General features: G+C 42.9%; 3 protein-coding genes across 4 annotated transcripts; 2 read left to right on the top strand and 1 right to left on the bottom strand.

Moving 5' to 3' along the window:
- Nucleotides 1-20,168: 20,168 nt before the first annotated feature.
- LOC139380411 (tetratricopeptide repeat domain 21B) lies at nucleotides 20,169-43,252 on the top strand. Its single transcript, XM_071123063.1, has 29 exons — nucleotides 20,169-20,819; nucleotides 21,401-21,530; nucleotides 22,154-22,264; nucleotides 22,351-22,517; nucleotides 22,826-22,948; nucleotides 23,387-23,544; nucleotides 24,251-24,335; nucleotides 24,622-24,720; nucleotides 24,987-25,179; nucleotides 32,250-32,347; nucleotides 32,849-33,049; nucleotides 33,336-33,465; nucleotides 33,580-33,737; nucleotides 33,835-34,059; nucleotides 34,296-34,534; nucleotides 35,040-35,112; nucleotides 35,386-35,496; nucleotides 38,993-39,131; nucleotides 39,251-39,357; nucleotides 39,539-39,727; nucleotides 40,036-40,146; nucleotides 40,241-40,322; nucleotides 40,500-40,650; nucleotides 40,733-40,894; nucleotides 41,726-41,921; nucleotides 42,283-42,507; nucleotides 42,589-42,709; nucleotides 42,809-42,876; nucleotides 43,003-43,252. Exons 1-29 carry the CDS (start codon nucleotides 20,787-20,789, stop codon nucleotides 43,078-43,080), a joined length of 3,963 nt encoding a protein of 1,320 aa, XP_070979164.1. The 5' UTR covers nucleotides 20,169-20,786; the 3' UTR covers nucleotides 43,081-43,252.
- A 3,276-nt stretch (nucleotides 43,253-46,528) lies between these two features.
- LOC139380181 (UDP-N-acetyl-alpha-D-galactosamine:polypeptide N-acetylgalactosaminyltransferase 3 (GalNAc-T3)) lies at nucleotides 46,529-55,812 on the top strand. The gene is made up of 11 exons (XM_071122631.1): nucleotides 46,529-46,630; nucleotides 46,963-47,541; nucleotides 50,446-50,618; nucleotides 51,234-51,383; nucleotides 51,744-51,978; nucleotides 52,149-52,266; nucleotides 52,435-52,635; nucleotides 54,007-54,138; nucleotides 54,339-54,440; nucleotides 54,556-54,708; nucleotides 54,922-55,812. Exons 2-11 carry the CDS (start codon nucleotides 47,042-47,044, stop codon nucleotides 55,033-55,035), a joined length of 1,878 nt encoding a protein of 625 aa, XP_070978732.1. The 5' UTR covers nucleotides 46,529-46,630; nucleotides 46,963-47,041; the 3' UTR covers nucleotides 55,036-55,812.
- Nucleotides 55,813-58,100: 2,288 nt separating this feature from the next.
- On the bottom strand, nucleotides 58,101-69,377 carry LOC139380182 (cysteine-serine-rich nuclear protein 3). 2 transcript variants are annotated; one of them, XM_071122633.1, is made up of 5 exons: nucleotides 69,242-69,377; nucleotides 64,711-64,884; nucleotides 62,024-62,283; nucleotides 61,478-61,774; nucleotides 58,101-61,258 (listed from the first exon to the last, which is right to left on the bottom strand). In XM_071122633.1, exons 2-5 carry the CDS (start codon nucleotides 64,853-64,855, stop codon nucleotides 60,110-60,112), a joined length of 1,851 nt encoding a protein of 616 aa, XP_070978734.1. In that variant the 5' UTR covers nucleotides 64,856-64,884; nucleotides 69,242-69,377; the 3' UTR covers nucleotides 58,101-60,109. The 2 variants fall into 2 exon arrangements, with proteins under 2 accessions (XP_070978734.1, XP_070978733.1); XM_071122632.1 differs by having other exon boundaries at nucleotides 68,911-69,356.
- Nucleotides 69,378-70,527: the final 1,150 nt, after the last annotated feature.

The raw sequence follows: 70,527 nt of genomic DNA, 5'->3' as shown, positions 1-70,527 counted from the left end.
ACTGTATTGTATGCACTTTAGTAGGATGATTGAGAGCTGAACCTAAATCCCAAAGCTCTGAAGGATCGATTTGAGTAAGCACAATCATTCATATATGTAGGGCTTCTTGATTTCATTATTTCATATTTTTTTGTATTCCTCTTTTCCCCCCCTGTGTACTTCCATCGTTTGTTATCTTCCATCGGCAGCGTTCCAGCAACGTTTTTTAGCTATTTACAATCCACATTGCTGTATTTACACAGGGATTATAGGTGCCTCTTAATACGCTTTACAGCAGTGGTGTTCAAAGTCTGGTTTCTTCCCCTAGTGAGGTCTTGGGAGAACAACAGTGCGGACAGCCAAAAATAGCCCCTTTTCTCCCCAATTTCGATATTGTCTCATCGCTGCAACTCCCCAACAGGCTAGGGAGCTCGAAGGTCGAGTCATGCGTCCTCCGAAACATGACCCACCAAACCGCGCTTCTTAACACCCGCCCACTTAACCCGGAAGCCTGCCACACCAGTGTGTCCCAGGAAACACTGCTCAACTGACGACAGAGGTCAGCTTGCAGGCTACAAGTAGTCACTAGAATGCGATGAGCCAAGAAAAGCCCCCCCTGGGCCAAACAATACCCTAACCCGGACGACGCTGGGCCAGTGGTGCGCCGCCCTATGGGACTCCCAATCACGGCCTGTTGTGATACAGACTAGTGTAACCAATGTGAATTGGCTAGCTAGTTAGCGGGGTGTGCGCTAATAGCGTTTCAATCGGTGACGTCACTCACTCTGAGACTTTGAAGTAGTTGTTCCCCTTGCTCTGCAAGGGCCGCGGCTTTTGTGGAGAGATGCTTCGAGGATGGTTGTTGTCGATGTGTGCAGAGGATCCCTGGTTCAAGCCCAGGTAGGGGCAAGGAGAGGGACGGAAGCTAAACTGTTACATTGATGCTGTTGACCCGGAACACTGGTTGCTGCGGAAAAGGAGGAGGTCAAAAGGGTGGTGAGTGTAATCGATGTGAAATGGCTAGCTTGTTAGCGGGGTGCGCGCTAATAGCATTTCAATCGGTGACTGCACTCGCTCTGAGACCTTGAAGTAATTGTTCCCCTTGCTCTGCAAGGGCCACGGCTTTTGTGGAGCGATGCTTCGAGGATGGTTGTTGTCGATGTGTGCAGAGGGTCCCTGGTTCAAGCCCAGGTAGGGGCAAGGAGAGGGACGGAAGCTAAACAGTTACACTAGGATGTAACTCGGGTCTGTAGTGACGCCTCAAGAAGCGCCACTGGGGAGACCCTTAAATAAAAGTGTTTTATAAACATTTTTGGAACAAAAGATTAAGAGTACAGATTATTGTATGGGACTATATACAAATGTTTTTGAGAAAGATAATTAGAAAAAAAAATATTGAGTAAAAGTTCAATTTTGATAAACTAAAATGTAATGAATTAAAGATGAGTTTTTCTTGTAAAAAAAAGCTCAACGTACAGATTTTAAGGTTGTGTCTTTAGATTTGGGGTGGGGTTGCGAGAAATTCTTGCGAATAAAATGGTGTCCCCAGAAATTATTGCGAAATAAATGGGGTCCCCGCTGAAAAAGTTTGAATACTACTGCTTTACAGCGTACTGTTTCATTTCAAATATATTCCAAACAAAATATGAACACAATACAATATTCAGCTGGAATACATTTTCAGGTTGAACTATCTGTATGCTGATGTGTGAATACCTTGTACCTGTCATAGTTCAATGCAGTCTTAGATTTTAGTGAACAAAATGCTGGATATGAATTGGTATTAGTAAATTCTAAGTTACTGTTGGGTATCAATGGGTATCAAGTAGTATGATTTTATTCCCCTTGAATAGCATAACTCTTCCTCAACTCTATGATGTTCTTGAATGGAAAATGATATTATTAGTTATAAGTTATTTTTCACAAGATTCAGTTTACATTTTATTTTTGTCTGTCATTTTTTTCCTAAGTGGTGTAAATGTCTTGAATGCACTCGGGTTTCAAGAGAGGGGGAATTGCTTTAGGCCAACAGCAACTCTGCTACCAAAATCAGAGCTATATTTCAACACCTGAGAGTTCATCAGAGATACAGTAGCAGCTGACGTCTATGCTGAGAGGTCAGGGCTGACTGTCCCTGTTTAACCTGTTTAAGGCTTTTGGGTGAATGAATAGTGGTGGAGCCAGGTACACTAGTAGGAATGGCAGCTGAGCCTCTGTCTCTAGAGACAGTCAATGCCAGCCAGTGGCGGTCGGTGCCGTTTAAGAATAGCATGGCCTTATTATAGGTTTAGGCTACTACGTGATACTCAAATTTTCCCTATACGCATCATGAGGTTGCTGCAACCTAATCAAATCAAATTGTATTTGTCACATACGGTCATGATCGTCGAAGTGAGGAGACCAAAGCGCAGCGTGATGTGAATACATCTTTTTTAATGAAAGACGAAAAAACACGAAGTACACTAAACAAACAAACAAAATAACAAGACGAACGTGACCACTATCAAAACTGAGTGCAAACATGCAACATCACATAGACAATAACCCACGAACCCAAACTGGAAAATGGCAACCTAAATAGGTTCCCCAATCAGAGACAACGATAAACAGCTGCTTCTGATTGGGAACCAAACCAGGCCACCATAGACCTACAAAATGCCTAGACTAGACACACACACCTAGACATACAAAACCCTAGATGAGACAAAAACATACATACCACCCTCACAGCGCGCCCCGGACTGAAGATCATCGTAGAGAGCGCCACTGGACTGAGGAGCGGCTCTGGCAGCTCCGGACAGGAGGGAGATTCCAGCATCGCCGGCGTGACAGCCGGCTCTGGCAGCTCCTGGTTGGCTGACGGCTCTGGCAGTTCCTGGCTGGCTGACGGCTCTGGCAGCTCCTGGCTGGCTGACGGCTCTGGCAGCTCCTGGCTGGCTGACGGTTCTGGCAGCTCCTGGCTGGCTGACGGCTCTGGCAGCTCCTGGCTGGCTGACGGCTCTGGCCGCTCCTGGCTGGCTGACGGCTCTGGCCGCTCCTGGCTGGCTGGCGGCTCTGGCCGGTCCTGGCTGGCTGACGGCCCTAACAGGTCCTGGCTGACTGGCGGCTCTGGCGGCTCCTGGCTGACTGCCGGCTCTGGCGGCTCCTGGCTGGCTGGCTGATGGCTCTGGTGGCTCCTGGCTGGCTGACGGCTCTGGCAGCTCCTGGCTGGCTGACGGCTCTGGCAGCTCCATGCTGACTGACGGCTCTGGCAGCTCCTGGCTGACTGATGGTTCAGGACAAACTGGCGGCTCTGACGGCTCAGGACAGACTGGCGGCTCTGACGGCTCAGGACAGACTGGCGGCTCTAGCGGCTCAGGACAGACGGGAGACTAGCGGCTCAGGACAGACGGGAGACTCTAGCGGCTCAGGACAGACAGGTGACTCTAGCGGCTCAGGACAGACGGGATACTCTAGCGGCTCAGGACAGACGGGAGACTCTAGCGGCTCAGGACAGTCGGGAGACTCTGGCGGCTCAGGACAGGAGGAAGGTTCTGGCAGCGCTGGACAGGCGGGAGCACCTGTAGGCAGAAAACGGAGAGACAGCCTGGTGCGGGGGGCACATACAGATGTTTAGCAGATGTTATTGCGGATGTGGCGAAATGCTTGTGTTTCTTGCTCCAACAGTGCAGTAATATCTAACAATTCACAACAATACACACAATACACACAATCTAAAAGTAAAATAATGGAATTAAGGAATATATGAATATTAGTACGAGCAATATCGGAGTGGCATAGACTAAATACAGTAGAATAGAATACATATGAGATGAGTATTGAAAAATATGTAAACGTTATTAAAGTGACTAGTTTACCATGATTAAAATGGCCAGTGATTTCAAGTCTATGTATATGGGGCAGCCTAGTGATGGCTATTTAACAGTCTGATGGCCTTGAAATAGAAGCTGTTTTTCAGTCTCTTGGTCCCTGCTTTGATGCACCTGTACTGATCTCGCCTTCTGGATGATAGCGGGGGGAACAGGCATGGGTGGTTATTTTCCTTGATGATCTTTTTGGCCATCCTGTGACATCGGGTGATGTAGGTGTCCTGGAGGGCAGGTAGTTTGCCCCCGATGACGTGTTGGGCAGACCACGCCACCCTCTGGAGAGCCCTGTGGTTGCGGGAGGTGCAGTTTCTGTACCAGGCGGTGATACAGCCCGACAGGATCCTCTCAATTGTGCATCTGTAAAAATAGTGAGGGTTTTAGGTGCCAAGCCAAATTTCTTCAGCCTCCTGAGGTTAAAGAGGCACTGTGGAATTTGCGGAATGAACACACCCCTGATCAAGCGTAAACACAGTAAATGCGTAAACACTTTCATAGCATCCACGTTGTATTCCTTCTCGCATCTATGAGCTCTCCTCCTTTCACCTTTTGCCCTTTGTTTGTGAGCTTCAATGCACAACACATCGACTGTATGTGACCAGGTGAAAAAACTTTCCAAGCCAAACCATATCATAACCGCTACACACAGCCTACATCATCGTCACCATATTAGCTGAAGTAACGTCATAGCAACATAGCTAATAGAACTAACGCGTTAATAAACCCACTACAATTATGCAGGGTGTTTGAGAAGGCTAAACTAGCTAACTGCATTTGCTAGCTAAGTAAGTGAAACTGAATGTTTAAAAAAATCACTCTTTCTATCTCTCTCTTGCTTCTCCTTCATTTTATAAGAAATGAATTTGTTCAAAACTGTTAAACTATTGTCTTTCTCTCTCTTTGATTCAACTACTCACCACATTTTATGCAATGCAGTGCTAGCTAGCTGTAGCTTCTGCTTTCAGTAATAGATTAATTCTCTGATCCTTTGATTAGGTAGGCAACATGTCAGTTCATGCTGCAAGAGCTCTGATAGTTTGGAGTAAGTCCTCCGGAAGTCGTCATAATTACTGTGGAAGTCTATGGAAGGGGGTGAGAACCATGACCCTCCTAGATTTTGTATTGAAGTCAATGTACCCAGAGGAGGATGGAAGCTAGCTGTCCTCCGGCTACACCATGGTGCTACCCTACAAAGTGTGGTTGAGGCTATAAAACAGTGTGTTTTAATCAATTATTTGATGACGTGAATATATTTAGTATTGTTTATCTAAAAAGGTTAACTTTTATGTTTTACAATTGTATTTTTATGAAATTCACTGAGGAGGTTGGTCCTCCCCTTCCTCCTCTGAGGAGCCTCCACTGATGCCAGCTAATGTTTGCTACTCAGCTCAGGCTTAGTCACTGCTTTGCATGGCCCTGCTGGGAGTATAGCTACTAGCTAATGATTGAGGGCAGTGTGAAACCATCATTCTCTGCATCATAGCAAGGTTGGAAATGTGGACAAATTAACATTACATTTGTATGAAGCAATAGATTCACTCTCAACTCCAGAGATGAGACTCGGTCAGTGATTTTTCAATTAACATTTCCACTCTATTGAAAAATACCTAACTGTCAGAACAGAACATGTTACGATTTTCAGGCACTATTGTCCGGTGAATAACATTTCAACAGACTTAAATCTACAAGGGGACAATCTGTTGCTGCCAAATCCAATCTGAAAAACATCTATTGCTACAACAGTTCTTCCTCTCTGTGCCTTTTAAAGGCTGAATCTGTGTCTAAATCCTGACCAAGTCACTGGTGATTTGTCAGTGTGCCCACATCCTTGTCAGAGTGTCTACAGGATTCAAGGATGCCTCATGGAGACAGACTGACTTTAGCACACTATAATTTGTGAGAAATTGTATTATGTTTAATTCTGTGTAAGTGCTTTCTAATTCCTGCATTGTGTGTTCTATTAAATTACTGTTTGAACAGGAAATGTAGCAGGATATTGTGTTCATCATCCTAAACAATATACTTTTTCCTTGCTAAGATTAGGTTCACTGATTGGACCAGACCTGTCTCAAGTGACTAACCACATAATTGCAAAAGCATTAGGCATAAAGCTTTTCCAGTCACTCTTTAGGACTTTGACCATTGTTGTTGCACCCAAACCACAATAATTAGCAATAGTCTCAACAGTGTCCATTTATCATGTGGCAAATTTTAATGAGCACTTAATGGCAAGTCATCTTTGTTTGATGGGAAAAAACTTTTTCACTCATATTTACCGCTGAGTAGCAGTGAGGAAGTGTCTCAGAAACATGTCTCTTCTCACCACAAAATGTTAAATTACAAACATCTGATGGCGCAGTATGTGATCAAATACTTTTTATTTGTATTCAATTTTCTATTTTTTATATATGTTCCTTTATTCATTTCCCACAACCCTACCCAACCTCTCCTAATTGGAGTAAACTAATGGACAACAACACTTAGGATTCTACTTATAGCTTATAAGTATTATATTCATTTAATGTGCACAATGCACCTTACAACAGTTATCTTCTGTTTGTTTGAATCCCATCCTTCAGCTACCATCAACCCCTCCCATCCATCTCTGAATCCCATCCTTCAGCTACCATCAACCCCTCTCATCCATCTCTGAAGCCCATCCTTCAGCTACCATCATCCCCTCCCATCCATCTCTGAATCCCATCCTTCAGCTACCATCAACCCCTCTCATCCATCTCTGAAGCCCATCCTTCAACTACCATCATCCCCTCCCATCCATCTCTGAATCCCATCCTTCAGCTACCATCATCCCCTCCCATCCATCTCTGAAGCCCATCCTTTAGCTATGATCATCCCCTCCCATCCATCTCTGAAGCCCATCCTTCAGCTACCATCATCCCCTCCCATCCATCTCTGAAGCCCATCCTTCAGCTACCATCATCCCCTCCCATCCATCTCTGAAGCCCATCCAGCTTGATTTCTACTTTGCAAAATATTTTAACTGTTTCACAAATGTTCCGAACCACGTACATTTTACGTACACAGTATATTTTACATTCGTTGTCTTGTTGTTTTTAATCCCACCTTTCAGCTCCACACAACCCCTTCTATCTATCCCCCAACGCCATCCATGTTTTATTTATATTTGCCATATATTTTTCAACTGTGCTGGGATGTATTATTCTATTATTGGTCGACTGACAATGACTTTTCAAACCCCCATTAGCGCTATCAGCAGAGTTAGCTCCAGGTAGATGTTGCACTTCTTCACCCATTCCTGGACATGAGACCAAAAACAAGCTACATGGACAGTACCAAAACAAATGATCTAATAATTATGTCCCTTCACAGCTAAATATTCAGAGCTGGGATGGTTGTAACCCACCTATATAACATATAACATTCTATTGGTTGCAATACTTTCTTATAATAATTTAAGGTCTTGAATCTGGCGTTGGTTTGCGTATCAGTTCATAAACCATGTGCCATGGAATCGGTACATAGCACAGCTGTCAATTTTTTGGTCCTTAAATGAAACGGGTATACTTTTTTTGTTTATCACAATTTTCTTTAACCAATTTTGGCCAACAGACAAGATTCTTACATTTCCCCCTTCCCTCTTCCATTTTTGCGGCAATGCTGCGATTAGTTGGTTGTAATTTTGGGTGGAGCAGACATTTCCATATATTTATGTTAGCTGCATGTGTGACGTAACTCCACCAGTCCAATTTATGAGATCATTTACAAAGATTATACCTTTTTCTATTATTGTTGAAAAATAATGTGTTTTTTTAATCATTTGGTATATTTGAGTTTAACTAGAATATTTGTTGTATTATTTGTTCTGTCTTTTCTGGTAGATTAAACTGAAATTGCAACCAACTTTCTATGGCTTGTTATAAAAATACCGATATTTTGGAGATTATTTCATTTTCAAATACCTGAAAGTGAGCGATTGTAATCTGAATAAAGGGGAAAAGGCCATTCTTGAACATGGGGTGAGGCATTCTTACTGATCTTCTAGAGAACCAGTTCGGATTTAAGTATAACTTTTGAATGACTGACTTTAGTGAGACGTCTTGTGCTTTAATATTTTATCATATCTGCCCTCCGAATTTATATTCATAAAATAAATAGGCCCGTATAATTTTATGTAGCTCACCGTTCCAAATCAAATTGAAAATGTTTTGCTAATACAATTTTTAAAAACAGGTTGCTTGGTGTAGGCAAGACCATAAGTAAATAGGTCAACTGGGATATGACTAAAGAGTTAATCAGGGTGATTTTTCCAGAAATAGACAGATGTTTTACTTTCCATCGTAGAAAAATCGTATCTATTTTTTGCTAACTTTCAATTACAATGTATTGTAGTGAGATCGTTTCTTTCTTTCAGGATATGAATACAGAGTATGTCCACATCCCCTTCAGACCATTTTATTGGTTAACTACACGCTAACTACACGCTATCATCATTTGGTTGTAATCAAGAGATCCTCTATTAGGCTGTGGAGGGATCCAAATTATGGATTTAAAAGAAAGCATGAATCATCAGCATACAATGACACCTTTGATTTTCAGCCCTGGATCTCTAACCCCTTGATATTATTGTTGGATCTGATTTATTTTAATAGCTAACATTTCAATGGCCATAATAAATAGATATGCCGATAGTGGACAACCTTGTTTTACTCCTCTCAACAGTTTAATACTTTCAGAGAAGTACCATTGTTTACTATTTTGCACCTGTGGTTACTGTACATAACTTTAATCCATTTTATAAGAGATTCTCCAAAATGTAATTATTCAAGGCATTTATATATAAATTCCAGTCGTACTTTATCAAAAGCCTTTTCAAAGTCAGCTATGCATACAAGGCCTGGTTTCCCAGATTTTTCTTAGTGTTCTATTGTTTCCAGTACTTGTCATAAATGATCTCCAATGTATCGTACATGTAAAAAACCTGTCTGATTAGGATGAATAATATCTGACAATACCTTTTTAATTCTATGCACTATGCATTTTTTCTAGAATTTTTGCATCACAACACGGAAGTGTAAGGGGCCTCCAATTTTTTAAATGGATCGGATCTTTATACTGTATATTCCACTTGGATCCTGTTTAAGTAATAATTAAATCAAACCTTCTTGTTGAGTGTCTGATAATCTACCATTTTTGTAGGCGTGGTTAAAACATGCTTGCATCAAGAAGTTCTTCCTCTGTATTTTGGAATTCACATGTCTTTCTGTACAGCTATTAATTTGACATTATTCATAGAAAAAAATCCATAGTTATCTTTGGTTAGTGGAGATGGAGGAGACTGAAACAAAAACATGTGCTTAAACTACTTTGCTTCCTCTTTCATAATATTGTTTGGTGAATCATGGTTGACTCCATCATTTGTCATAAATTTCATTTAATTTTTAATTTCTGGTAGCATTTCTATGTTGAAGATTAAAAAATAATCAAATCAAATCAAATGTTATTTGTCACATACATATGGTTAGCAGATGTTAATGCGAGTGTAGCGAAATGCTTGTGCTTCTAGTTCCGACAATGCAGTAATAACCAACGAGTAATCTAGCTAACAATTCCAAAACTACTACCTTATACACACAAGTGTAAAGGGATAAAGAATATGTACATAAAGATATATGAATGAGTGATGGTACAGAGCGGCATAGGCAAGATGCAGTAGATGGCATCGAGTACAGTATATACATATGAGATGAGTATGTAAACAAAGTGGCATAGTTTAAAGTGGCTAGTGATACATGTATTACATAAAGATGCAGTAGATGATATAGAGTACAGTATATACGTATACATATGAGATAAATAATGTAGTGTATGTAAACATTATATTAAGTAGCATTGTTTAAAGTGGCTAGTGATATATTTTACATCAATTCCCAGTATTAAAGTGGCTGGAGTTGAGTCGGTGTGTTGGCAGCAGCCACTCAATGTTAGTGGTGGCTGTTTAACAGTCTGATGGCCTTGAGATAGAAGCTATTTTTCAGTCTCTCGGTCCCAGCTTTGATGCACCTGTACTGACCTCGCCTTCTGGATGATAGCGGGGTGAACAGGCAGTGGCTCGGATGGTTGTTGTCCTTGATGATTTTTATAGCCTTCCTGTGACATCGGGTGGTGTAGGTGTCCTGGAGGGCAGGTAGTTTGCCCCCGGTGATGCGTTGTGCAGACCTCACTACCCTCTGGAGAGCCTTACTGTTGTGGGCGGAGCAGTTGCCGTACCAGGCGGTGATACAGCCCGACAGGATGCTCTCGATTGTGCATCTGTAGAAGTTTGTGAGTGCTTTTGGTGACAAGCCGAATTTCTTCAGCCTCCTGAGGTTGAAGAGGCGCTGCTGCGCCTTCTTCACGATGCTGTCTGTGTGGGTGGACCAATTCAGTTTGTCTGTGATGTGTACGCCAAGGAACTTAAAACTTACTACCCTCTCCACTACTGTTCCATTGATGTGGATAGGGGGGTGTTCCCTCTGCTGTTTCATGAAGTCCACAATCATCTCCTTTGTTTTGTTGACGTTGAGTGTGAGGTTGTTTTCCTGACACCACACTCCGAGGGCCCTCACCTCCTCCCTGTTGGCCATCTCGTCATTGTTGGTAATCAAGCCTACCACTGTTGTGTCGTCCGCAAACTTGATGATTGAGTTGGAGGTGTGCGTGTCCACGCAGTCGTGGGTGAACAGGGAGTACAGGAGAGGGCTCAGAACACACTCTTGTGGGGCCCCAGTGTTGAGGATCAGCGGGGTGGAGATGTTGTTACCTACCCTCACCACCTGGGGGCGGCCCGTCAGGAAGTCCAGTACCCAGTTGCACAGGGCGGGTCGAGACCCAGGGTCTCGAGCTTGATGACGAGTTTGGAGGGTACTATGGTGTTAAATGCTGAGCTGTAGTCAATGAACAGCATTCTCACATAGGTATTCCTCTTGTCCAGATGGGTTAGGGCAGTTGAGATTGCATCGTCTGTGGACCTATTTGGGCGGTAAGCAAATTGGAGTGGGCCTAGGGTGTCAGGTATGGTGGAGGTGATATGGTCCTTGACTAGTCTCTCAAAGCACTTCATGATGACGGAAGTGAGTGCTACGGGGTGGTAGTCGTTTAGCTCAGTTACCTTAGCTTTCTTGGGAACAGGAACAATGGTGGCCCTCTTGAAGCATGTGGAAACAGCAGACTGGGATAGGGATTGATTGAATATGTCCGTAAACACACCAGCTGGTCTGCGCATGCTCTGAGGGCGCGGCTGGGGATGCCGTCTGGGCCTGCAGCCTTGCGAGGGTTAACATGTTTAAATGTTTTACTCACCTCGGCTGCAGTGAAGGAGAGTCCGCATGTGTCAGTGGCACTGTATTGTCCTCAAAGCGGGCAAAAAAGTTATTTAGTCTGCCTGGGAGCAAGGCATCCTGGTCCGTGACTGGGCTGGTTTTCTTTTTGTAATCCGTGATTGACTGTAGACCCTACCACATACCTCTTGTGTCTGAGCCGTTGAATTGCGATTCTACTTTGTCTCTATACTGACGCTTAGCTTGTTTGATTGCCTTGCGGAGGGAATAGCTACACTGTTTGTATTCGGTCATGTTTCCGGTCACCTTGCCCTGATTAGAAGCAGTGGTTCGGGCTTTCAGTTTCACGTGAATGCTGCCATCAATCCACCGTTTCTGGTTTGGGAATGTTTTAATCGTTGCTATGGGAACGACATCTTCAACGCACGTTCTAATGAACTCGCTCACCGAATCAGCATATTCGTCAATGTTGTTGTTTGACGCAATACGAAACATATCCCAGTCCACGTGATGGAAGCAGTCTTTGAGCGTGGAATCAGATTGGTCAGACCAGCGTTGAACAGACCTCAGCGTGGGAGCTTCTTGTTTTAGCTTCTGTCTGTAGGCAGTGTGATGGATTCCTACCCAACTTCCATTCAGTTCACTTTATTTTTTATAATATATTACACTTGATCTTTGTTGAGCAAATTCCACCATTTCATTTAGTTTTTCCTTTAACTTATTCTGTGCCTCTATGTGATCAAAGACTTTGCATATTGGATTATTTGAGAGGTTTGACCATTATGAATTGAAACTCAATTATAACGTCTAAGTTTAAGAAGGTTATCGAGGAGGTCTAAGGGAACAAAAGAAACAAACAAATATGAGGGAAGTATTGTGTACATTACAATTGGATACACAAACTGCTGTTTGTCAGGATTAAATAATCTGGTTTCTGAGTGGTTCAGCAGTGGCTGCTGTTGGAGGCCATTAACATCTTGAGTGGGTGGAACATTTGATGAATAATTAATCATAGCCCAAACACTGCATGGCATTTACCTGGGGCTACTCTGGTGCTGCTCTCTATAGAGCACAGTGAACAGAAGGAGGACAATGGCACTGTGCTGATTATTACTATAAATCCTTTTCACATTGAAGTGATTATAACCATACACCACGCCCAATCCAAGTGATTGTGCTGTGTTGTATTTCTCTGTCCGGCCTTATCATGAAAGCAAAATTACACTTACAGTTGAAGTCGGAAGTTTACATACACCTTAGCCAAATACATTTAAACTCTGTTTTTCACAATTCCTGACATTTAATCATTGTAAAAAGTCCCTGTCTTAGGTCAGTTAGGATCACCACTTTATTTTAAGAATGTGAAATGTCAGAAAAAAAGTAGAGAGAATGACTTATTTCAGCTTTTATTTATTTTAGCACATTCACAGTGTGTCAGAAGTGTACATACACTCAATTAGTATTTGGTAGCATTGCCTTTAAATTGTTTAACTGTTTAACTGTTCCGCCTGCGGCTATGGAACCCTGACCTGTTCACCGGACGTGCTACCTGTCCCAGACTAGCTGTTTTCAACTCTCTAGAGACAGCAGGAGCGGTAGAGATACTCCCAATGATCGGCTATGAAAAGCCAACTGACATTTTCTCCTGAGGTGCTGACCTGTTGCACCCTCGACAACTACTGTGATTATTATTATTTGACCATGCTGGTCATTTATGAACATTTGAACATCTTGGCCATGTTCTGTTATAATCTCCACCCGGCAAAGCCAGAAGAGGACTGGCCACCCCTCATAGCCTGGTTCCTCTCTAGGTTTCTTCCTAGGTTTTGGCCTTTCTAGGGAGTTTTTCCTAGCCACTTTGCTTCTACACCTGCATTGTTTGCTGTTTGGGATTTTAGGCTGGGTTTCTGTATAGCACTTTGAGATATCAGTGATGTAAGAAGGGCTATGTAAATAAAATTGATATGATTTGATTTAACTTGGGTCAAACGTTTTGGGTAGCCTTCCACAATCTTCCCACAATAAGTTGGGTGAATTTTGGTCCATTCCTCCTGGCAGAGCTGGTGTAACCGAGTCAGGTTTATAGGCCTCCTTGCTCGCACACGCCTTTTCAGTTCTGTCCACAAATTTTCTATAGGATTGAGGTCAGGGCTTTGGCCACTCCAATACCTTGACTTTGTTGTCCTTAAGCCATTTTGCCACAACTTTGGAGGTTTGCTTGGGGTCATTGTCCATTTGGAAGACCTATTTGCGACCAAGCTTTAACTTCCTCACTGATGTCTTGAGATGTTGCTTCAATATATCCACATCATAATTTTACTTCATCATGATGCCATCTATTTTGTGAAGTGCACCAGTCCCTCCTGCAAAAAGTACAATATTTGTCCTCATGTGCAGTTGCAAACCGTAGTCTGGCATTTTTATGGAGGTTTTGGAGCAGTGGCTTCTTCCTTGCTGAGCGGCCTTTCGGGTTATGTCGATATAGGTCTCGTTTTACTGTAGATATAGATAATTTTGTACCTATTTCCTCCAGCATCTTCACAAGGTCCTTTGCTGTTGTTCTGGGATTGATTTGCACTTTTCGCACTTAAGTACGTTCATCATTAGGAGACAGAACGCGTCTCCTTCCTGAGCGTGTGACGGCTGCGTGGTCCCATGGTGTTTATACTAGCATACTATTGTTTGTACAGATGAACGTGGTACCTTCAGGTGTTTGGAAATTGCTCCCAAGGATGAACCAGACTTGTGGAGGTTCACAAAAAAAAATTCTGAGGTTGTGGCTGAATTCTTTTGATTTTCCCATGATGTCAAGCAAAGAGGCACTGAGTTTGAAGGTAGGCCTTGAAAACATCCACAGGTACACCTCAAATTGACTCAAATGATGTCAATTAGCCTATCAGAAGCTTCTAAAGCCATGACATAATTTTCTGGAATTTTCCAAACTGTTTAAAGGCACAGTCAACTTAGTGCATGTAAACATATGACCCACTGGAATTGTGATACAGTGAATTATAAGTGAAATAATCTGTCTGAAAACAATTGTTGGAAAAATGACTTGTGTCATGCACAAAGTAGATGTCCTAACCGACTTGCCAAAACTATATTGTTAACAAGAAATTTGGTGGTTGAAAAACAATTTTTAATAACTCCAACTTAAGTGTATGTAAACTTCCGACTTCAACTGTATATTTCAACTGTATATATCCGGTGGCATTCTGTTGTTTAATGTTATTGATGACCTCCAGCTGACCCCTAGGTCAACACAAAATCTACTGTAGCTACACTATATATACAAAATATATGTTCACACCCCTTCAAATTAGTGGATTCGGCTATTTCCTGCCACACCTGTTACTGACAGGTGAATAAAATCCAGCACACAGCCATGCAATCTCCATAGACAACCATTGGCAGTAGTATGGCATTACTGAAGAGCTCAGTACATTTCAACGCAGCACCGTCATAGTACAACAAGACAGCTCGTCAAATGTCTGCCCTGCTAGTGCTGCCCCCATCAACTATAAGTGCTGATATAGTGGAAATTTCAAGGAGAAACAACGGCTCAGCCACGAAGTGGTAGTGTAGGCCACACAAGCTCACAAAAAGGGACCTCCGAGTGCTGAAGCGCTTAGCTAGTAAACATCATCAGTCCTCCGAACTCACTACCGAGTTCCAAACTGCCTTTGGAAGCAACGTCAGCACAATAACTGTACATCGGGAGCTTCATGAAATGGGTTTCCATGGCCGAGCAGGCCACACACACAAGCCTAAGATCACAATGCGCAATGCCAAGCGTCGGCTGGAGTGGTGTAAAGCTCACTGCCATTGGACACAAAGCGAGGTCGATACACAAATGGTTTGTCAAGATCGGTGTGGAAGAACTTGACTGGCCTGCACAGAGCCCTGACCTCAACCCCATCGGACACCTTTGTGATGAATTGGAATGCCGACTGCGAGCCAAGCCTATTCGCCCCATATCTGTGCCCTCCCTCACTAAGGCTCTTGTGGCTGCAGCAACATTCCAACATCTAGTGGAAAGCCTTCCCAGAAGAGTGGAGGATGTTATAGCAGCAAATGAGGAACCAACTCCATATTAATGCCCATGATTTTGGAATGAGATGTTCGACGAGCCGGTATCCACATACTTTTGGTCATGTAGTATATGTCGTCACTGTAGTGGACAGGACGATGAATTTATGAATTATTGAAATTAAAATGCATTACTGTGACCTATACGGTATGTCCTTAATTAAAACCGCATTATCCACCATCAATGGAAGAGTTAGTGTGTTACTAAATCTGTTCCGGGATTAAAAATGGCAGATGGATACAGTGCCATGTCTGTAGGAACTCTTATTGGAGAGTCATTTAAATTAGGAGTGATGCTGCTGATTCTCCTCACCTGTTGTCTAGCAACTTGACATCACAGCTCCTCTGTGTCTCACTGTTCCTTATTGCTCAACCTTTACTGCCTGCCTCCCAGAATTCTCTGTACAAACAGGAGTCTGCCTGCACTGGCTGTCCTCCCTTCCCCCACTCTTTCCCTTCCGTAACATGGCCACGTGAAAATGTCCATTTATCCGGAGGGCAAACACACCTACGGAGTTTGCTCTGATCCTGACCATATGATGGGAAAATACAACTGTGGAAAGGAGAAACAGATGTCCCAAATGGGGCCCGCTCTATAAGAACAGATTTTTGCTTTTTAGATGGACTAGTGTTCTTGACAGGAAAGGGATTCCCATTAGCGATAGATAGTAAGGGCCCCACCTCCCCCAGTACACACACACACACATTGACACATTGACAGGCATTGACACTTGAGCTCATTGCAATTATTTCAGCCAGGTTAGCTGGGATACCCAGAGTAATGAGCCAGGAGGGATGATGCCTAATGTATTTACTCTCAATAAACATGGTTAGTAATTTGATATTTTGCGTTCAGGAAAATGCCAGTCCAGTTTATGCTGCTATAGATTACCATCATTCATTAATTCCCCCCCCCCCCCCCCCCCCCCCCCCCCCATAACTCAATCACTAACAATCCAAATCGACTCACTGTAAAGTTATGTTAATGAATAGGATCGTACAGTAAACTATACTGTACATGCATTTGAAGTATTCAATTATTTATGAAATGGACAAAATTCAAGTGTAAATCAGCCAAAAGAGCTGTGTGTGTTATTGGCTGGGACATTAAGTAGCCTATTAAAGAGAGAAACCAAAATGGAAGTGGCCAGTAACATACTGCATGTAGCAGGATATCCCACAGGCACACATTTATCAGTCTCTCCTAACAGGCTCTCTGATGTGTTCTTGTTAAATACTATTCCTCCTTATCCTTGCAGTGCTATTCCTTCAACCTGCAACACTACAGTTCCACAATAACATCTACACAAACTGCGTTGATGTGTGTTTATAAGGGTGTTTCTATAACTACGTGAAAAAAAGTAATACCTCACTTCACATGCACTGGTTCATTAATGTAGCCTTTATGATCAATGATTGTTTCGCAGCAGTCCTGTTAGCTCATAACCAGTTATCACAGTTGCCCATGCTCAGAGCTCGATAGCAACCTGATTTACTCTTCCATTGATGTGTGCTGCAGAGAGTAATGATTATGTGCCAGTGCTTGTGTTAGATAGTATCTGACATGGAATGGAAAGGTTTCCCTTGGGACAGCTGTTCTGTGCCCATGAACACTGGGCATTGGATGCTCCTACTATTGAGTCAGTGCCCAGACATCAAAGGGTTATGATTTCACAATCAATCTTTCTGTTGTGTAACATGGAACCTCCAATTAAAGCTGACTGGATGTGAACATATTTCCATCGTACATGAGACGGACTGGTATGTGGGAGTTTGGCATCACTGATAAGTAGGCAATACAGTAACTGAACTTGCATTTAACCTAGCCCACTTTATGCTTATAATTGGTATCTGACCTGAAGGTTCCCAAGACAGGAACCTCATAGCGCTCCTCTTTGACATTATGCAATATCTTCCGGTTTTCTTTCTATGTATCTGGATATTTGATTGGGCTACCCCCTGGTGACGCTTTGCTGCTGGAAATGTGCATGTCTGAAAAACAGATGACCAATAGACACACACAGATTCGACCTCTGTGCATAGGAGCCATTGCCAAATCAGAGCTATCTGGACTCATTTCTATATATTCAAAGGAACATAACCTTGTTTTTTTTTTACATGCCTTTGCATTTCCCCAATGAAGCTACTTGTATTTAGCCCTCTGTTTCCCATCATGTTTTGTGTGTAATTGTTTTCATGTGGTGGTGTTAGTTTACGCGCTCTACTTTTATGTTTTTGAGCGAGTTTGATTCATGTAGTGCTCTCGTTTTTTGGATCTATGATAAAAGTGTGCCTGTTTATTATAATCTGCTCTCCTACACTTGACTTCACCTCCAATACACCATCCTGACAATCTATTTAAATTGCAGGTTGTAATACAACAAAATAGGAAAAATGCCAAGGGGGATGAATACTTTTGCAAGGCACTGTAACTCATTGAGTAAAAGGAGTTTCATAAGGAGGCTCATAAGAATGTTGGCAGATAAACAACCAAAATGGTTTTACAGACGCTGGATGAGAAAGCTTTTGTTGCCTCTGACTCAGAATCTGAGGTATCCAATTCAGATTACACAGACTATGTGCCTGTGGGTCAAGTTGGAGTTGTGGATGCACCTGGTAGTCCAGCTGTCCTAGATGATTCTACAGACGGGAAAGACTCCTCCTCTGAGGAGAGTGAAAAGGGGGTCTTACTGCAGCGTTCCTCCAGATGTAACGCTTGTCATTCCATCCAAAGAGTTCAATATTGGTTTCATCAGACCAGAGACTCTTGTTTCTCATGGTCTGAGAGTCCTTTAGGTGCCTTTTGGCAAACTCCAAGCGGGCTGTCATGTGCCTTTTAGTGAGGAGTAGCTTCCGCCTGGCCACCCTACCATAAAGGCCTGATTGTTGGAGTGCTGCAGAGATGGTTGTCCTTCTGGAAGGTTCTTCCATCTCCACAGTAGAACTGAGGCAATGGAAAAATGTGGGGTGATGAAAGAGAGCCATGCCACCACCACTCAGAGCAGCCGGAAGAGGAAGAGGTGCCAGCTCTGCCCACACACAAAGGATAGAAAAGTTAGCTGCTGGTGTTCTCAGTGCAACACACCCGTCTGCAAAGAGCACAGTCACATACATGCTTGTGGTTTGTAACAAATGCATGGACCGAGACAGCATGAGTAAGCATCACACACCCGCACACTTTTTTCCTTTTAGTGTTCATGTTTTCTAAATTCACAATTGTTAGTGTTGTCGTTTATATTGATGATGAATGTTTTGAAATATTACAAAAGAGATGAATGTGATTCTACTGTTTTTATTTGTCGGCTTTAGACTTATGTATTTTACTTAGTTGATGATGGAAGTTATAGGCCTACTGCTGCATTGGCCTATAGACTATCTGAGTTCTATGGAAGTTATAGGCCTACTGCTGCATTGGCCTATAGACTATCTGAGTTCTATGGAAGTTATAGGCCTACTGCTGCATTGGCCTATAGACTATCTGAGTTCTATGGAAGTTATAGGCCTACTGCTGCATTGGCCTATAGACTATCTGAGTTCTATGGAAGTTATAGGCCTACTGCTGCATTGGCCTATAGACTATCTGAGTTCTATGGAAGTTATAGGCCTACTGCTGCATTGGCCTATAGACTATCTGAGTTCTATGGAAGTTATAGGCCTACTGCTGCATTGGCCTATAGACTATCTGAGTTCTATGGAAGTTATAGGCCTACTGCTGCATTGGCCTATAGACTATCTGAGTTCTATGCTCTCATTTCATTAGCCGCCAATGGATCACAGTTTATACAGCAGAGACAAGTGCACTCGCCATAGTTGAATTTGAACTTTTATTTTTTTTATTAAACATGTGACAATGATTTGAGAAACGAAAACGTAATTATTCACATGAAACTCTTCCACGAAAATGTGCATATATAAATATCCATAATTGGCACGCAGATCGGGCGTGTGCACACATAGGAGGTCCAGTGAAAAAACAGGCCCGCCTACAAAAATCAAATGCCCGTCCAACTGATTAGTTCTGGCTCCGGGTCTGACCTCCACATCCGGCTTCTTCGCCTGTGGGATCGTCTGGGGAGGTGGGGTTGTTGAGGAGTATTTCTGTCTGTAATAAAACCCTTTTGTGGGGGAAAACTCATTCTGATTGGCTGGGCCTGGCTCCCCAGTGGGTGGGCCTATGCCCTCCCAGGCTCACCCATGGTTGCACCCCTGCCCAGTCAAGTGAAATCCATAGATTAGGGCCTTATTAATTTATTTAATTGACCAATTTCCCTATATGAACTGTAACTCAGTCAAATATTTGAGATTGTTGCATGTTGCGTTTATATTTTCTCTTGCCTACTTTTGAAAAAGGTCCAAAGTAATCGAGGAAAGGCAGCAAGGAGAGAGAATGTGTACGAAAATGTATGAATTGAGACCCTCATTCGCCTCTCACGTGTCATCGGGCAAATTACATTTACAGAGGGGATCACCAAAAACATGTTTAAAGGGTTAAAAACAAGTGAAGTTAGTTGTGCAAGACATTCTATAAATAAAACATATAAGTAGCATGTTGTTTTTAAACGTGTGCATGGTTTTCAAAACGCTTTCAAGACCAGGCTGGGGTCTGGGGTTTGAGAAGTCAATGAGAGAAAGGAACAATTCTTCCTTAGTTGTTAATTTTCTCTAAATCTATAGGCACAACCTAGATTTGAGGCAATGTCTTTGCTAGTACAACATGTTATTACCCCAACCTCACGTTTTTCATTTTCGTCAAAAACAACTTTATATCGAAGAAGTGCCTTTGAGTTGACGGCCTGCACATGCGCATTCGGTTCGAGAGACCGTCATACCGGATGACGTATTTATACGTACCAGTTTAGCTAATCAACGTCGCCATGACATCACCTACGAGTGTGATCGGGGATTTATTTTGGACAAGCAGCTTTAGTCTATCTTCATACTGTACTGTCTTTAATGAAACTGTGGAAGGACCGTCTTCCGTTTGCCAACGAACGAAATTACACTACTCGACCACTGGTCGTCACTAGTTACCACAGCCAAAAAGTCAAAGACCCCGCCTATTTCTACAATTTATCTTCTTCAAATTGTTGTTTTCATGAATTGTTATAGACATTTTTACTTTGTGGTAACTAGTTTAAACCTCGACCACTTAGAATCGGTTTAAGGGTCACAGATTGAAGATGGGAACTTAGGTCACTTTTATCCAAACGAGAAAACACCACAAAGTAGCTAGCTACAAGCCTATTCTCACAGCCTTTGTGCCAAAGAGCCACAAGCGCGGCATGCGGGTGGGGTCAGTATTTTACGTTCAGCGTGCTTGGTGCGCCACCTTGTGAAACATTATTGTTAAACCAATGATTTTCAACTTCATCTACAATTTAAAAATGGCGGCGGTGGTTGTCAAGTAAACGAAAGACGCTTACTGGTGTTTGTAAGATGGCAAAAAATGTAGCTATAATCGGTTTCTATCTTGCCTTTTAAGAGTACATGTGACCGCAGTATTCAGTTAAACATTTAAGGTCTATCTCATTGCTGCAGTTTGAGGTGAAACATTATGGCAGAAGTGGAGGACGAAGAGTCGATGCTGGTAAGTGTTGTCGTGTTGCACTGTAGCCAATTTCTATTTGTACTGAGACATGTTCACCTCAATGTATACAATAAAGCAACACATCACCGTGTAGCCTGTTTAGCTTGTTTAGAATGTCAAGCTGCAGTGGTTCTTTCAAAGTTCTGAAATGAAAAACGCACAGTTAACCTTATCCGCCAGGCAGGATGTTTATGATGACATGCAAGTGACATTTATCATAAAAACGTGTAAGGTATTTATTTATCCTCGCAGAATAAGGGGCAAAACATTCAGGATTAAGCTCCTAGGTTATTCAGGTTATGAATGGTCTTCATCAGCATATTGGTTACATTGTTGAGTAAACACACGACTTCATATCAGTAACACAGGCCAACTTGGACATGGAGGATATTACGGACAAGTATTGTCATGCTGACCGTTTGCATTCCATAAGAGTTTTTATTTTTTTATCAGCACAATGTTGGTTTACAGCCTACTTTGATTTACTCAGGTATTTTCTGAAATGTTTTTGTGGTTTTGATCTCTGCCATAAATTAAGCTATTTTCTATCACAGCTCTACATTTCATGTTTTTGTTCCCAGGCCTTGATCAACTACTATTGCCACGAGAAGTATTTCAATCATGTATTAAATGCTGCAGCTGTGGCACAGAGGAAATTCAGCAATGATCCAATCTTCAGCTTTTTCCATGCCTACGGCACCCTGATGCAAGGTCAATGAGTACTCCATTGCTTAGTTTGAAACAATTAAACAAAGCAGCTACAGGGAGGTCCACAATTATTTGTTGTTTTGGCTGTATGTTCCAGCACTCTGGATTTGAAATGATACAACTATGAGGTTAAATTGCAGACTGTCAGCTTTAGTTATAGGGTATTTTCATCCATATCAGGTTCACTTTTTAGAAATTGCAGCATTTTTGTACATAGACCCCCCGCGTCATTTTGGAGTATTGTTATTGTAAATAACAATATTGACTTCCAGTCATTGTGCTAACGCTAGTTAGCATTGTCTCACAAAACTACCTCAAACTTGCTTCATACAGGACACAGAGACATAAACATGGTATCCATGAATTCATCTGACATCATTGCCAAAATACCGAAGTATCCCTTTAACCTCATAGTCATTGTATCATTTAAAATCCAAAGTGCTGGAGTACAGAGCCAAATCAACAAAAAGTCTGTCACTGTCCAAATACTTTTGGACCTGTATATCTGTTTCATGTAATATCAATCACAGTGTGTTTTTACATTTTTTTTTTATAACTGCCTTCATTTTGTCAGCAGCTAATATGGATCCATAATAAATACAAATGATTTATATGTTTCGTTTTAGATCAAATTCAGGAAGCCATCCATGAGTTTGAGACGATAAAAGACAGAAGAGATATGTCCCTCTGTACATTCATGGCTCTTGTTTTTGCTGAAAAGAAAAGGCCAAACCCAGGTAAACTCATATTTGTCTTGATCCATGGTTACTTCTCTGTGTATTTTTCTGTAGCTGAATCTATACACTTTTTATGTTGACTTCAGATCGAGATGTCATTCAGGAACTGGATGCCAAGGTGAAAGAGGACCGTAAAAGTGCAACACCTAAGGGTCTCTACTACGCTGGGATGTTCCTCTGGCTTCTGGGACGAAATGACAAAGCAAGGGAATACATAGAGAGGATGATCAAAGTCTCTAATGGTTCCCGAGAAGTGAGTTTGGTTATATGTGTTTCTCTCAAATTCTCTCAAATATATATATTTTTTTGAAAATGCATTTGCAAAAACTTACGAAGTCTGCAAGTGTCACTGTATACATACCTCAAACAGTTAAATGGATGAAATTATGCCCACTCTAGGGCACTATAGGGTTGCCTAGGGACGGCCTTTGTCAGCGCTAGGCTATTTGAGAATTTGTTTTAGGAGCATTTTGAGTGGAATTACTTGAAAACCAGGTAGAGGTCTACTCTGATTTATATTTGTCTACCCTTCTAACATTTGGATTAATGTCTGTTGTTCAGGGGATTATCCTAAAAGGCTGGATAGATCTGACCTCTGGTAAGGATGCATATGCCAAGAAGTCTGGGAAATACTTTGATGAAGGCCTGAAAGAGAAAGCAGATATTTTTGCTCTGATGGGAAAGGTAAAAAGGCACACAACCCTTGTGTTGCCATGAATAGATTACTTCACTTGCAATGAGAAGAGATGTTAAGATATTGGAGACATTGTTGAGGTCTTTGTCACGTCTCATATTTCATGTGGCACCTAGTTATTGTGCCTGAATGATAATCCCCCATTGTGCTGGATTCTCTATATCCCACAACCTCACTAGGATGTCAGAGTCTATTATTCACTAACACAATCTGTTTCTCAATTTGTACCATATCTTGAATATTGAATGGACTGTTTTGAAATGCCAAAGCTCTATGTTGCCTTATCTGTGGTAATACAGTGAGACCAATTGTTAGCTTGCTATCTTTTGCTCTTTGTGTAGAGTAATTAGCTTTTGAAACAGATGTACAACAATGCATTTTACTTTCCCTCAACATGTCCATACATTGTGATATTTTATCGGTTTCAGGCACATTACTATGAGTATCGGCATAATTATTCTGGAGCATTGGAGACAGTCAACCAAGTGATTGTTAGTTTCCCTGGGTTCCTTCCTGCCTTTATCAAGAAGATGAAGCTTCTATTGACCCTGCAGGACTGGGAGCAAACTGTAGATGCAGCACAGAGGTATAGTATCTCATATTAGAGGTGATTTTGCTCTAGAATTTCAGTTTTCTTGTTACTTAAGCTAATGACACTGGAAATAATAGCTGGCTTTAATCTTAGTTTGCAAAGAATTGTTTGGATCAAATAAATACTTTCATTGATGGATTTGGTCAATCAATAGCAGCCATATAAAGAACGAGCCAGCCAGCCTTTGCAAGTGGCCCGTATTGAAGTGCAAATTAAAATGGAGCGTGATGCCTGGAACCAGTGGCATAATGACTGAGCCATTGTTCCTGACTGCTCGCCCGCTGGACCCTAGCCAGAGCCAGGGAATATGAAAAGGCTTTTGAGCTGAAGCGCTAGAGCCACACGTTTCCCAGGATGCACTTCTCCAGGTTCTATGAACTGCAGGAAGGAGGATCACTCAGGTGGAGCCTGTTTCTAAGGGGACTAAGCCCAAGGCCAGAGCCACTGGTTTAGCCCTGCTGAGTCATAGCTCTTTGAACAGGAATGGACACATGCAGTGCACAGTCCGACTCTCTTTTTTTTTTCTCATTGTCTAAGTGGGTGTTCTTCCTTAGATTGTATTTTCTCTCCCTTTCCTCCAGCCTTGTCAGGCATATAAGCCATCATGGGAAGAAACTAATACAATACTCTGACAACACCACATTTTCATTAGCATCAAACAGTGCTGATCATTAAAGAGATGTTTCATGTCCTATTCTAGGCTCTTGCAGAAGGATAAAAACAACCTAGAAGCCCTGAGAATGCTCGCTCTTCACTCCTTATGCAGAGAGGGGGACATCACAGAGGTAATTTCCAAACATTAATAGTTAAAAGGATGGTTCGGGATTTTGGCAATGAAGCCCTTTATATATTTCCCTAGAGTCAGATGAACTCGCGGATACCATTTTTTTATATCTCTGCTTCCAGTATGAAGGAAGTTGGAGGTAGTTTCGTGAGCCGCTGCTAACTAGAGTTGCCGCAAAGACATAGCATGCACTTCAACCTGTTGCCACACAACTACGTGTGAATGGTACATAATGATTCCCATGATGTGTACGTGGTCAAGTGGGATACCCTTTTTACTTTTGGCAGTCACTAAACATGCTCTCAAGTCTCGTCAGCAACTTGGACGCCCAAGAGCCTCACAGCCCAGACCTTTTCTACAGGATGTCCTTGGCTTTCACACGGGTGGTAAGACTAATTTGATTTATTAGTCGAGCATATTGCATCTTCAGGATGCCCAGCCCACATGGGCTTATAAGACACTGTATTCAGTGTTTAATGCTTTTGTTTAATGCTTAATGTTTTTACATGGAAACTAGTGTGACTAGGTTTCACCTCTGAAGAGATCGAGAACCCTTTCACTTCACCTTGTGACATTACAGTCCCTGAACCAGGACAATTGCATGTCTGACATGAGGTATACACAAAGACTTAACTCTGTTGTCATTTGCTAGTGTGGAAGAAATGAGAAAGTGATTCAGCAGACTCACATCATGGTGGACAGAGCCTTCTCCCAAGCCCAAGGGGATTCTGATCTGGCCACAGAGCTGGGCTACCAGTTGGTTCTGCAGGGAAGAATCAAAGAGGCTATGAAGTGGTACAAGACTGCCATGACTCTGGACGAAACAAGTGTCTCGGCTTTGACAGGTGAGACGGGCTTCCCTGATTGTTTAGACATATGCCGTAGATCTCAAACTTTTTAGCTGTAATGTAGCTATGCATGTAATTCTGTACCTACAGTTGAAGTCTGAAGTTTACGTACACTTATGTTGGAGTCATTACTACTTGTTTTTCAACCACTCCACAAATGTCTTGTTAACAAACTATAGTTTTGGCAAGTCGGTTAGGACATCTACTTTGTGCATGACACAAGTAATTTTTTACAACTGTTTACAGACAGATTATTTCACTTATAATTCACTGTATCACAATTCCAGTGGGTCAGAAGTTTACATACACTAAGTTGACTGTGCCTTTAAACAGCATGGAAAATTCCAGAAAATGGTGTCATGGCTTTAGAAGCTTCTGATAGGCTAATTTACAAGTCTGGTTCATCCTTGGGAGCAATTTCCAGACGCCTGAAGGTACCACGTTCATCTGTACAAACAATAGTACGCAAGTATAAACAGCATGGGACCACACAGGGGCGGCAGGGTAGCCTAGCGGTTAGTGTTGGACTAGTAACCGGAAGGTTGCAAGTTTAAATCCCCGAGCTGACAAGGTACAAATCTGTCGTTCTGCCCCTGAACAGGCAGTTAACCCACTGTTCCTAGGCCGTCATTGAAAATAAGAATTTGTTCTTAACTGACTTGCCTAGTTAAATAAAGGTAAAATTAAATTAAAATTAAAACACAGCCGTCATACCGCTCAGGAAGAGCTTGATGACGAGCTTGATGACGAGCTTGGGGGGTACTATGGTGTTGAATGCCGAGCTGTAATCGATGAACAGCATTCTCACATAGGTATTCCACCCATCTGGACAAGAGGAATACCTATGTGAGAATGCTGTTCATCGACTACAGCTCGGCATTCAACACCATAGTACCCCCCAAGCTCGTCATCAAGCTCGAGACCCTGGGTCTCGACCCCGCCCTGTGCAACTGGGTACTGGACTTCCTGACGGGCCGCCCCCAGGTGGTGAGGGTAGGCAACAACATCTCCTCCCCGCTGATCCTCAACACTGGGGCCCCACAAGGGTGCGTTCTGAGCCCTCTCCTGTACTCCCTGTTCACCCACGACTGCGTGGCCACGCACGCCTCCAACTCAATCATCAAGTTTGCGGACGACACAACAGTGGTAGGCTTGATTACCAACAACGACGAGACGGCCTACAGGGAGGAGGTGAGGGCCCTCGGAGTGTGGTGTCAGGAAAATAACCTCACACTCAACGTCAACAAAACTAAGGAGATGATTGTGGACTTCAGGAAACAGCAGAGGGAACACCCCCCTATCCACATCGATGGAACAGTAGTGGAGAGGGTAGCAAGTTTTAAGTTCCTCGGCATACACATCACAGACAAACTGAATTGGTCCACTCACACAGACAGCATCGTGGAGAAGGCGCAGCAGCGCCTCTTCAACCTCAGGAGGCTGAAGAAATTCGGCTTGTCACCAAAAGCACACACAAACTTCTACAGATGCACAATCGAGAGCATCCTGGCGGGCTGTATCACCGCCTGGTATCGCAACTGCACCGCCCTCAACCGTAAGGCTCTCCAGAGGGTAGTGAGGTCTGCACAACGCATCACCGGGGGCAAACTACCTGCCCTCCAGGACACCTACACCACCCGATGTCACAGGAAGGCCATAAAAATCATCAAGGACATCAACCACCCGAGCCACTGCCTGTTCACCCCGCTATCATCCAGAAGGCGAGGTCAGTACAGGTGCATCAAAGCTGGGACCGAGAGACTGAAAAACAGCTTCTATCTCAAGGCCATCAGACTGTTAAACAGCCACCACTAACACTGAGTGGCTGCTGCCAACACACTGACACTGACTCAACTCCAGCCACTTTAATAATGGGAATTGATGGGAAATGATGTAAATATATCACTAGCCACTTTAAACAATGCTACCTTATATAATGTTACTTACCCTACATCAGGGGTGTCAAAGTCAAATGGACGGAGGGCCAAATAAAAAAATCAGCTACAAGACGAGGGCCGGACTGTTCGAATGTTCATTGAAACATTTTTAAATGACGCATATAGTCTAGTGAACCTAATTGAACCTACTGAAAACCTAACAAATATATTACAATATGATCAGATAAATAAAGCAATATTTTCTTATGGCTCTGTCAGTAATCTTTAATTTTCAACAGACACAAAAGACAAATTTCCTTTATATAAATATCCCCATAACATGAACATTAAATGAAAGAAACCGGTATTCAAGGCACCATCAGTAGACTATATTTTCTATTTTAGCAAAAGTGGGCTAAATTTACTTCAAAGAAAAAACAATAATAGCAATTTTCTATCATCCACTCAACTGAAATATTTTTAAAATATAATTGGATTGAAATACAAAAAAATAAAGTGCAAAAATCTATTAATCAAAAACAACACTTTGTTTAAGGAGAAGTAACATGCAGTGAAAACAAATATTAAATTTTAACTTTTAAACTTGAACTGAGTAAAAACTCTAAATATGTGATTGCACAGTAATGTTCACTTGTTTGAGGTTGAGGGTGATACTTGGTGGTGTCCCATCTTTTCCACAAGTTCATCAATGTTCGGGGTAAGGCTCTGAGCTGAAGAAATCCTCAGAATTGAGTGGAGGTGTTCAGCAGTAAGTCGACTTCTGTGTGATGTTTTGTTCAGGTTCATCAAAGAAAACAGTTGTTCACACAGGTATGTGCTGCCAAACATAGACAACGTTTGAGCAGCCTGGATGCGCAGCTGGGGCATTGTGCCGGGGAGGAAACGGGCGAACTCCGCAGCACCCACTGCCGCATATTTTGCCCTCAGTGCATCATTGCATTGGAGGTCAATCAACTCCATTTGGAGGTTTGGTGGTGAGCTTTCCACGTCAACAGCAAATGGGTTACCGAGCAGTTCCAACCTGCTTTTTTGTGCTTCAAAGTCAGCAAATCGGCGTCGAAAGTCAGCGGCAAGCATACCTATTTTATCAGCCAACTGTGTGCTCGGGAACGCACTGGTAGAGAGCTTCTCTTTCATGGTCTGGCAGCTGGGAAAGTGGCTCAAATTTTCTTTCCGCATCTGCGTCTCCCACAGAGTCAGTTTGGTTTTAAATGCCTTCACTGTACTGTACATATCAGAGATGACACGATCCCGACCCTGCAGCTGCAAGTTTATTGCATTCAGATGACTCGTAATGTCACACAGAAAAGCCATTTCACACAGAAACATTTCGTCTCGGAGTTGTGTTGTGTCTTTCCCTTTGCTGTCCAAGAACAGACAAATCTCCTCACGAAGCTCGAAACATCTTTGAAGCACCTTTCCCTGGCTTAGCCATCGCACCTCTGTGTGATAAGGCAAATCACCATGCTCCGTTTCTAACTCCGTCAGAAATGCCTTGAACTGGCGGTGATTCAAACCTTTGGCTCTGATAAAGTTAACTGTGCGCGTGATGATGCTCATTACATGCTCCATTTTCAAGGCTTTACCGCACAACGCTTCCTGGTGTATGATACAATGATAAGCTGTCAGCTCACCTGTCGCGTTTTCCTCTTGCATCTTTTCCCGTATCTTCGCCACCAGTCCGCTCCTGTGTCCACACATCGCAGGTGCTCCGTCGGTTGTCAAACCCACAAGTTTTTCCCAAGGCAGCTCCATCTCATTTACACATCTTGACACCTCTTCATACAAATCATGCCCCGTAGTTGTGCCATGCATAGGACGTAAAGCCAAAAACTCCTCTGTCACGCTTAGGTTGGAGTCCACTCCGCGGATGAAAATTGACAACTGGGCAATGTCAGAAATGTCGGTGCTCTCATCCACAGCCAAGGAATATGCAATAAAATCTTTTCCCTTTTTCACAAGCTGCTCTTTTAGATTGATGGACAACTGGTCTACTCTCTCGGCAATGGTGTTTCTGCTCAGACTCACATTTAAAAAGAGTTGCCTTTTTTCTGGGCAAACTTCGTCACAAACTTTAATCATGCAGTTTTTGATGAAATCCCCCTCCGTAAATGGCCGGGCTGATTTAGCGATCTCTTCTGCCAAAATAAAACTGGCCTTGACAGCAGCCTGGCCTTGTGATTTGGCTTTTTTGAACAGAGCCTGTCGAGATTTGAGGCCTCGTTTTAATTCCTCTGCCTTTTGTAGCCTTTGTTCCATGTCCATATTCTTGTTTTTGTCCGCGTGTTTCGTTTCATAATGTCGTCTCAGATTATACTCTTTCAGTACCGCCACACTTTCTCCACACAGAAGACACACAGGTTTTCCAGCTACCTTCGTGAACATATACTCCGACTCCCACCTTGTTTGAAACCCCCGGTTCTCAGTATCCATCTTCCGTTTTGCCATTTTTGATGGGTATCTGAAAGTTAATTTTACTGTGATGCTGACGACTGCTGTGCCAATAAATATTGAAATGAAGCAGCCTACTGCTCGGTGCGTCACCTTTGCATTGTGGGAAATGTAGTATTGGTGCGTGTAAAAGATCTGCGGGCTGCCGGCTTGCTGCGGGCCGGTTCTAATAATAAATCAAGATCATCCCAGGGGCCGTAAAAAACCTTCTTGCGGGCCGGATGTGGCCCGCGGGCCTTGACTCTGACATATGTGCCCTACATTATTCATCTCATATGCATACGTATATACTGTACTCTATATCATCGACTGTATCCTTATGTAATACATGTATCACTAGCCACTTTAAACTATGCCACTTTGTTTACATACTCATCTCATTTGTACATACTGTACTCGATACCATCTACTGTATCTTGCCTATGCTGCTCTGTACCATCACTCATTCATATATCCTTATGTACATATTCTTTATCCCCTTACACTGTGTACAAGACAGTAGTTTTGGAATTGTTAGTTAGATTACTTGTTATTACTGCATTGTCGGAACTAGAAGCACAAGCATTTCGCTACACTCGCATTAACATCTGCTAACCATGTGTATGTGACAAATAAAATTTGATTTGATTTGAAGAAGACGCGTTCTGTCTACTAGAGATAAACTTACTTTGGTGTGAAAAATGCAAATGTATTTTATTTTATTTGACCTTTTTTTAACCTCGTAGTGATCCCTTCACGCGCCAATCCCTTTAGCGGGATCGATTTGACAACATCCAGTGAATTTGCAGAGCGCCAAATTCAAACTTCAGAAATATCAATATTAAACATTCACGAAAATATAAGTGTAATACATCAAAATAAAGCTTACCTTCTTGTTAATCCAGCCGCTGTGTCAGATTTCAAAAAGCTTTTACGGCGAAAGCAGACCATGCGATTATCTGAGGACACAAAAGTCAGAAATAACGATATAATAAATGCCTTACCTTTTGAAGATATTCTTTTTGCAATCCCAAATGTCTCAGTGACACAATGAATGGCCGTTTTGTTTGATAAATTCCTTCTTTATATCCCCAAAATGTCAATTTATTTAGCGCGTTTGATTCATAAATACACCAGTTACAACTCGCCCAATATGACTACAAAGTATCTAATAAGTTACCTGTAAACTTGGTCCAAACATTTCAAACAACGTTCCTAATCCAACCTTGGGTATGCTAAAATGTAAATAATCGATCAAATTTAAGACGGGATAATCTGTTTCCAATACCAAAGAAAAATAACACGGAGCGCGCTCCTGTTCACGTGCACAGAAATAGTAGGGGCCATCAGTGACACATGGAATGAATAGCACTACTTCTTCATTTCTCAAAAGAAAAACATAGACCAATTTCTAATGAAGCCATAGGAACTGCAACCAGGTTCCTAATAATAAGGGTATCTATTTACCTTTATTTAACTAGGCAAGTCAGTTAAGAAAAATATCTTATTTTCAATGACAGCCTAGCAACAGCGGGTAAACTGCCTTGTTCAGGTGCAGAATGACAGATTTTCACCTTGTCAGCTCAGGGACTCAATCTTCGGTTACTAGAACAACAGCAAAGCACCTTGTGAAGATGCTGGAGGAAACGGGTACAAAAGTATCTATATCCACAGTAAAACAAGTCCTATATCGACCTAACCTGAAAGGCCGCTCAGCAAGGAAGAAGCCACTGCTCCAAAACCGCTATAAAATGCCAGACTACGGTTTGCAACTGCACATGGGAACAAAGATTGTACTTTTTGGAAAACTATCCTCTGGTCTGATGAAACAAAAATGGAACTGTTTGGCCTTAATGACCATTGTTATGTTTGAAGGAAAAATGGGGAGGCTTGCAAGCCGAAAAAACACCATCCCAACCGTGAAGCACAGGGGTGGCAGCATCATGTTGTGGGGGTGCTTTGCTGCAGGAGGGACTGGTGCACTTCACAAAATAGATGGTGTCATGAGGTAGAAAAATGTGGATATTTTGAAGTAACATCTCAAGACATCAGTCAGGAAGTTAAAGCTTGGTCACAAATGGGTCTTCTAAATGGACAATGACCCCAAGCATACTTCCAAAGTTGTGGCAAAATGGCTTAAGGACAACAAAGTCAAGGTATTGGAGTGGCCATCACAAAGCCCTGACCTCAATCCTATAGAACATTTGTGGACAGAACTGAAAAAGTATGTGTGAGCAAGGAGGCCTATAAACCTGACCCAGTTACACCAGCTCTGTCAGGAGGAATGGGCCAAAATTCACCCAACTTATTGTGGGAAGCTTGTGGAAGGCTACCCAAAACGTTTGACCCAAGTTAAACAATTTCAAGGATATGAAATTGCAATGCTACCAAATACACTCAATTAGTATGTGAACTTCTGACCCACTGGGAATGTGATGAAAGAAATAAAAGCTTAAATAAATCTCAACTATTATTCTGACATTTCACATTCTTAAAATAAAGTGGTGATCCTAACTGACCTAAGACAGGGAATTTTTACTAGGTTTAAATGTCAGGAATTGTGAAAAACTGAGTTTAAATGTATTTGTCTAAGGTGTATGTAAACTTCCGACATCAACTCTATGTAGAATTTGGTAACGTTTATTCTTCATTATAATATTATAAACCAGCTATAAACAAATAATTAAGTTGTAAATCCTTTAGATGTAGATTGTAAAAACATCTGATCTGTATTTCCAGGTATTATCAGGTGCCAGCTGATCGAGGGAAACTTGGAGGATGCAGAGCAACAGCTGGAGTTTCTCACAGAGATCCAACAGTCTATTGGGAAATCAGGGGTAAGGCTGATAGAGAGATATTGCTCTGTTCAATCCAGTTCAATGGCCTTGCCAAAGTAATTATATTTCTAATTCTACTTTTGACATTAATATCTAGTGTTTGGTCATCTAGTGAAGCTTTGTAGCCTTTTGGACAGCTTTTTGTTTAGGTAATGGTAGTTCTTTAGAAATGTGTGGGCTTTCCTGTGTTTGCTAAGCCCTTAACAGTGACATCAGCTTGGATAAGTAACCACTGAGTAACAGCTTGTCCTGTGTGTCTTAAGTATTATAAGGGGGACTCTGGGTACATTCCAAATGGCACCTTATTCCCTTTCTAGTGCACTATAAAGGCCCATAGCGCTCTGGTCAAAAGTAGTGCACTATATAGGTAATAGGGTGCCATTTGGCACGCTCGCTGTACCTTGGTCCTATAAACCATGTTGTGTTAGAGCTGCCCTACTGAGCTGAATACTGTTGTGTGAACCTGTTGACACCCTTGGCTTGCTCTTTCCTCTCTGTCAGGAGCTGCTGTACCTGCGCGCCATGCTGGCTGTGAAGAAACGCAGGTCACAGGATGAGGTCACCAACCTGCTGAATGATGCCGTGGACACTCACTTCTCCACACTGCAGGGCCTGCCGCTGGGGGTGGACTACTTTGAGAAGCTCAACCCTGACTTCCTGCTGGAGATCGTCAAGGAGTACATAGCACTCTGTCCTGCTAAGGTCAGTCTGGAGAGAGATGTCTATGGATACATTTGTTCAATACATATTTTAAGGTTTTATTATAGGGTAAGATAAGATAAGGAGAGGAGAGAAGAGGAGAGGGCTTTGCATATCTACAGACGCATTTATAGAGATTACTGTCAGTAATTTTTGACACCACATTTACTGGGTTTAACAAACGATACAAAGACGTTGTCACAGGTTGTAAATAGATTTGTAGCCCCCGTCGTGTCATTCATTGTGGTCTTGATCATAGAGATAACCATCGGTATCACGTGTGTGTTAGCCTCCAGCCCAGGGCCAGCCTCCTGCCCCTCAGCTCCAACACTGTGCCTCTGTGTTGGACACTGTGGTCAAGATAGTACCTGGACTCCTACAAGGTGTCTTCCTATTGGCCAAAGTTAGGTTTCAGTCTGGTGAGTTTCAACTGAATTGCATGTGACACAATTCTGCTCTGTTTTCATGCCAAGTTGTTCTCAACATGGATGACAACAATTAATGGGTTTGATGGCAATGCTGATGTCCTTTAGGTGACATTGACTCTGCTCAGAGCAGCCTCCAACACTGCCTGGACCAGTGTCCCTCCCATGCTGAGGCCCACCTGCTCATGGCACAGATCCACCTCTTACAAGGCAACTACAAGCTCTCCTCCCAGTCTCTGGAGCTTTGCCTCAGTCACAACTTTGCGGTAAGAACAGCATTCCAGATGAACGTGGTATTAGATCAAACAGAACTGTTATGGGAACATCCATCCTCTAATAGCTCTGTGTGCTGCTCCCTGCCAGGTCCGAGAGCACCCTGTGTATCACCTTATAAAGGCCCAGGCCCAGAAGAAGATGGGAGAGCTCCAAGAGGCCATCCAGACTCTGCAGATGGCCATGATCCTGCCGGGGGTCCGCAGGGCCGGTGCCTCAGCCAAATCCAAGAACAAGAAGGTGGAGCTGAGCTCTGCTGACTGTGTGTCCGTGTTCCTTGAACTCGCCGAGGCCCTCTGGCTCAACGGAGAACAGGTAAGGGACCATGGAGAGAACAAGCTCAGCAACAGAGTATTATTCAATATATCTTGAGTTATGCCCACCTTTCTAGGAACTGTGTACTTTCCAGGTACTCATGAAATGCAGATCCTCCATATTTTATTGTACTTACATTCCCGGTAGTGTTTGTCCATTCTCTTTTGTCTCAGTCATGTCGTTGCCCAGTGTTGAACAGTAAAGTCTGATTCATGAACGTGGGTTTGACGTTTCAGCACGAAGCCGCCAAAGTGATGCAAGACGCCATCAACGAGTTCTCGGGCACTCCTGAGGAGCTGCGTGTCACCATCGCCAATGCTGACCTGGCTCTGCTGCGTGGCGACACCGAGCTTGCCCTGAGCATGCTCAGAAACATCACCCCTGAGCAGCCCTACTATATCCAGGCCAAGGAGAAGATGGCCGACATATATCTGACTCACAGGAAAGAGAAGCGCCTTTATGCCAGTTGTTACAGGTGAGGAACAACACGGCATTATAAAAAAGGCTATAGTCTGACAGTTAGGCACACAAACTGTTCACTAATGGTGTTTGACATGTAGCTTAGGGTAACAAATAGTTTGTTATTTCTTGAAACCACGTCTCTTATTCAGTGTACTAACCACATCCCCCATTGCTGTGTCAGCCCACCCACCCATGCCATAGCAGCAGTCAGTCCATAACAGTATGCAGGCCACAAGTTCACAGCAAATCAAGTGTAAATGTTAAACTTTATCCACTCATGCAGCAAGGCTGTAATATGCAAAGCTGCCTGCAGTGTCTAAAAGTGAGCCGAAGGCCCATCACCTCATCTCTGATACTATACATGTGTTGACAGAATTTTCCACACAGAGACACCGCTGGGAAGCCATTAAGGATGAGTGAACCTCAGAGCAGAGCAGACCCATGTCTGTATAATGTGATTTAATCTTATTCTAGACATTTTTGATATTCTATCTGATATTTTTCCTGTCTTTCCTCAGAGAATTAGTAGAGAAGCTGCCGAGTCCTCATACATATCTTTTACTTGGGGATGCTTATGTGAATATCCAAGAGGTGGGTATGAAATTGAATATCGATTCATCTCGTTGTTGCCCAAAACGAGGCAATGCAAGGCTTGCAGGGTTTTGGGGTCTTTTACAGTAGTGTGTTCATAGGAAGTAGTATTATGCAGTGTTTTATTAATTCATGCATATATTTATAAAGAGTAAACATCTGTGCATTGTGCTTATATCTTCCTTCATGACTCCCTCACTGTGGAATGTTGAATCATCACAGTTAATGTTCGGTACAGCTAAATGTCACTAAGTCAAGTCCGTTTATCTGCAGCCAGAGAAGGCCATTGAGATCTACGAACAGGCTCTGAAGAAAAACCCCAAAGATGGAGCTCTGGCCAGCAAGATTGGGAAAGCTCTCGTCAAGACTCACAATTACGTCAAGGTCTGTATACTAACTGGGGAGCTACACTGAGGCGTTGGGAAAACAGTAGCTACTACACTGGATGTGTACATTTTTGCCGCGCAAGCACGTCAAATTATTACAAATAAAACCAGAGCGTAATTTTACGCAATCGTCTCACAGCTGCGCTCCTTATGACCAGGTTTCTTGGAAATAAATTGGAGTGTCTTACATGCTGACCACACTGCCCGTATTGTGTGCGTTGCAAAATAAATGTACACATACATGTTCTTCAATCATTGGACTCACACTGCTCGCACGCATCTGCGTAGCCAGGCTCTAAAATAGAACTTGGTTCTATTTGTGATGCTTGATCAATGCAAGTCTCGCCTCTCCCATCTCCTCATTTGTTTTTAGGAGCATATTCCCACGTTAGTGATTGAAAGATGAACTGAGATCCACACTCCAGTCCAGTTGGCGGTGGTAATGCATCTTAAAGTTGGTTGCCAAACGCCATATAAAGTCCAAAGAAGAAGAAGAAGCCTGAAGGAGGAGAGATTACTAGAAACGTTCTTCTTACTAGAATCATTCTTCCGGCGACGACAGAGATGGCCGCTTCGCGTTCCTAGGAAACTATGCAGTATTTTGTTTTTTTTACGTGGTATTTCTTACATTGGTACCCGAGGTAATCTTAGGTTTCATTACATACCGTCGGGAGGAACTACTGAATATAAGAGCAACGTCAACTGACCATCATTACGACCAGGAATACGACTTTCCCGAAGCGGATCCTGTGTTTTGCCCACCACCCAGGACAATGGATCGGAACCCAGCCGGCGAACCAAAACAACGTCGCCGTAAAAGGGGCAAATGAAGCGGTCTTCTGGTCAGGCTCCGGAGACGGGCATATCGCGCACCACTCCCGAGCATACTACTCGCCAATGTCCAGTCTCTTGACAACAAGGTTGATGAAATCCGAGCAAGGGTTGCCTTCCAGAGAGACATCAGAGACTGTAATGTTCTTTGCTTCACGGAAACATGGCTCACTCGAGACACGCTATCGGAGTCGGTACAGCCAGCTGCTTTCTTCACACATAGCGCCGACAGAAACCATCATCTTTCTGGTAAGAAGAGGGACGAGGGGGTATGCCTTATGATTAACGAGACGTGGTGTGATCATAACAACATACAGGAACTCAAGTCCTTCTGTTCACCTGACTTAGAATTCCTCACAATCAAATGTCGACCGCATTATCTACCAAGAGAATTCTCTTCGATTATAATCACAGCCGTATATATTCCCCCCCAAGCAGACACATCGATGGCCCTGAACGAACTTTATTTGACTCTATGTAAACTGGAAACGACATATCCTGAGGCTGCATTCATTGTAGCTGGGGATTTTAACAAGGCTAATCTAAAAACAAGAAATTCTATCAGCATATCGATTGTGCAACCAGGGCTGGTAAAAACCCTGGATCATTGTTATTCTAACTTCCGCGATGCATATAAGGCCCTCCCCCGCCCTCTTTTCAGAAAAGCTGACCACGACTCCATTTTGTTGCTCCCAGCCTATAGACAGAGACTAAAACAGGAAGCTCCTGCGCTCAGGTCTGTTCAACGCTGGTCCGACCAATCTGATTCCACGCTTCAAGACTGCTTCAATCACGTGGATTGGGATATGTTCCGCATTGCGTCCAACAACATTGACAAATACGCTGATTCGGTGAGCGAGTTTATTAGCAAGTGCATCGGCGATGTCGTACCCACAGCAACTATTAAAACATTCCCAAACCAGAAACCGTGGATTGATGGCAGCATTCGTGCGAAACTGAAAGCGCGAACCACTGCTTTTAACCAGGGCAAGGTGACTGGAAACATGGCCGAAAACAAACAGTGTAGCTATTCCTGGGTCTCGACCCCGCCCTGTGCAACTGGGTACTGGACTTCCTGACGGGCCGCCCCCAGGTGGTGAGGGTAGGTAACAACATCTCCACCCCGCTGATCCTCAACACTGGGGCCCCACAAGGGTGCGTTCTGAGCCCACTCCTGTACTCCTTGTTCACCCATGACTGCGTGGCCATGCACGCCTCCAACTCAATCATCAAGTTTGCGGATGACACTACAGTGGTAGGCTTGATTACCAACAATGACGAGATGGCCAACAGGGAGGAGGTGAGGGTCCTTGGAGTGTGTTGTCAGGAAAATAACCTCACACTCAACGTCAACAAAACAAAGGAGATGATCGTGGACTTCAGGAAACAGCAGAGGGAGCACACCCCTCCCTATCCACATCGACGGGACAGTACTGAATTGGTCCACCCACACACACCGCGTGGTAAAGAAGGCGCAGCAGCGCCTCTTCAACCTCAGGAGGCTGAAGAAATTTGGCTTGTCACCAAAAGCACTCACAAACTTTTACAGATGCACAATCGATAGCATCCTGTCGGGCTGTATCTGGTATGGCAACTGCTCAACCGTAAGGCTCCAGAGCGTAGTGAGGTCTGCACAACGCATCACCGGGGGCAAACTGCCTGCCCTCCAGGACACCTACACCACCCGATGTCACAGGAAGACCATAAAGGTCATCAAGGACAAGAACCACCCGAGCCACTGCCTGTTCATCCCGTTATAATCCAGAAGGCGAGGTCAGTACAGGTGCATCAAAGCAGGGACCGAGAGACTGAAAAACAGCTTCTATCTCAAGGACATCAGACTGTTAAACAGCCACCACTAACATTGAGTGGCTGCTGCCAACATACTGACTCAACTCCAGCCACTTTAATAATGGACAATTTATGTAAAAAATGTATCACTAGCCACTTTAAACAATGCCACTTAATATAATCCTGACATACCCTACATTACTCATCTCATATGTATATACTGTACTCGATACCATCTACTGCATCTTGCCTATGCCGTTCTGTACCATCACTCATTCATATATCTTTATGTACATATTCTTTATCCCTTTACACTTGTGTGTATAAGGTAGTTGTTGTGGAATTGTTAGGTTAGATTACTCGTTGGTTATTACTGCATTGTTGGAACTAGAAGCACAAGCATTTCGCTACACTCGCATTAACATATGCTAACCATGTGTATGTGACAAATAAAATTTGATTTGATTTGAGTTTACCATTTTTTTCAGTGGATTAATTGTCAGAGTAGAGGACCTTGTGCATTTCAGGTAAAATAACAACGCAATGTTAATATCCCAGGACAAATTAGCTAGCAACAGCAAGCTAGCTAGCTAAATTTCCATAAATGTTTAATGCTTTTTGACCTGTCCCCAAATTAATAGACTTGGTTCCGAGTTCATTTCTATATTTCAACTTACGTGTCCTGATCACGTCTGGTGTGGTTGGAACAAAATCTACATGAGCGCGATGGCGCACGCACTCGAGCGGTTTGGTCATCATGTTAGGCTTTGCAAAAGTTACGTGTCCAGTGTAGCAGGCCTGTAAGAAAAAAAACATTCAAATATCAATCTATAGTAGTCAATAGCTGTATGTTTCACCGCTGTTATTCACAGGCAATCAATTACTATGAAGCTGCTCTGAAGACTGAGCAGCAGAACTTCCTGCGATATGACCTGGCTGAACTGCTAATGAAGATGAGACAGTACGAGAGGTGCGAGAAAGTTTTACAAGAGGCTCTCGCCCATGACCCAGGTAAGCTGGACATCATTGCTACAATTTTGTTGCTGGTCATAAATAACAATGATAATACATAGTTACTTATGTAGTGCTTTTCCGACTTCTCACTTGTTGCCTTGTGTTGTTTTGTCTAGTAAATGAGCTGCCGTTGCTAACCGATGATTGTCGCTATCTGGTCCTGTTGGCCAAGATCCAAGGCAAGGTTGACAAAAACGAGGATGCTTTACTTTCCTTGCAACGAGTAAGTATTCTGATATTGTAAAAGCCATTATGCTAAGCAATGAGAGAAACTAAAATAACTGAAATATATTATTATGATAATTTCTAAGATTGAAAATCTGTCTCCTCTAAAATACATGCATAATTCACAACATTGCTATTTCTTAGCTATGCTCTGAACTCAGACTTGTGTTTTCTTTTAGGCCCGGGATGTGCAGGCCAAGGTGTTGAAGCGTGTGCAGTTGGAGCAGCCAGACGCTGTCTCCATGCAGAAGCAGCTCGCTGCAGAGATCTGTGGCGAGATCGCTAAACACTACACGAGTCTTAGAGGCTATGAGAGAGCAGTGAAATTCTACAAAGAAGCTCTTGTCTATTGTGAGAGTGATGGCAAGGTCGGTGCAGCTGAATCAAGCCTTCAGTGTGTGCTCCCTGCAGCTGTATTTGTGAATCCCCAGCATCCCTTTCTTTCTATGTAGTTTTTGTATTTGCGAATTTGCATATTACAGTAGTTTATCATGTTTATAATCACTAAATGTTTATAATTGCATTCAAATATATTTTTATGAATGTGTAAATGTATGTTTAATGCCAGGAAGGCATACTGCAACATTTGCGCATAGGAAATGGTATTATAATTATGATGTTAGAAGGTAATTGGTTAACAAAGTTGAATTCAATTGAATGCTTTCATTGTTACCAGGTGATGCTGGAGCTGGCGCGGTTGTACCTCACTTTAGATGATGTGGATGGCTGCCAACAGCAATGCAGTGTCCTTCTGAAGAGTGACCAGGTCAATGAAGATGCAACACTGGTTAGTTCTATTTATATTCCATTTCTGTCAAGTCCCAAATGAAAATCCTATTGTAAAACTTGATTGTTTTCCGAACTTCTCTGTTTCCTCGTAGATGATGGCTGACCTGATGTTCAGGAAGCAGGACTATGAGCAAGCCGTTTTCCACTTTCAGCAGCTACTGGAGCGCAAACCAGGTGTGACAGGGCTCTGTTTCTCTTAGGTCTGAATACACAACTTCCCCCCTGAAATAGAATTTCAATGGAGATTTGTAAAGCTTGAAAAGGAAGCGTAAGAACCTCAATGTAAATATACACTGCTGATTTGACCTCCCCTGGAAGGGAAGTAATGTCTTTCCCATATGTTCCTGCCAGACAACTACCCAACGCTGTCACGTCTAATCGACCTGCTGAGGAGAGCTGGGAAGTTAGAGGAAGTTCCCAGGTTTCTGGAGATGGCTGAAAAACATTCCTCCAGGGCAAAGTTTGACCCTGGGTTTAACTACTGCAAAGGACTTTATCTGTGGTAAGTGCATTAGTCAAAAGTATCTTTAGCTAGATTGATTATGGTGTCTTTTTTAAATAATTAAGTTGTATTTCGTACCCAGGTACACAGGTGAACCCAATGATGGGTTGCGACACTTCAACAAGGCACGGAAAGACAACGACTGGGGTCAGAATGCTGTGTACAACATGATTGAGATCTGTCTTAACCCAGACAATGACACCATGGGAGGAGAAGTCTTTGAGAACCTAGATGGTGACATGGGGTGTGTTACATGTGCAGTAATTTGTCATTTTTGTAATTTTTATTAGGATCCCCATTAGCTAACGCCGTAACGCTAGCTAGTCTTCCTGGGGTCTAACACCAATTAACAAGACATTACAAATAACCACAAATCAAAACTTCACAAACATTCAACAAGTAGACAATACAGACAAAATATATGACAGGAAACACATTTAACATTCAGTTGACGCATTCTATTTCCTGTCCAGTCATATGGTCTATCGCATTTCACCTTTCTTGGAGGTGGATTTACTTTTTGCCTGAGAAACATGGAGTTCCATTCAGCTATGTATTTCAATGAACAGCTGAATATTAGCTGTGGGGATGTTGTTTTTTTTATGCTTACAGTGACGATACACTGAGTGTACAAAACATTAGGAACACCTGCTATTTCCATGACATAGACTGACCAGGTGAATCCAGGTGAACACTGTGATCCCTTATTGATGTCCCTTGTTAAATCCACTTCAATCAGTGTCGATGAACAGTTTCCTGCATGTATCAAGAATGGTCCACCACCCAAAGGACATCCAGCCAACTGTGGGAAGCATTGGAGTCAACATGGGCCAGCATCCCTGTGGAACGGTTTCGACACCTTGTAGAGTCCATGCCCCGACAAATTGAGGCTGTTCTGAGGGCAAAGGGGGGGTGGGGTGTGCAACTCAATATTAGGAAGGTGTTCTTAATGTGTTGTACACTCAGTGTATATCTCAGCTAAAACACAAATCCTTATGTCCATGTTATACTTGCTCATTTATCTGGCTGTCATTGATGTAAATGCACTTCCTTTTCCATTTTCATCTATGCTCAGGAACTCTACTGAGAAGCAGGAGTCAGAGCAGCTCGCCGTGAGAACAGCAGAGAAGCTCTTGAAGGAGTTAAAGCCCCAGACAGCCGGTGGACACGTCCAACTACGGATCCTAGAGAACTACTGCTTTCTGGCCACCAAGCAGAAAGCCAACGTCGAGAAAGCCCTGAATGTTTTCACAGAGATTGCAAACAATGAGGTAAGTCAACTCCAGATGGTGTACATAAGTGTGCACACACACCCACACCCTTAGCAAATCTAACATCACTACGCGGGTGCATTATCTTAGGCTTTCTCTTTGCTTTACACTTTCTTGATGCTGACTTTGGAGGTTTCCTTAACAGCTTGTTTATTGAGTAACTTGCTATGTCTTTAACATAGTAAGATAACTTGTGTAAGATAATATCCTGTTACGCAAATTGAATCCTCCTTGCTGACAAGGAAACCTTTGTTTGCATTTTTGGATACTCTTGTCTACTTCACAGAAATAGAGGGAAATGTTAGACCTGATTCGCTGTAAAACGACACCTAACTAACCAAGGCTCTCTGTTTTAACTTAGAAGGACCATGTGCCTGCACTGCTAGCCATGGCGACAGCCTACATGATTCTCAAACAAACCCCTCGAGCCAGGAACCAGCTCAAACGCGTAGCTAAGATGAACTGGAGCATTGTTGACGCTGACGAGTTTGAGAAGAGCTGGCTGCTCCTGGCCGACATCTACATCCAGACAGGGAAATATGACATGGCCGGGGACCTCTTGAAGAGGTGCCTTCGTCATAATAAGGTCAATGCATACCCTTGATCAAAAATGTATCCGGAATGAGTTTGAGTCACTCACGGTAACAGTCATTGTTAATTTTCACAGTCATGTTGTAAAGCTTATGAATACATGGGCTACATTATGGAGAAGGAGCAGGCATTCCGAGATGCAGCGCTGAACTATGAAATGGCTTGGAAATATGGCAATCAAACGAACCCCACGATAGGTATGTTTAAGGACATCTTGTACATGCTGCCATTCGTTTTTTTTTTTTTATCATGTAAATATACAACAGTCTATGAATAGTAGTATGTTTTTGTCCCAGGATACAAGCTTGCATTCAACTACCTGAAAGCAAAGAGGCATGTTGATGCCATAGATGTCTGTCATAAGGTAAGTTGAAATCATAGCTTCACATGTTATCTATGTTGAAATAAGTGTGTAAAAATTAGATTTTTGTTTACGTGTTGTCATTGAATAACATCATATGCATAAACTAAATATTCATGTTTTGTTTAGGTTTTGGATGCTCACCCCAATTATCCAAAGATGAGGAAGGACATCTTGGACAAAGCTCGGGCAGCTTTGCGGTCTTAACATAAATGTTTTAGCGAGAGAGTGCAGTGTGTGGGTGTATTATTGCTCAATCTTTTTTGATGTGTTTTGTTAACAAGCATTATTACTTGGGTAAGTATTTGGATGTAATTATAAATGGAATTTTGGAGGGATGAGAGAGTGCTTTTTATAAACGTGATTACAATACAAAACACATTGTTGTAGAGTTAATGTGTTTTTCTTACAATATAATCAAAACAGTGACTCTGTTTCAACACTCTAAAGAAAGACGTATTGCTTTGCAATAAATGTCAGAGTTCAATTTTAATCTTAAATAAATCTTAATTGTACACCTTATTAACATGTCATTATATAGGAGAGCAGACATGGCGGTGTCCCAAATGTTCCTGGTCTATAGTAGTTCACTACATAGGGAATAGGGTGCCATTTGGGACACACAGGGTCAGTGATTTCCAGGTGAAGAATGAATATGAACATCCAACTCAGTGCCACATAGACTCTATCTAGATATGATATCATCCACACCGTTTTTATTTATATATACATACATGGTTGTTACTTTTTAATGAAGGGAAATGCCACTGAGAGTTGCCAACTTGACAGCACCCTCCCATAAGGAGGTTGAAGCTACTATTAAATGTTGACATCAAGTCACACACCCAAAAGTCTTGTACCAGTCCACAATTTGACATTCAAATGTATTTCTTCCCAAAAGTATTTGCACTGTTGTATATTAAGTTTAGGTTATAAAGACGGCAAGTAGCCTACATTATGCATACATAGGTTTTTTAGAAATGTTTGCAAATGTATTGAAAATAAAAACATATCTTATTTACATATATATATATATTCAGCCCTTTTGCTATGAGACTCGAAATTGAGCTTGGCTGCATCTTGTTTCCATTGGTCATCCTTGAGATGTTTCTATAACTTGATTGGAGTCCACCTGTGGTAAATTAAATTGATGGGACATGATTTGGAAAGTCACACCTGTCTATATAAGGTCCCACAGTTGACAGTGCATGTCAGAGCAAAATCCAATCCATGAGGTCGAAGGAATTGTCCATAGAGCTCAGAGACAGGATTGTGTCGAGGCACAGATCTGGGGAAGGGTACAAAAACATTTCTGCAGCATTGAAGGTCCCCAAGAACACAGTGGCCTCCATCATTCTTAAATGTAAGAAGTTTGGAACCACCAAGACTCTTCCTAGAGCTGGCTGCCTGGCCAAACTGAGCAATCGGGGGAGAAGAGCCTTCGTCGTGAATTGACCAAGAACCTGATAGTCACTCTGACAAAGCTCCAGAGTTCCTCTGTGGAGATGGGAGAACCTTCCAGAAGGACAACCATCTCTGGAGCACTCCAACAATCAGGCCTTTATGGTAGATTGGCCAGGCAGAAGCCACTCGCCAGTAAAAGGCACATGACAGCCAGCTTGGAGTTTGCCAAAAGGCACCTAAAGCACTCTCAGACCATGAGAAACAAGATTCTCTGGTCTGATGAAACCAAGATTGAACACTTTGGCCTAACTGCCAAGCGTCCCGTCTGGAGAAAAACTAGCACAATCCCTACGGTGAAGCATGGTGGTGGCAGCATCATGCTGTGTGGATGTATTTCAACAGCAGGGACTGGGAGACTAGTCAGGATCAAGGGTAAGATGAATGGAGCAAAGTACAGAGAGATCCTTGATGAAAACCTGCTCAGGATCTCAGACTGGGACAACGATTCACCTTCCAACAGACAACGACCCTAAGCACACAGCCAAGACAACGCAGGAGTGGCTTAGGGACAAGACTCTGAATGTCCTTGAGTGGCCCAGCCAGAGCCCGGACTTGAACTGGATTGAATGTCTCTGGAAGGACCTGAAAATAGCTGTGCAGCGACGCTCCACATCCAACCTGACAGAGCTTGAGAGGATTTGTAGAGAAGAATGGGAGAAGTGTCATACCCAAGACGACTGGTCTGAATACATATTGAAATTTGATATTTCCGTTTTTTATTTTTAATACAATTGCAAAAAAAATCTAAACCTGTTTTTGCTTTGACATCGGGCACTGTGTGTAGATTGATGAGGGGGATAACATATATTTGATCAATTTTAGAATATGGCTGTAACATAAAAAATGTGGAAAATATCAAAGGGTATGAATCATTTCCGAATGCACTGAGACTCGCCTATTATTCGCATAAGCTATTCGCCTATATCAAATATAATATATAATAGAGACGGACTACTACTGCATATGAAAAAGTCACTTCCACAACTCGGGGAGCTTGTGATCTGTAGGCTAAGTACCAAGAAGGACAGGAGAACAGTCACTGTGAATTGTGTCCCTCGTTGAACCTACTTGACAAGACTCCTACTGCGCACCGGAGTATTCCTCCTCCGAATGTCTACGGTGTCCACGTCTTATCTTTACCACCTTAAGCATCGAACACTTTACGGATACCATCTGCCAGGGGTGACTTGGCAAACAGAAATATGTTGGGATATGTCTCAGAGGGTCCAACATGTTCGGTGAGTGGCAGATGTTCAGTCATTCCTTAAGCTTTGAGATAAAAACAATTAAAAAATAAAATAAATGCAAGGTTGGACTTTGATTCTAGTGTAAACCGTAACATTAAACGTATTTGCCTGTCGTGTAATGCTCTTTACCATCTGTGGAGTTCTATAGCTTTCTTAGGCTAGCCTACTGTATGATACTTTGTAACAGATGCGCTTGAGCGCCTTTGCTTGAATATTTGGCAATTCTGATAAACAGTTCGAGTTCGAATTGTATTATGCTTACTATAATGCAACACTTGTACACAATCTAACATAGCTCATGCTATCTGTTAAACAAACCAAAAAAATGTCCTAACTTATTTCTGCAGTGTAGGCTACAGGCTAACCCGTATTCTGTAAGCGACCCATTATTCTTCTAGCCTGATTGGATGCAGAGAGGTATAGGACACGTTCATCCGATATGTGTAACCCAGCAACAGTCTCAATGAATGACTTGCTGAACAAATCCATGATTTTAAGAATTGATACCATTATAAGATCAGACATATCCCGCGGTGTAGACTATTTCCAATAGTGCATGAGACAAAGTTACTCTGCAAGATGACACTTTTTTTAAATGGATTTAACCAAACTGGGCACAGCGAGTTATAGCTTTGTAGCTGAAGTAAATCAAAGTGACGTTTGCAACTGACACAAATAGACTCATACTTGATGCGCCAAATGACAAATTCATCATTTTTAAGCCACTGTTTTGCAGTGTTTCACTAATGTAACAAATGGTATGACTTTATGACTTTGACAAAGAGAGATCCGCTCTACGCACGCGTGCCAAATATAAGGGTTCCACCCTCTACCTGAAAGGAGCGCACCTGGATCCAACGAGACGGAAGTAGTTTGCAAAGATTGAGAAACGCTGCACAACTGTATTTTTTTGGGGCAACAATTACTCTGGAATTCCACGTTATTTCGAAGATGATTTTTATTTAGCGATATGCTCGACAAAACTTGATGGACTTTTAAATCAATCATTTGGAGTCCATTTCCCATCCTTTTTATGTAACGTCCCGGTAAGTCATATCATTTTCCCGAAAAGAGTGGGAAAATGCAGGACTATGACGAGATCATTTTTATAGTAGCCTGGTCATTCCTGTCGTTTAGTAGACTGCTGTATAGTAGCACGTTTTCCAACTATTTTGTTGGACAGTAGGTTGTGGAGAAAAACAATCGCAAGTCTTGTTACATTCCTGCTTGTGTATGGTCATACTCCAAAGTGGCATAGCACTTCAGCTTCTCAGCTTTGAAGAAATACGTGTTTTCTGTTCATGTGAGACTGAGTTTTGTGATCCTGCTTTTTACCTCTGTTAATTTGACACATTTGTCACCTTTCTTTCTTTTTAAGGTTACCTCCTCTGGTGGTGCAACTGACTGGTAGGTGAAGTACTGTCTCAAAGCTATCTACCCCACACATCTCCAGAAGAATGAGTGGTCTCCGCAGAGTTCTCAGAAGGCGATTACACCCCTTAAAACTGGTGATAGTGGCCCTTATTTTTGTCACATTTCTCTTCCTAATACAACGTGAGGTAGTAAGCCAAAGTCCCTCTCTAGAAGAGCCCTGGCTGAAGGAGATGGCTGTCAAACGGGATGCCATGCTGGGCATGGTGATGGGTGCTGTCAATAACTTTAGGGATGCCATGCCAAAAATGCAGATCAAAGCCCCAGTGCGTCAGCATGACAATGCAGGGGACTTCTCCTGTTTGCCAGGGACCTACACGGCTGCTGAGTTGAGGCCAGCCCTGGAGCGTCCACCTCAGGACCCCAACAGCCCCGGGGCCTCTGGGAAGCCCTTTCACACAGATAAACTGAGCCCTGCTGAACAGAAGGAGAAGGACCGGGGAGAGGAGAAACACTGTTTTAACCTCTACGCCAGTGACCGCATTTCTCTCAGCCGTGACCTGGGTCCTGATACCAGACCACCAGAGTATGTTGTCTCTCCATAATTGACTGGCTGTATTTGTGCTCTTATCACAGTTGTTTCCATATCCATGCTCTAAATTCTGTGGTGGAAAAAGTACCCAATTGTCATACTTGAGTTCAAGTAAAGATATCTTAATAGAAAATGACTCAAGTCACCAAGTAAAATACTACTTGACTAAAAGTATCTGGATATATGTATGCGTGTACAGTTGAAGTCGGAAGTTTACATACACCTTAGCCAAATACATTTAAACTGTTTTTCACAATTCCAGAGATTTTAATTTAGTAAAAATTCCCTGTTTTAGGTCAGTTAGGATCACCACTTTATTTTAAGAATGTGAAACGTCAGAATAATAGTAGAGAGAAGGATTTATTTATTTCATCACATTCCCAGTGGGTCAGAAGTTTACATACACTCAATTAGTATTTGGTAACATTGCCTTGACATTTTTTTACTTGGGTCAAATGTTTTGGGTAGCCTTCCACAAGCTTCCCACAATAAGTTGGGTGAATTTTGGTCCATTCCTCCTGGCAGAGCTGGTGTAACTGAGTCAGGTTTGTAGGCCCCCTTGCTTGTACATGCTTTTTCATTTCTGTCCACAAATGTTCTATAGGATTAAGGTCAGGGCTTTGTGATGGCCACTCCAATACCTTGACTTTGTTGTCCTTAAGCCATTTTGCCACAACTTTGGCAGTATGCTTGGGGTCATTGTCCATTTAGAAGACCCATTTGTGACCAAGCTTTAACTTCCTGACTGATGTCTTGATGTTGCTTCAATATATCCACATCATTTTCCTACCTCATGATACAATCGATTTTGTGAAGCGCACCAGTCCCCCCTGCAGCAGGGACAGTCCCTCCCACAACATGATGCTGCCACTCTCATGCTTCACGGTTGGAATGGTGTTCTTCGGCTTGCAAGCATCCCCCTTTTTCCTCCAAACATAACGATGGTCATTATGGCCAAACAGTTTTATTTTTGTTTCATCAGACCAGAGGACATTTCTCCAAAAAGTACGATCTTTGTCCCAATGTGCAGTTGCAAACCGTAGTCTCTTTTTTGGAGCAGTGGCTTATTCCTTGGTGAGCGGCCTTTCTGGTTATGTCGATATAGGACTCATTTTACTGTGGATATACATACTTTTGTACCTGTTTTCTCCAGCATCTTCACAAGGTGCTTTGCTGCTGTTCTGGGATTGATTTGCACTTTTCACACCAAAGTACGTTCATCTCTAGGAGACAGAACGCGTCTCCTTCCTGAGCGGTATGATTGCTGCGTGGTCCCATGGTGTTTATACTGGCGTACTATTGTTTGTACAGATGAAAGTGGTACCTTCAGGCGTTTGGAAATTACTCCCAAGGATGAACCAGACTTGTGGAGGTCTACAATTTTTTTTCCGAGGTCTTAGCTGATTTCTTTTGATTTTCCCATGTCAAGCAAAGAGGCACTGATTTTGAAGGTAGGCCTTAATACATCCACAGGTACACCTCCATTTGACTCAAATTATGTCAATTAGCCTATCAGAAGCTTCTAAAGCCATGACATAATTTTCTGGAATTTTCCAAGCTGGTTAAAGGCACAGTCAACTTGGTGTATGTGAACTTCTGACCCACAGGAATTGTGATACAGTGAATTATATATTATAAGAATTACAGTTGTCTGTAAACAATTATTGGAAAAATGACTTGTCATGCACAAAGTAGATGTCCTAACCGACTTGCCAAAACTATAGTTTGTTAACAAGAAATTCGTGGAGTGGTTGAAAAACGAGTTTTAATGACTCCAACCTAAGTGCATGTAAACTTCCAACTTCAGCTGTATGTATGTGAGAGAATCCATCAAATCCCTTATATTAAGAAAACCAGACGACACAATTAAAATATATATATAATAATTATAGACAGATTTGCACACTGGCAATTTACAAACACAGCATTTATGTTTAGTGAGTCCACCAGATCAGAGGCAGTAGTGCGGACAAAGCGTTATATTTATAGGTGGGTGAATTGGACCATAATTCTGTCCTGCCTGAGCATTAGAAATGTAAGTACTTTTTGGTGTCAGGGAAAAACGTATAGGAGTGAAAAGTGCATAGTTCTGTCAGGAATGCTGTCAAAAATATAAATGAATATAAATAGTGAAGTACAGATCAAAGTATTTTTACTTAAGTACTTTACACCACTGTCTAAAATGTATTGTCTCAGTGCCATATGCTTCGGCTACGTAGCCATGTAAAAATGTAGAGTCAATCTTGGGGTTGGTGGCCCTGTTTTATGATGAAATTCTGTCATTATAGGGTATATCTTGTAAAACATCCAATGCAAACATCTAAAGTGGGGTTTCTCCTCATCACAAAACAGCACCATCTAGTGGTGTTCAATAGAACAGCTTCTCTTGAGGAATTCAGTATGCTTTTATGTCTTGTCTCAGTGGCTCAATATGAAACCAAAGTCACATACTGAATGACCACAGAAGGAAGGAGATGACCATAATGTGTCTACAACAGAAATTACAATTTTTACTCCAAGTCTTTGATATTTTCTTTGAGTTATTGAGGAAAATTTCACTTTAACCACAGGCTGAGTTTCTCTGTCTGAAACATTGTTTCAGCATGTGTGCCCAGTAAATGTGTCTGGGTCAAGAAACAGCTTCGTTTTGTTTGGCTAATTAAACAAGTCTGTCCATGTTCCTATTTTTAATGGGGTAATTTACACAGATTCAGACTGTCTGATGCGGTTGGCATTTCAAAGGGAGTCTCACATCCCAATGAAACAACTGAAACAGACACCCCTTTAGGGGAAGACTTCAGATGTTTCAACCACAGTCCTGCACTGAAAGGCCTCTCAGGGACCCAAAAATACCTTTTAATAAAAAAAATAAAAAAATGTTTTAATGCTCTTTTGCAGATGTATCGAGCAAACGTTCAAGCGCTGTCCCCCTTTGCTGACCACCAGCGTGATCATTGTGTTTCACAATGAAGGCTGGACTACTCTGCTGAGGACGGTGTACAGTGTCCTCCACACCTCCCCTGCCATCTTCCTCAAGGAGATCATCCTGGTGGACGATGCCAGTGTGGACGGTAAGGAACTAACTGGCCAGCCAGGCAGACGGCAGGACCACCTTGTTTTCACTTGGAATTGATTTCAGTCGGCCTGCTGGGCGGCCCGCTGGTGTGCCATGAAATGTGCAGGCTGGAGCCCCGGCTTCTTGTGAAGGGGGTTATAGCAGGAAGCAGCACTGCTAGTGAATACTTTCCTAAGAGAGGCTAGCTAGTCCGTGGCGGTATGGAGAAATATGTCTGTTTTCTCTTGTAAACAGGCCCTAGGCTGAGGGGGAAACGAGTCTGTGGGTAAAAAGACAAGGGAGCAGGGAATGCACCCCAACTGAGTGACACTCAAAGCCCTCTGTCGTTTGTTGGGAATAGCCTGCTATTAGACATCTGTACTAAAGCTATTTCCCTGGCCCAATAGGATAAGGCTAGGAACTGATCAGGCAAACTTGGAAGCTAGCCATGGTGTGTCTCTCTCTCCCTCTGTATGTAGTGCAAGCTTCCATATTGGGGGGGGGGGGGGGTCGCGCAAGTTGAGGTAGAGGCCAATTCTCCCAGAAAGTGTTACAAGGTCCATTACTGTATCTTGACTAACCGTTCTAGATCTGCATGGTCCAATGCTGTGGGCTCATTTCCTTTTCACAGACGCCTTGAAAGAGGAGTTGGATGAATATTTGAAGCGGCTGCACATCGTGCATGTGGTGCGGCAGCGGGAGAGAAAGGGCCTGATCACCGCTCGGCTACTGGGAGCCTCGGTGGCCACCGGAGACATCCTCACCTTCCTCGACGCTCACTGTTAGTACATGCACACCCACACCCCAGCACAGACATCAAACAACTGAGTCATCGGGCTGGAACAACCAGAACAGCTCTGCCTTTTTAGACACCTACACCCCAGAATACTAGCACTATGCAGATGCTGTTTCGGGCACGGCAGGAAAACCACACAACATTATGAGTATTCGAATGTAAATTTTTTTGGGGCAGCCTGCTTTGGGTTGGCCAGGGGAAAAATATCAAATCGGTGTTAATTAAATTGAGCTGTTTATACAACAGTCTTCTATGTTCGGTGCCGATGTAGTATTTAAGCATTTTAAAATGCTATGTTATTTAGTGGTTCTATTTTAATGCTGGTGGTGAATGCGTATCCAACAGGTGAATGCTTCAGTGGCTGGCTTGAGCCTCTACTGGCCAGGATAGCAGAGAACTACACTGCAGTAGTGAGTCCTGACATCACTACCATTGACCTCAACACTTTTGAGTTTATGAAGCCCTCGCCGTACGGGCAGAACCACAACCGTGGTAACTTCGACTGGGGCCTGTCCTTCGGCTGGGAGAGTCTACCGGACCACGAGAAACAACGGAGGAAGGATGAGACCTATCCTATTAAGTGAGAACTATGTGAATGATTGAATGCCTATTTTTCAGGAGGAAATACTGACATGACAAACACCTCCTGTCTATCTACCTTGATAACTGGTTGTGAATGGTCTATTTTTCAACTGTGTGTATACAAACTTATCCGGACCTTCTATTCAGTGGATATCTTTTACCCCACAGGACACCGACTTTTGCTGGGGGACTCTTCTCTATCTCCAAGGACTACTTCTATCTCATCGGAAGCTATGATGAACAAATGGAAATCTGGGGCGGCGAGAATATTGAAATGTCTTTCAGAGTATGAGCTGATTCACTTGGCTTTCTAGTTAGAAAACACCTTGTGTTAGTGTCATCGCTGCTACATTTTTTTCATTCTCTATATCTTTGTATTGTGCAGTAGAACCGAACCAACCGTTTACCAAGTATGACTAACCGTGTTGGGTGTGTTGCCTCTGTCTGTCTGTAGGTGTGGCAGTGTGGCGGTCAGCTAGAAATCATCCCTTGCTCCATCGTGGGTCACGTGTTCCGCACCAAGAGCCCCCACACCTTCCCCAAGGGCACCCAGGTGATCGCACGCAACCAGGTGCGGCTGGCCGAGGTCTGGATGGACGACTACAAGGAAATCTTCTACCGGCGCAACCAGCAAGCCGCCCAGTTGGCCAAAGACGTATGTGGTATTTCTGAGTGACATTGTCATATTGTTGTACGTTTTAAACCCAGCTAGGCAGGTTGATATCCCGAGAAATGGGACAGGAGTTCAAAAACAGTTAATCAATTCCCTAAAGTTATGTTTCAGCAGTTTGCTCTGTAATGTTTACCCTGCACTATATCCCACATGGACATTTGAATGTTCTCATTCTGACTGCAGACCACTTGTTATCCCCCTCGTAGGATAAGTTTGGGCAGCCACAGGCTGATGTGATTAAAAATAAAAAGTATGCGATTAGTGTTTTGGAAATAAAGTCTTCATAAATTCTTAAAGAAAATGTTAATCTCATCTTGTAGCTTTGGTGTCATGTTCCCCAGAGAGACTCGTTATAGAGGCAGGGACTCCCTCTCTCTCTCCCCAGAGTGACTCATTTTAGAGCACTGACCCCTAAACAAAGATCATCTTTTGGTTATGTATCGTCTGAACACAGTTGAACGTACAAACCCATTCCCCTGAGGTCCCTGGTGTGCACCGTAGAACTGTGTCACTATGTGACGTGAAATAAGTAGACATGAATAGTATCCTTCTAAAAAAACTTCTGCTGGCCTCCAGGTTATTAGGTGTTTTAGAGTTAACAGGCAGGAAGGGGAGCCTTTGGAGGCAACAGAGTCTGTTAAATGACGGGGATTCGTAGTGCTGCTGTATCAGGTTTTCTCATCTCCACGCCATAAACAGTCCCCCCTCAGGCCATGTGTAGTTGCGTACCTCGGAGTGAAGCAGGCCAAGAGGCCCTCTCCTGCTGCCTTCAAACACCCCCCCCTGTGTCTCTAACCGCTTCAAGGAGCACAGCTACAGTTGTTATCGTCGCACACGGTGGCTTACAGCATCCGCGTCATTATCTCTCTCGAATGCTCTAAAGATACTAAAGATCTGCCCGGAGAAGCTCTCTGTTCCTTGGAATACTCTGCGTTTGTGCTGGCAATAGGCGAATCAATGGCTGAGCAATGTCTGTATGCGTTCGTTTGAACCGTTGATGGCATGAATGAATTTAAATGAAGCAAAGAGAGGGAAAAGTCTGTCATTTCTCGACTAGAGGGTTCATCATTTGCTATGGTATTTCTGTATGTGTACCGGATAATTTTTGTGCGTGCCAATTACTTGAAACGAGATCGGGCAGCCTGAAACTCTGCCATACATGGTGCTGTCTTCAAGCAGTCACCCATCAACCATGGAGCTCCAGCACTAGACCGACTGTGGGGAAGTGGAAATTGACTTTTTTCCTCCCAGTCCAAAGCCTGGGCAGTGTGAGTAATGAGGAAAGTCTCTCACCCCCCCCACCACCACCCCCCATCCCTCTTTAATGGCTGCTGCCTGGAATTGTTTCCACAGAGGGCCTTCGGAGACGTCGGGCGTCGTGTGGACCTCCGGGAGCGGCTGCAGTGCAAGAGCTTCTCCTGGTATTTGAAAAATGTGTATCCAGAGGTCTTCATGCCTGATCTCAACCCGCTCCACTTTGGCTCGGTAAGTCCCCCCTCTCCCAGACTCTTTCCAGACCACAGAGAGCTTTCTGGCAATAGTGGGTTTCCACTTAGCATCTCCAGAGGGCTCCAGGGTAGGCCAGGGGAGAGAGAGTAGCTCCACACTACCTAAGGTTGAGAGGTGGCTGGGCTTGTTTGAACAGCTTGTGTGTCTGACTGAAATCCCTTTCCTTGTGCTTCCAGGTGAAAAATGTAGGTAAAGACTCGTGTCTGGATGCAGGGGAGAACAACGAGGGAGGGAAACCGCTGATCTTGTATCCATGCCACGGCCTCGGAGGAAACCAGGTCAGAGGGACGGGAATGAAGGGACTGGGTTCAGTCATGAAGGAAAGGCTAAGTACTTTCTCTGTCACTTTCAAAATCATAATGATTACGTCTGGTGTTTTTTGTGATCCCTCAGTATTTTGAGTACTCGACCCATCATGAGATCCGGCACAACATTCAGAAGGAGTTGTGTTTGCATGGGACGGATGGAGCCGTGAAGCTGGAAGACTGCCAGTATAAAGGCCGCAATACGTTTGTAGGAGCAGAACAGAAGTGGGAGTTAAGGGAGGTGAGACCAAATACCCACATTTCTATCCTAATGGGCTCAGTCAACATTTCTACTTGAAAGCCTTTTATTTTTATTTTTTTTTAACTGTCAATTATTATGAAATTGTTGGGCATTTATTTGCCTTGTTCTCTTGCATTATCTTCACCATAGAAGTGGATGTCAGTGATTTCCTACTGAGGATGTTGGTGACTAATCTGTTTCTCCTCTCTGTAGAACCAGTTATTCTACATCCCAGGATGGAACCTGTGTCTGAGTGCTCGTCATGAGCACCCCTCGTTGGTGGCCTGTAACCCCTCAGACAGATACCAGCTGTGGCTCTACGTCTGACTACAGGACACACATGGTGGACGATGTGTGCCTTGGTATCCTAGGACCATTAGAACAAGTAGCAATTGGCGTACATTTTTGTTACGTTTTATTATCGAAGTTGAATTTGTATTTATTTTTATACGTAGAAGAACTGCTGCTGGAAAGTTTGCGATTTTTGAGGAGAACGTGACCTCGGGAAGGAAGCGTTCAAACTGATACTAAAGACTGTTTGTTTTACTCCTTTAAAAAAAAAAAAATCATGATTTGGGTAAAGGAATTGTTTTTCTTGTCTTACACGCCAAATGCTCTCTGTAGATTGACGGAGGTAGCTAGGACTGTGGAAAGACTTTGGATGGATACTGAATGAAGAGAGATTTCTTTGAAGAATACGTCTTTTTTTTATATAGTGTGTACTTCGGCGGGAAATCAACATTACATTTTATTTAATTACCAAGGTTTGTTCTTTATTGCCCACACTGAATAATGTATTAATATAAATGTGAAAACCAACAATGGACTGTCAAATAATGCAGTAGTGCACTTGCCTCTTGCACAAACTGAATAACTTCGATGTTATACACCAAAGACTAATCAAGGTTTTTTTTTTTTTTCTATTAAAGACATGCTCCAGAACAATCTAATGAGGAGAATTACTGTCTTACCTCAATTAGCCACAAATCCATTTACTGGAAGCGGTGCAGTGCCATTTTCCTTACATTTTCCCTCACGTGGGCCAGCCCCCTAGCAATTCGAGTTCCAGCCAATGAGGTTCAGCCCCTCGGCGTGAGAAATTACGTGGGGAAGGGCCTCCCGGGTGGCGCAGTGGTTAAGGGCGCTGTACTGCAGCGCCAGCTGTGCCATCAGAGTCCCTGGGTTCGCGCCCAGGCTCTGTCGTAACCGGCCGCGACCGGGAGGTCCGTGGGGTGACGCACAATTGGCCTAGCGTCGCCCGGGTTAGGGAGGGCTTGGTCGGTAGGGGTGTCCTTGTCTCATCGCGCACCAGCGACTCCTGTGGCGGGCTGGGCGCAGTGTGCGCTAGCCAAGGTGGCCAGGTGCACGGTGTTTCCTCCGGCGCATTGGTGCGGCTGGCTTCCGGGTTGGATGCGTGCTGTGTTAAGAAGCAGTGCGGCTTGGTTTTGGTTGTGTATCGGAGGACGCATGACTTTCAACCTTTGTCTCTCCCGAGCCCGTACGGGAGTTGTAGCGATGAGACAAGATAGTAGCTACTACAACAATTGGATACCACGAAAAAGGGGTAAAATTTAAAAAAAAATATATATATATATATATATATTAAAAAAATGAAATTACGTGGGGCACATATGTGATGTATGCAATTTTCGGGGATAATTTTTGGCTTGTAAGCTCTACTTTCAGAACTACTGGCTAAGAAGTATACGGTGAAAATCTATTTTAAGTGTATTATAGGTTATTCATCATCTACCACTACTGCCTATTTTTATTATGCGAACTAGTCTATCAGATGTGACAGGAAAGCACTAGATATGCATCCTCCATTACTAGAGGGTCTGATTCCCCTGATTCCCCTGATTCCCCTGATTCTCATCCTCCAGCTGGTTTTCCTCACAAGCACATTGAGAATGATGTCTATACGTTGCCCAGACAGTGCCTCTCACTTTATGAACAGCTAATTCTGATAAAATATGAAGTCTCCAAAGTGGCATTTTAACCAAGGGTTTGAGTCATGTAGTTTTATTTGGCACCTCTAATTCATAATCGTCCGCTATTTGCAAGATAAATCATTTTCTTTTGCTTTTCCATATTGCTTGGCTGGGGAGTTCAAAGGTGTTTTAATCATGTATACGGTTAACCTTTTTCTGAGACTTTATCACCATAAATCTGGTTGATTTTCAAGTTTAACTGCAATGAAATAGTATTTTTTTCCTTTATTTTCTTTGAAATCTCTCTTTACAGGAATCGCTAGATTGATTGGACCCTGCCTACTTTTTTATCAAAAATGTAATAAAGTTTTAGATGTCAGGGTTTTAGGGAATAATTTAAGGTTGACACATCTTAACATGCATAGTTCTTTGGAATGTATTTTTCTATATTTGACAACACATTTTGTAAAATAATTTTCTTGAATTAAATGAATGTACATGTTTTTGTATCATGGGGATTGGAAAATGGATGTAGTCTTAAATGGGATCTGTAGAAAGGGGGAACATGTTGATTTGGTTCACAACATGGAATGTATGTAGTCTTAAATGGGACCTGTAGAAAGGGGGAACATGTTGATTTGGTTCACAACATGGAATGTATGTAGTCTTAAATGGGACCTGTAGAAAGGGGGAACATGTTGATTTGGTTTACAACATGAAATGTATGTAGTCTTAAATGGGACCTGTAGAACGGGGGAACATGTTGATTTGGTTCACAACATGGAATGTATGTAGTCTTAAATGGGACCTGTAGAAAGGGGGAACATGTTGATTTGGTTTACAACATGAAATGTATGATTGTATTTTTTTGAGTCGAGTCTCAGAGCATCACACAAACGTCAGTGTTTCGATGCAAGGGTGCGGGCTAGTTTATACGAATCGATGGGAGAATGCTGACTGACAATGGAATGTTAGAATTTAGTTGACTATTGAATATGTCTGGGACTGAGAAACAGGGGTCTATTGCAGTCTGTCAATAAATTAGAACCGTGTGCCTTTTAGGTATGGATCCTTGAGGTTTTCCATTTTAGTAAAAGGAACTCTGTGTGAGTACAATGACTGAATATGGCAGGGGTGTCGAACTCGTTCCATGGAGGGCCTAGTGTCTGTTTTCTTTTCAATTAAGCCCGAGATGGTGAGGTGAGATCATTAGTGACCTTCATTCATCAATCAAGTACAAGGATGTGAAACCTGTGGATGCCAGGCCCTCCGTGGAATGAGTTTCACACCTATGCTGTATGGCATGAGTACCATTCTTCACCATTTCTTATGTTCAACGGGAGAGGGCGCTGTGCACAAAGGAATTCATCCTTGACCCATCCTTACTGGGTTGTTGGTGTACTCTTTTTCTAAATAAAAGTTGTTCAAGCTAAACACAAAGAAAAACAACACATGGTTTCATTTTATTTAAAGGTCATGTATTGTTAAAGCAAAAACGCAACAAAAAAATTGCATAACATTTTGGCTTGATCTAACGTTAAGAAACCAAAACACATTGAAACATTTATACCATTCCATACAAAAAGTATTCTGTTTCACATTATAGTAAGCGATATAAGGAAATCAGGCACATGGAGCTGTACGACTCACAACCGTCATGAAACGAGCAACATTTTAGACAGAAACATGTTTTTATCCAATACAGACAGTTCAGTAAAGCACAATAAATACACATTTCAATATATCATTCATAATAAATACTGAAAATCATAAACACAGCAGAATTACTCAATTGGATGCAATGTTACTGTATCTTGCCTTCCCTTAAATGCTTTGGCACTGATACTGTACAGTCCATACAGTAGCACTGATTGGCTGACAGCTGGATACACTTTGTTTGCCAATGAGGTGAGGTAACATTATTTTGTGTTTCAGTCAGGTGCAGAATCACAAATCAAGTAGTGTTGGTTGAATAGAGACACGGTGCAGACTTAGACAGGGATACATGCAGGGCTGCCCACTCCTTTTATGGAGAGGGAATGTTGGTATTTCATTGTAAAGGCTGTCCCTAACGTTTTAATACAGTTGTAGCAATACAAATCTGGAGCATTCCGTTCAATGGCCTTTTCTCCCAGGCTGATCAGTCATTCTCTAACTTGGCGCTGATATGAATCATAGGCTTGCTTGATTGTCCGACCTCAAATGCCTGAATGTGGCTCTCAAGAGTATGACATGGCTTTCGTTCAAACTTTCATTAAAACCTTCGAAATGCCCTGTTATTATTGCTCTTCACACTTCAATAATTGTGTCACACGATAACATTCTCGTCTGTACAACCAATCTCTTCAGGTATTTACTGTCAATTGTCATAAGAGAATGGAACGTTTTTGTAAATATGTACTTGAAATCATTTCCCTGTCCAACTCAGCAATACCTATGTTGTCCCCAGTTTGTGTTTTTTATTATGACATATTTATGTTTAAATTAAGCCCCATAAAATATGATTTACTGATCATATTATTGTCCTGTTGTTCCCATATATTTGATAGCTGTATATGGTCTTTGAGAGCTGTCAAAGTACTACATTCGTAGTCTGAACACTTGAATGTTTCCAATGAAATGGTGCTCTTGGCATTATAATTCAAAATAAATAAATACAAGTGGTAGTCTGTTTCAAGCTTTTCCAGACCATATAAAAGCGTGGATTTACATGTGACAACACAATAATAAGGTTTGTACAGTACATTGAGACAGATTTTATCAACCCAAATTGACCATGGTCAATTTCTCATAAATGCCATTGAAAGACCCAAAAGAACATGCATTTATAGTTATCAAAACATAAGTATACACATACTTCAGAACCAATAAATAAACTGTGACAATATTTTTTTTGCACATTTGACACAGACATAGAAAAGTCCCACTCACAATATATGCTTAAAACTTTACCTTTAAAATTACGAGATACAATGCACAGGCTTATAGCGTTCAGTTTTTGTTGACTGATTCCATCTTGCACTTTAGAATACTAGAAATCAGCGGGTTCATTAGAAATGTTTCTCATCATGGAACCTGTAGCTAAGTAATGTCAATGTAATGTATGGTCTCGCGAATTACTTGGAAAGTTTAGTTCCCATTAAAGGCCATAAAGATCTTCAACACTTGGTCAGCCTTCCCACGGGCCAAAAACTGGTTGAATCAATGTTGTTTCCACGTCATTTCAACCCAAAAATCTATGCGATGACATTGAATCAATGTCGAAAACTGATTGGATTTGCAAAAAATAATCAATGCAAGGGCATTTAGTATTTTCTTTCACCTAGCTTTGAACCTAAATCCAGTGACACGGTAACATTTGTTGTTGATTTCCCGTTGAATTCACGTTAGTTGACATTGAACTGTGCCCAGTGGGTCGTTCATTAAGAAAAGACACAACATGAAGTCTACAGACAGGTAAGCTAGGCCAACTAAACTGGTGCGCCCTGGGGGAGATTCTCTGCAAATGCAGGTGTCTTTGTACTGTCTGCTAGAGAAGGCCCTTCAGACAAATCATTAGCACTAGACACTTCCTTTGGCTGCTCTGCTACAAAACACTTACCATTACTACCGTAGCCTTCCTGGGAGCTCTTATTGTTCAGGTAGTTGTTGTGGAACTCCATCTGGCTAATGCCCCCAGGCTGCTCAGGGAATGTTCCTTTAGATTGGACCATGTTGTTTTCCAGGTCAGGTGTGCAGCAGCCCATGGCAGTGGTTGCTGCTCTGCCGTTGGTCAGGGTAAAGTGTTGATTGGTGTACTGTTCCTCAGCCTGGTGGGGGTAGTCTGTGTACTGCTCTGCCTTGTCGGCGGCCATGTTGAATGGTCCTTGTGGCATGGCCCCGTTGCTAGTGCTAACTGGGTGTGGGAATGATAAGGCCTCTCCGTAAGTTTCATTGGGTTGGCTGGCCGTCCCGTTGGCAGAGGCAACAGCACTGGGGTTCTCCTGCTGATAATACTCGGCTTGGGAGCTGAGTAAATAAGAGTTTCCATTCATGTGCTTTTCAATGTGGTTGTCCTGTGGCAAGGTGCCATCAGAGTAACACAACACAGAGGACAGGGGAACAACATCTGTGTGGGACACAGGCGGCGTGCTCACACCATCCTCAAAGTCCTCCGACTTCTCCTCCTCATCCTCCTCCTCTTCCTCAGAGTCACTGTTAGCCAAGCTCTGAGTGCTGGAGTCAGACAGTCCGCTGCATAAACTGCTGTTGTCCTCTTCGTCCTCCTCATCCTCCTCATTCTCCTCATCGTCCTCATCCTCATCATCTAGAGGCTCTTCCATGTTGTCAGCTGTCTGGAGATGCATGATGGCAGACTGTTGAAGTGTTGGGTCTGTCAAAGAGTACTCCAGACTATGTTGGGTCTGGACCAGCGGGTTGCCGTGGCTGTGGCCGTTGCTTTCGCCATGGTAACCATTGGCAGGGGAGGCCTGCTGCTGCTCACGGCTTTTCTCCAGCTCTAGCTTCATGATGGTGTGCAGGAAGTGGGTCCGTACACGGATGGGGTTAAATTCCACCCGGCCGGCCGCGTTGCTACACCCCTCCTTGGTACAGCCACAGGGAAAAGACATGCGGTCCACCTGTAGATTGGACCACATTGGGTTATATGACCATATATTCTGCAGTTTGCACGTAATAGACAAATTAGTGTAATCCTTTTGGCAATATCAGATAAGCAACTGTAATTATATAATGCTTTTTCAATAATGCAGTGCTTTCATCTACAGCGTCGAAAATATTTGATCACTTAACGATTCATCAGTGTCAGTATGTCTGGGTCAGACTACCCAGAGATTTACCTGACATTTGATTCCTGCTACGCTGCACGCACATGTCTCTGGGTCACAGAACACTCTGCAGTCGCAGCCACAGTCCTCCCTGGACAGCCGGATGGCCCGCAGCTCGTGCTTCTCCTCCACGTCAATCTTCTTCACCCCCGAGGTCCGCAGCAGAGCCCGGCGCTTCTTCGTGGTGAGGGGCTGGAGGAAGAAGTACTCGTCCACCTCCGTGTTTTCCAGATCAATGTCATCGTCAGAGATGTCCTCAGCCGTGAGCGTGTTGGCCTCCTCCGACTCCACTGTACCGTTCTTAGTCAGCTGAAAACCAACGAGAGGGATTCAAATTCAGTCCGGTTTGAAGAGTAAGCAACCAGCCTGAAACAAATGCCATGCTGCAGCTCAAAAGAGGATACAGAGTTAGCCGTTGAAAACACGTTCTGGATTTCTACGAGTATATGCTATGTCACAACTGTGCATGGAGTACCGTCTGTTTATCACGATGCATTATGTCATCTCCCTGTGTGCAGTACATTTCATTAGCTCAGTAGCTTCCTTTTCCTTCAATACCTTGAGTTTAATGGAGTTGATCTTCTCCTCCTTCAGATGATCTCGGAGCATGTCTCTGTGGATCCTCTCCTGCTCCAGGGCAAACTCTCCCAGGGAGAACTGCCTGACACAGCTGTGTCTGTTGGACATGCCCAGCGTACTGCCTCCCTGACTGGGCACACTGGTGAAACCCTGGCGCCGGCTGAAGTAGTACACCGTCACGTTCTCAAAGTGCACCCTCCTCGTCCTCACACGCTTCTCTCGCTTCAGTATGGAGTCAGCTAGAGGACCAAATGACAACAGAAGAAGTGGATGGTGAAAGGAACGTTAAAAAGCAGCGATAGCTGGCCTACTCATACATGAATAACAGGGGGAAGCAGGGTTATTTGTTCATACATGAATGAAAGATGAACCAGTTCCATGTGGTGGAACCACCAGTATGACAAAAAGCTAAATTTAACCATCATTACAGCATACAAGAACAAGGACACTGTTTCAAGGAAATGCACCTATTTAAAACTGCATAATGTACATAGGAAAGTGTTGTATGTTTTTGCTGTCTGTGATGCGCTCTCAATGGTGTAGATGTGTAGCCAAACCTTTCTATTCTGTGCTTACTTACTATTTGCATGATTTGAAAACCTATTTTTTATTTGACTTTTCATGACCCTAGAACCTCAGGAGTAATTTTGCTAGCTCTCAGACAACAATAAAAAGCCTTAACTCAACCCAGTTTAGTAAAGCAGTGTTTCATCATCCCAACGCTGCCATTTGGCATGTCGATCCTACTTGTGGCTTTTTAAGGGCAGTTCTATGAGAGGCAGGGAGGGAGGGAGGGAGGGAGGGAGGGAGGGAGGGAGGGAGGGAGGGAGGGAGAGGGAAAAAAGGAAAGCAAAGACTGAGAGCATAAATAATCCCCCTTCCAGGCCTGGATGTAGAGTCACTTTCCCAGCGGTCACTTGAGGTCAGACAAACAGGACAAATGGGGACCATCTGGTTGGTGTAGCTTTCCACTCTGTGCCATAAGGACAATGTCTTCATTAACAACATGGCAATACCAGTCTGGGCTTCACGATTGGAATTTTTCTTTGTTGTCTTGAAAAAAGGTTTATAAGTTGTTGTTTCGGGTATCCACATGGTTTTCAAGCTTGCACCCTGAAGAAGGCACAGTGATGTCGAAACGTTGGTGTTTTTTTTACCCAATAAATTACTGGGAGGTTATACATACTGTCTTTGTGGCTGTCTTTGTTTCGAAAGCTTGCAATACCTAACATAGTTGTATATTTCTCTGTATTTCTTCCGTTTTCTTGTCCATTTTCGATTAGGGTTGCCTCAACCATTTCTAAAAATGTATCTTTGAGAATACATAGTAGCCCTTTTCAAAGACCTCACAATTCCAAGGCTGCTTCACTAAAAGCAATCACACCAGGAGAGGAGCTGGGTTATTTCTTCAACACTAACGTGACCCAAGACAGGTTTGTTCTGTATTCCCCAGGAGACAATGCTACTGTACATCTCAGGAGCAAGCCTGATACATTGTGGCACCTCTTTAGTGGGGAGAAGCTGGGGGAGCCATGTGTTGTGCTGCATAGTGCAGACTAGAGCTGAGAGTAGCGTCCTCCTGGTCCTCCTATGCATCTGTCACCAAACACAACATAGATCTGTCCCCTGAGGAATCATCTACCAAATTTTCCAAATTTTCCTACGAATAACATCGTATCTGCTCATAGAAAGATACAGGTAATCTAATACACAGTTATTTTTATCAGTGGCGCCATCAGTGCCACAGTGATTTTATACACATGTCAGCAACGGGTGTGGCTGAAATAGCCAAATCCACTAACTTTAAGGGGTGTCCACATACTTTTGTATATATAGTGCACGGTGTGTACCCTGAAAATATATAGATATGGAGCCACCCCAGATTTGGCCCATGGGGGGCATGGCAGCCACTATAAAAAAAATCAATAGGCCCATATATTGCCCATATTGGTGGCCATCTTAGGTCCTACCGTTATGTCAGATTAGCTCAGTCACCAATTTCTCAGCCTCTGAGCATCACAGAAGCACACACTTTGAATTAATAAATGACAAATGTTCATAAGAAGTGGCTATGAAAGAAATTGATCAACATCTGTTCATAGCATGGTAAACATACAAAAACGTATGTTTTCAAACATCAAATTTGACTATACATGTGAGATTTTTTTAACCTAAATTATTTTTGACAAATTAAACCATTTACTTGTATTACAAAAACCTAATAAAATCTAAATTGTTAATGCTTAACAGAGAGTGTCTCTTTGCAATCATTACCATTACCAGTTCAACTGTGTTATCGGAATTATATTCCTACTGGCCATGGGTTGGTTTTGGCTTCAGAACTCAGAATATCAGTCATCACAAGTTATTATTGACAATAGGTTTCCTAACACACTCAACATCCATTACAAAAGCAACGTTATGATGGATTAGTAACATCTGAATGACACATGCTTGATTAAAAAACGAATGTCTCTTTCACTAATGTACAATATGAACAATGAATGTAGCTATTTGTTTGTTCTTTCGACACTGTGTCAGTGTTGAGCATATCAATGAGTGTTTTGTAGTGTTTTGAGTGTTTCGTTGACTGTAGTGGGAGAGAGCAGTGTGTGTGTATGTGCATGTGTGTGTGTGCTTGTGTGTGTGGGAGCCAGGTGACTCACGGGTGAAGGTACCCGAGGCCGAGGGGTTGACACTGTCGCTGCTGTCCCCGCTCTCGCTGCAGGAGACCTCGTAATCAGACTCCCGCAACGAGGAGCACGGCGAGGAGGACACCTCCTCAAACCTTCTCTTAAGTATTCCGCTCATGGCCTTCCTCTCCGTCTCCGCCACTGCACCTGCAACAATCAACAGGGAAGGAAGGTAACACAGGATTTAATGCCCAGCTTAGGCCCCGCCAGTCTGGGCAGTACTCCTCAACACAGTCAATGAGCAATGAGTCACAGAACACAACACCCCCAGCTGCTGCAACACCCCCAGCTGCTGCCCAGCTCCCCCCCGGAGCAAAGGCTGCAGATTGCATGATACGTCTACCTCAGGAAGTTCATTCTGCTGTCTTTGATTGAGTGACCACAGAAAAAGGACATCGGACTGAGATTGTTTCTTCTGCCCTGTCCTCGTGATGGTATTCATAAAAACACTGCCTGACTGTTGTTAAACTCAATAAAAAATGTATCACAAAAGAACAACATGGGGTGAAAATGAAATGAGACGTTAATGCCCAAAGCAGGCTTTTAGTATCCGGCCACAGCACCATATGAAAAATTAAAAACATTATGTGACTGTACTTAATTGCTGTTGCACCTCAGAAACACAATGAATGCGTCCAACCGGCTACTGATTGAAATTATCCACTGGCTTCAAAATGTATTAATTAAATTTTAGGGGAAATTTAAAAAGCCTGACTACAGCTTTACTTATTCTGGGATATGCAGTGAATTTAAATATGCCTGTAAAAACTGACTGAATGTGTGTGGGCGTGTGCGTGCGCACGTGAATGTGTGTGGGTGTGTGCGCATAAGATGCATGCATGTAAAAATCAAACAGGGATTTGTGAAATGGTTAACGTTGTACATTCAGTGCTCCTCCTTAGAGAGGTTCCAATCTGAGGCATGATTTGTAGTATTTAGGGGGACATTTTGAGTGACATGGTTATACCTTCTATAAAAGGAAGTGGACATTTTCCAGTTGACCGGGAGGAGCACCCAGAGGGCTGTAAAGTGCCATTGGCTGAATAAAGGAACCTGAGTGTTTAGCTAGCTTTCAGTGTCACAGAGACCGAGGAAAGACCCTGGTTGCGTCCGAAATGGCCCCCTATTCCCTATATAGTAGGGATCTTGTTAAAAGTAGTGCACTAGATAGGGAATAGGGTGCCATTAGGAATAGGGCGCCATTTGGGATACAGCCCCTTTCTGAGTCCCTCATCTTCCCCGATGCCACTGCACAGCAGACGACTACAAGAGAGGCCAGCGGAGAGCAGCCACCAGTGACAGCCATTAAACTCTGACTGATGGTGCAATTAAACCAATCAAAGCAAGAGCAGGCTCATCAGTCAACTACACAGATACTGAGTGCCAAATTAGGCTACTGACTTTAAGAAGTCTTACTTTTGTAACTGTCAAACACTGTTTTTCTGGAACTTGCTATACCTTCCCCGCACAAATCATGTTACATCACTTGGTCTTCAACCAGTCATTGTCTGCATCAGTAATCTAGTAGCAATTATTTTGATATGAATAATGTCATTTTAGACATCAATAAATCTATGCGTTATTACACAAACGATAGTAATTGCATTTTGTAGAGACCGTTATCATGCAGATAGATAGCAGAGCTAGGGAAGAATGACTGGCAGCTTCTCTCTCCGACTCCTCTTTGTTTTCAACACGGAAATAAGGAAACAAGACTTCAGAAGGACAAGACATTGAGGTAATGTGTGAACGTTTGTTCACTCAAAAAACTTTGCTCAATTTGAGCTGAATGTATAAAAACTTGTTGAGCCGAATTACAAATTCATGTTTGCCTTTGGAAGGCAACACTGCTGTTGGTTCAGTTATATGACCAAATGTTGACCAAATACGCAATCATATTGCAGCTGGTTGCCTTACAATTGTAGTTGAATCAACAAACTCAGATCGAAGTGAGCTGAATTTGAACAAGGTTGACAAGTCAAATTACAAATGTATGTTTGCTCAAAACCACTGAAAGCCATACCCATCATTATCATATTTCCCAGCATGCTCTATTGCAGGTTGATTTTCAGAATTGTTTGTTTCAATATCTGTGTTTAGTTGATTAATATCTTATGCTACACTAACATAAATTAAATACATTTTTCTAAACTAATCCAATCTGTTAGTAGTTGGACGTTTTGCACCCGTTACTGAGATGGCCTTACCAGTTTATGTGACTTAGGTCGTCTCAATAATCAACCTTCCCTACCCTGGCAGTCATACTCAAGTTCAAATTGCTAGATATCCTCACTCTGTCAGGATTCCAATAGGAATTACGCATCACTTTGCAAGCCAGCATAATGGCACTTGCAGTCTTGATATGGCCTGTCAACTAGGCCCTCAAAGAAAGGCCTTATGATGTATGTAATACTGAAAGGTAGAATAAATTCTCAAGTTAAATTGTCTGTTCATTGCTCACTCAACCTATAATTCAAAGTTGAGTGAACATGCAATTTTACTTAAGAATGTATGTTTGTTCATCTATATGCCAAAATGTTAAGCAAACTCACAATCCTATTGCAGATGGCTGCCGTAAAATTGTACGTTAAATCAACTTTTACATTTTATTTTTACCATGTGTGGCAGTTACTATGACATAGGTCTGCTTGCAGCAGGAGGAGATCCAACATCGACTACAGTACCTTGCACTGTGGAATGTCCAATGTGAGGTGCCCACTGCATGTACAGTAGGCAACTCATACTGTTGACGCCAATCATTCTGTTCCATTGTCACTTTAATGGATCACAACAAACTCTACATACTTTGATCCCAAACCTATCAGCATTTCCATTCATGAAATATTGAATCAGTCCAGAATGGCCACTTGACCTTATCATTTAGCATCAAAGGGTGCACAGATGCTGCAACTTATCAAAGACTGCCTGAATGCCAAGATAATTGAAAAACTTGAAAGACTTTCATTCACCTTTTTGGGTCATTCGGTGTGAAAATGAAACACCATAAATGTCAAGGACATTGAGCAGTTTCCTGTAACCTACTGAGCCTTTCTATGTAGACTATAATCAATGGAGGAAACGTAAAAAGGTATAAGAGGGTTAATACCTCTTTTTCTACCGATGTCCAACTGGGAAGTTGGACAATGCTCCATGTAATTCAGGAGAAATACAAAATAGTATGGACATTTGAGTTCCATTTTACAAATGGTAGGGCCCGGCCCATACAATGTAAGTATATTTTGTCATTATTTTCAGTAGTTCCCCATTGTTGAAAAACCATTCGTATTCTTAGCCCTCAGCGGATGCTGCGCTATTCTTTGATAGCCAAAGTGGTTTCCATGGAAATGCTGATATACTGGCACAAATAGTGATTTCACAGTGATACTCCTCTAGCCCTATGTCTGTGAAACATAAATGTCACTGCAGCTCTACATCTGAAAACGAATGAATACAATATAGACTAAGGAGGATAATCATTTTTGAGGAAACCACACAAATTAAGAATATTACAAGACAAATATCCTATTACCAACTTCACACAGAACCACAAGTACACAAATAGAATGTTCTGTATGAACAAGGATCACGATGTCTTATCTCACACTGTAGCTATCCCAAAATAGATCCACCCGGACAGGGTATTGTAACACAGTGGCTAATGTAAGCAGACTCCACTTCTAACAGCACAAGCCATAGAACAGAGCTCGTTCCCCCTCTACATCATGCAGTTCTTTCTTTGTCTCCTCCAATGTTGTGTTCTACCTAATCAAGGCTGGGAATACACCACGGTGCATGAGAAAATGCTGGGAGCAATAATGCAGCAAAAGCCTGCTTGCAAAGCCCCTCCCTGTGCTGGCTTCACTGAGCGCACACACATGCACTGTACAAACCAACTGTGTTCCTTTAGGAACTGTGTCCACAGCCCGCGGTGGCACGCTCACATTCTGAATCCAACGGACAATTTCCCCATTCATAAGGTTCGCAAATCACCATCAACAGAGGTGACACACAATACTCACACTGCAAGTCTGCTATATGGAGTCCCAGTGAAAGCTCTCGTCCCCAAGTTATACTAACAAGCCCACAGCATCTGTAGCAAGTCATGGCACATCAGGTCCTGCAAACGAATACATAAGGGTGCACTTTGTGCCAACTCGGGTAGAAACGACTGACCTGTGTCCACTGGCGTGTTTTCCGACTCCTTTGACCCCCTTCTCACAGTGAGACTTGGGAGCAAAATGAAGCACTCAAAAAGAGGTGACACAGGATAAATGAAGGGCTCCCATTTTGCTTCAGTCCACTGACTTGCTGCGACCCTGCCACTCTGAGGGCTTGAGTGCCGGCTGAGAGGGAGAGATAGGGAGAGGCACAGAGAGACCTGTACATTTCCCAGCCCTGACTGCCACTGCCGGTACCATATGTTTATTGTTAAATGAAGATAGGCACTCTCTCTTTAACTCTCCCTATCCCTTCCTCTCTACCTCCCCCTCTCTGTCTTACTCACCCTAGCCACACAAAGACTCATTAGCTTCTGCCGGCTGAAAGGCTGGATCCTGACTGGAGTGGAGGGAGGACGCCTGTGAGATCACATGGGTGGGATATCTGCGAGAGAGTCAGGCGTGCCTGTGCTCCTGCTGTCTGCAGATATATTTTTTTTACCAGCATGAGCCTGGGAGGGAGGGAAAGACACGAGGGAGAGGAGGGGGGGTAAGAGAGATGCAGAGGGGGAGGGTATGGTGAAGGGGAGGGGAAGAGAGGTAGAGCGAGAGAGTGAGCGAGAGAATAAAGGGAGAGAGAGGGGCAGGGAGCGGAAGAAAAACATTTGATTCCAGGCTCAATAACCCAGTAAGATTAATGGGCACAATGCTTAATAAAACCACAGGAGGAACCATTGCAGGGCTCACAACACTGAGATTGGAAGTAAAATCTCCAGAAAGTGACAAATCCAGCAAAAGATCCTTATTTGTGCTAATTCCAAAGGTCTTTGAATCATTGAAAATGTATGTATACCTCAGACAAATGGGAATTAGCCTACCCCATACAAGCTAATTATGCCACAAGTTTACTGGCCCCAAAACCAACTAAATATCCAAACCATCACAGTAATAATATAAGGATCTCACATCACAGTGAATACTACAGTATATCACACACACAGAGGAGCCCATCTACCTGTGTAATAGTTGTCCCCAGTGAAGTGATTATAGTAGAAGCACCTCCTATCCAAGGAAGTCCTGTTTAGTGTGGCTGCGGCTTGTGGAGTCAGAGGGATGATACCATTCTTACACGCAATCGGTGAATGATTCAACATTAGAAGCACTGCACTTCCTCCTACAGCTTTGGCTTAATATACTGCTTTATAGTCAGACAGGAAGTAAAATCAACACTGGAGCAGTGCTGTTAGGAGCTACAAGCACTATGGCTGATTACAGACAAAAAGGCAAACATACAGAGACAGAGTTACACCAAATGTCAATAAATGTACTTCAATACACACACAAACATTCTATTTACTCCTCTGCCCACAAAATGTGTATTCCAAGATGAAGACATGTAACACTTTGTGCGAGGGCCTAATACACAGTGCACAATGTAAATCCCCAGTGCCTCTGGCGAATGCCTATGTTTAGTGGGTGGTTACAGTGTGAGAAGCATGTTTTTTTACAGTGACATGTTATGTGTTACGGGATTCAATTGTTTTATTGATAAACCATTAAAACAAAGCTGTCATCCCTCTCAGGCAGGGGCAGTCTGCTGCGTGTGAGTGTCCTCACTGAACATACTGAACTT

Source organism: Oncorhynchus clarkii, chromosome 22, assembly GCF_045791955.1.
Source record: "Oncorhynchus clarkii lewisi isolate Uvic-CL-2024 chromosome 22, UVic_Ocla_1.0, whole genome shotgun sequence".
Taxonomy (NCBI): Eukaryota; Metazoa; Chordata; class Actinopteri; order Salmoniformes; family Salmonidae; genus Oncorhynchus; species Oncorhynchus clarkii.
Note: the sequence above shows the minus strand (reverse complement) of the source record. Positions and strands in the feature narration are given on the sequence as shown.

Excerpts from the sequence above, each read along its gene's own strand:
- LOC139380411 (XM_071123063.1), top strand. The coding sequence starts at position 20,787 with ATGGCAGAAGTGGAGGACGAAGAGTCGATGCTG. Across the intron at positions 22,265-22,350 it reads AAAGAAAAGGCCAAACCCAG|ATCGAGATGTCATTCAGGAA; the intron begins GTAAACTCATAT and ends TGTTGACTTCAG. Across the intron at positions 22,949-23,386 it reads TTTTTGCTCTGATGGGAAAG|GCACATTACTATGAGTATCG; the intron begins GTAAAAAGGCAC and ends TATCGGTTTCAG.
- LOC139380181 (XM_071122631.1), top strand. The coding sequence starts at position 47,042 with ATGAGTGGTCTCCGCAGAGTTCTCAGAAGGCGATTACACCCCTTAAAA. Across the intron at positions 54,139-54,338 it reads ACCCGCTCCACTTTGGCTCG|GTGAAAAATGTAGGTAAAGA; the intron begins GTAAGTCCCCCC and ends TTGTGCTTCCAG. Across the intron at positions 54,709-54,921 it reads AGAAGTGGGAGTTAAGGGAG|AACCAGTTATTCTACATCCC; the intron begins GTGAGACCAAAT and ends TCCTCTCTGTAG.
- LOC139380182 (XM_071122633.1), bottom strand. The coding sequence starts at position 64,855 with ATGAGCGGAATACTTAAGAGAAGGTTTGAGGAGGTGTCCTCCTCGCCG. Across the intron at positions 62,284-64,710 it reads GGCCTCGGGTACCTTCACCC|CTGACTCCATACTGAAGCGA; the intron begins GTGAGTCACCTG and ends TTGGTCCTCTAG. Across the intron at positions 61,775-62,023 it reads TCAACTCCATTAAACTCAAG|CTGACTAAGAACGGTACAGT; the intron begins GTATTGAAGGAA and ends GTTGGTTTTCAG.